Raw genomic sequence first — 72089 nt, forward strand, 5'->3', positions numbered from 1 at the left:
CGGCATGGTCATGGTGAAGCTGAACAAAGAGTAGATGAGATTCCTCTGAGGACGGGACAAGCGACTAGTGCGAAAGTAAGAAGGCCTCATCCAAGTGATCAAGCGAATTGGCAAAGTAGCATACAAGCTTGACCGCCCTGCCTGGATGAAGTGTCACCCTGTCTTTCATGTGAGTTGTTTGAAGCCGTACCATCCACATCCGGAAGATCCCACCCGCAAGAAGATCAAGCATGCCAACATCCGTTCCAATCAACTTCCAGCGACATTAGACGACTGAACCAGCCATGCAGAGTTTCACGCATTGCCGAGGACGGAAATAAATTAGGTGGGGGAGAGTGTAAGGAGCCGCAGTTGTAGCACACAAACCCTAAAAATTGCGCGCGCGGTCCTTCCACTTCGAGCCCTTAGATTTCTTATTTGTACTCATGTATTTTCATTTCTGTTTTTAGTTTCATTTAGTACTCCAAGACTAATTCCTGCATGTCGAATCTTGGAGTCTCGTTTTTAGTTTAAGGTACATTTTTAGGTGTTTAGAAAACGTATCGTTATTCTGCACAATCAATGTATCGTGCTACCAGGACCAAACAATCAAATTTGCCTCTATGAGAGGTGCTAGTCAATCAAAAACCGGTTCTCATCCAAAAGCTTGATATTGCTTGTTTATTGTTTTCAATAATCGTATTTCTTACTTTTATTGCTTTCGTGTGCCGGTCTTGATAATCGTGACTAGGGTGCGCGCCATGTTCCGATTACGAATGCACTAGTGATCCCTCACTAGTACTTGACGCTCTTGTTTGCATTCTTGTCGTATGATAGACAAGAGTGCGCGCCACGTTCCGGCTCAAAGTTCCGGACCGTGAGACTAGGCCTATAATGGGCCTGCTTCTTATGGCAACTTCATGGAAATAATAGGTGGGCTTTATATATAATTGATTGGGGGAAGGAGACAATGATCTTTATAGTGGCTTTATGCCATTATGAGTAGTTTATCGGGAAATAAGCGTAAGAGCATTTAATTATAATAACATTGTCAATTTTTATTTAGTCATTTATATTTTAACTTCACCATCGGATACCCGTAAAGCTAGTAGACAACTTTGAGGTGTCTACAGTATGGATGATAATAACAACATTTATCAAGTTTCTTTGACAATAGTGAAGATTGAAAATAATGGGGAAAGATGGTGTTTAAAGGCTACTTATGGAAAACCTTGGCGAAGAAGATGAGTTAGGCATGACGATAATGTCATATATAGAGGTGGCAATCGGGTCAGTCGGGTCGGGTTTGGGTCGGGTCGGGTCATATCGGGTTCGGGTCATATCGGGTCAGCATACCCTTTCGGGTCGGGTCGGGTTCGGGTCGTTATCGGGTCGGGTCATTTCGGGTCAAATGATGTGCCGGGTCGGGTCGGGTTTGGGTCGGGTCATTATCGGGTCCGGTAACTTAATCGCATTACTATAATTTTTTACCATTAAATTTAGTTTTTAACCTATTATTTGGTTTAATTAAATCATTACTAAGTCAAACATATCAATCTAAACACAAAATCACTTTCATTTTGATCAAAATTAAGCTTAATAATTGTCGGGTCATCAATTTAATCGGGTCAGTATTGGGTCGGGTCAATATCGGGTCGGGTCTGGGTCGGGTTTGGGTCACTGATAATCGGGTCGTGTTGGGTTACGGGTCGTCATCGGGTCGGGTCGGGTCGGGTCAGTTTCGGGTCACAATATTTTCGGGTCCGGGTCGGGTTGGGTTTGCTCGGGTTCGGGTCGGGTCACTCGGGTCGGGTCAGACTTGCCAGCTCTAGTTATATAGGCAAAAGGCAATAAATCCCCATTTATTAATTTCAATAGTTACTCATTTCACTTTGAAATTTTACCTTTCCCTTAGAATTTGAAGACACTAATTAATGCACATTTTTTTAAAAACATATTGAAAGCCTTTCAAGTTGTCACTCTAAAGGCAAACATAGGACTCTATGTATGATATATATAGGCATTGCTGCCATTTTTCACTAGAGGGCCAACTATGAACACTATATGTCCACAAGGTACACAAGAGAGAAGTACTTTCTACCATATGGATAACCACTACCACCAATGTCTGGAGTAGAATAATGGGAGAGGATGGGTCTAAAATAGGGACGTCGTTGGTTTCAGATCGGGTGGAGCCTCACCCACATCCATAACCGAGGATATTTAGTCCACCCGACCCACATGTCACCCAGTTAGCTCCCTACCCAAATCCGACCCATCCGTGATCCACTGGTGAATCGGGTGGATCAGGTGATTAAACGGCTGACAAAATATTTAACTAAAATCATTATTTCATTTCTACAAACTAATATAAGCATAATGTTCAATCAAACCTATCCATTTCAATTTTTAGTCATGATAAAATGCACAACAAATCAATACCAAAATTACATTATAACTACATAACTTAAAATGAGTTATCTATTACATATACAAAGTATTACTAGAGAACTATTGAAGGCGTTACGACGATGATGAAGTTGGAAGATACGTCAGCGGTCCCCACCGTGACAAGAGTGGCGAAGTTAAGTAAATCTGACGGCTAAATTAAAGTAGATATGGTGGTGATTGTCGGTAGTTAGAGGACGATGATGGTAGACGGTGGTAGACAAGAATGTGAGGAGCGGTGGTTTCTGGAGTTGGAAGGAGGCTTGTGAGAAGAATGTTTGTAGTGGTGGTTCAGGTGATTTTATGCGGTGGTAAAGTATTTAAGAGAGAGAGAGAGAGAGAGAGAGAGAGAGAGAGAGAGAGAGGCTATCTTCATTTTGTCACTCTTTTGTAATTGAAAAAGAGCAAAATTCTTTTCCATGTTATGGAACCACCACTCCACAAGCTCGGTAGGTTCTGGATGACTTGTCCCTTGATGACACAGATCTCGATTCAGAGGACGACATTGAAGAAGATGAAGCAGAAGCTGACTCTATGTGCCTTATGATTTGTCTAACAAAAAGAGAAAAAGCAATCCTAAGAAAACCATGGCGACATGCTCTCATTATCAAAATGTTTGACAAGAAGATCGGGTATCTTTCACTCATGAGAAAACCGCAAGCAAAGTGGTCGATTAAGGGAAAACTTACGTTAACTGATCTCACGAGAGACTATTATGTGGCTCGTTTTTCTTCCAAGCAGGATTATGATTTCGTTATGACCTAAGGTCCATGGATGATTGACGACAGATACCTCACTATTAGGAAATGGGTTCCAAATTTTGTTCCATCAGAAGATACCATTTCAAAGTTAACGGCCTGGGTTCGTATCCCGAATTTACCCATAGAATACTTCAACGAAACTTTTTTAAAAAGATTAAGTCGGAAATTGGTGAAGTTATTCGCATAGATAACAACACTGCCACCGCACAACGGGGTCAATTTACCCGTTTGAGCGTTGAAGTGGACGTTTCTAAACCATTGTTATCGAAGTTTCGGTTATATGGAAAGGTCTATTTTATTCAATACGAGGGCCTCAAAATGATTTGTTTTAAGTGCGGCAGATTAGGTCACGACAAGGAAGCTTGTCCAAAGGACCGATCCAATGATCTGACATTGAGCACTGATAATCAAGGCCTACTACAAGAGGGTCAGACAATTGTCCATAGTGATAACTCGCTTGAAGCAGGTCTTCGTCTGGAAGAAAAAGATGATTTTGGTGATTGGATGGTGGTAAAAAAAACCACCCAGACGAAAGCCTCCTTCGACATCAGGTACATCAGCCCAACCCGTAGGCTATGCAGGTTCGGTTTTCAATTTTGGTCAACCTTCGAAAGATACTGGCTCAAGATACGATATTCTATCTAAGGAAACTAAATCTTCTGAAATTCATATCAATTCATCAAAAACGATTACCCCATCAAATCATCCCATAATTAACCCCTGATTACCCACACAAAATCCTCATCAAATCCCAAAAATTAAGCAAAAAATCGTTAACATAAACAAGCACACTGATAGACTTATTTCGCAAGCTAAATCTACCAAAACCTCTGTTAAATATGTCAAGAAAGACTCTAGCATCAAATCTTCTAATAATATTATTACTTTATTTAAATTTAATACTGCCTCTAATAATAGCAATCCTAGTAATATTCTTCAAGATATTTCTAATATCCCATTTAATTTAAAAGACTCGTATCCTAATGCCCCCGCCAGTATCCCAACTACAGCTATCCTTACATGCTCAAACTCGCCCATCGATGCAACAAGTAATCATGAACCCTCATCCATACTTCTCTTATGTCGATCGCCCCTACCTCAGCCTCGTTGCCTCCCACAAAATCCTCAGATCGAGGTGGTGCCACCAACACAGCGTGTAACGATATCGACGTGGCTGGAGATGGCTGCCCCCTTCATGGAAATAATGGTAGTGGAGAGCTCGGTAATGGATATCAAATTCAAATTAGCAACGAGCAATCACTCGAATCTATCGGTGGAACTGTCGATACTATAGAGTATTGACAATATTCTCAAGCTAGTAAGTAGAGTTTATCTATCATCTTTAAACTTCGTACCAGATTTTATGTGTACAAGAATCCCTAATTTGTCACATAACCTACCCCATATCACTTTCTTGGTATGGAACATCCAAGGCACTCGTAGCGAGAATAAAATTAGCGCCATTAAGGAAGTGGTTAGAACTTACAAACCTACTGTTTTGGCTCTCGTCAAAACTCAAATGGGGAGCGAACACGCAATTAAACTGGGTTCTATCCTAGGATATAAAGGGCATTCTCGAGTGAATGCGATTGGTTTTAGTGGCGAAATTTGGTTATATTGGAATATTGATGTGGTCTCGATCATTCCGGTGAAGGAACATCAGCAATTTATTACTATTGAGATTGCTCGTAATGGGGAGCAACCTTGGTTTTTCTCTGCCGTCTATGCAAGTCCCGACCCCTCGAATTGTAGGGAATTGTGGACTGAACTGAAGACCTTTGCACGTAATAATAATAGACCATGAGTTCTCGCGGGTGATTTCAACGAAACTCAAAACTTAAATGAAAGACACGGAGGGAATGCGTCTATGGCAAGAAGGTGCGAAAATTTTAATAACTGGATTGAAAATTGTGAATTTATCGAGTTAGCTTTTTCAGGTTCACCCCATACATGGACTCGGGGTAACTCGGTAGAGACAAGGCAAAGCGCGAGGCTAGACAGAGCATTATGTACTGCTAATTGGGGGACAATGTTCGAAGAAGCCATGGTTAAACACATTCCCGCTTTCCAGTCGGACCATTTCCCTATGTTTATCTCTCCAAACGGGTTTGTGCCACTCAACTCAGTTAACATACCCTTTCGATTTCAGGCTTGTTGGTTAACACATGAAAATTTTAAAGATTTTGTGGATGAAAGCTGGCCATCAGAAGGAAGTTTCCCATCTCGTCTTGATCTATTATCGAAGAAACTACAAGCTTGGAACACTGATGTATTTGGCGATATCTTTCACCGAAAACGTTCACTTATAGCAAGAATTGGTGGGTGTCAGTGGGAATTATCCTTTGCACGGTAGGGACACCTTATTAAATTAGAACCGAAGCTTCGTAAGGAATTAGACGAGGTGCTTGCCCAAGAAGAGCTTTTGTGGTACCAAAAGTCGAGAGCTGAGTTTATTAAAGATGGGGATAGAAATACCTCCTATTTTCATGTCAGTACCTTGGTTAGAAGATGTCGGAATCGAATTGTATCTTTGAAAAACGAGCAGGGACTATGGTTGGATGATCCCACCGAGGTCAAATAGACCATTGTTGATTATTTTAAGAATCTTTATACGGATGATGATAACTCAAGCGTCCTAGACGTTACCTTGAAAATTATTTCAAGATTTTAATAATAAAGATTGAGATTGGCTTAATAGACCCTAAACTAAGGCTGAGATCGAACAAGTTATCAATCATATGGGTTCACTCAAGGCCCCGGGACCGGACGGATTCCAGGATTTATTTTACAAAAACAATTGGCCACTGATTGAGAAGTTGTTATGTGATATGGTTATCATGGCGCTTGAAGGTAAAGGGATACCAGAAGGATTAAACGATACTCATCTAGTCCTTATTCCGAAGGTGGATACCCCGAAATTAGTTACACAATTCCGACCAATTAGTTTATGTAATGTGGCATATAAAATCATTAGCAAAGTTCTAACCAATAGAATAAAGAAAGTGTTGCCTCGAGTCGTCTCTGAGACAAAAAGTAGTTTCGTTTTAGGCCGTCAAATCACCGACAACATCGTCATTTTCCAAGAAATGATCCATTCCATGAATAAGAAGAAAGGAAAATCCGGAATTATGGCGATAAAAATCGACCTAGAAAAAGCATACGACCGTATTCGCTGGGACTTCACTCACGCCACTCTTAGTGATATTGGCTTTTCCGTCCTCTTAACAAATGTGGTCATGGAATGTGTAACTTCACCACGGTTGCAGGTCCTATGGAACGGTGAACCCACCGAGAAATTTACCCCGTCAAGAGGAGTGCGTCAAGGAGATCCTTTATCCTCTTACCTTTTCGTTATGTGCTTGGAAAAATTACAACAAGTAATAGATCTCGAAGTTCGAAACAATAATTGGAAACCTGTGACTATTTGTCGAAATGGGCCAGAAATTACTAATTTATTCTTTGCAGACGATATGGTTATTTTCGGGGAAGCCACAGCGGAGCAAGCCTGGGTTATAAGACGAGTTCTTGATAACTTCTGTAAAGCCTCGGGGGAAAAGATAAGCGAGACAAAATCCCGTGTTTTTTTCTCAAAAAATACGGATATGGACTCTAGAGAGGCCGTCAATATTGCGCTGGGTTTTGAGGAAACTAACGACTTAGGGACGTATCTCGGGATGCCAACTATAAATGGGCGAGTGACTCGTCAAACTTTCGCTCATTTAGAAGAGAAAATCAAAAAGTGCCTTGCGGGATGGTCGACAAAACGTATGTCTCTTGCTGGGCGATCAACTTTAGTCCAATCAACGTTGACCACTATAGTTAACTATAGTATGCAAACGGCTAAAATTCCAAGATCGGTATGTGACTCTATTGATAGAAAGTCTCGTCATTTTTTATGGGGAGGAAATAAAGAGAAAAAATCAACACACCTTATATCTTGGGAGAATATACAAAAACCCAAGTCTATAGGTGGAGTCGGTATACAATCAGCTCGACAAGCGAACGCGACCTTCCTTACAAAACTGGGTTGGAAAGTACTTTTTGAACCTACAAGTCTATGGTCTCAAACCCTAAGAGCTCAATATTGCAACAACCGTTGTGATATCGACATTTTTCAAGCGAAGAATAACATGTCAAATGTTTGGACCGGAATTTCGTCTCAAGCAAAAACAATTGTTAGGGGCACAGCAACAAACGGTCGTCGAACTTTGTTTTGGGATCATAAATGGATGGACGGGTTATGCCTATCTGACCACGCCATGGCTCATATCCCCGATAATATCCTAGGCATGATGGTTAGTGAGATGTGGAGTAGTAATCATGGATGGAAATGGGAATTATTTTCTGACCTCTTACCATAAGAAATACTTCAAAAAATAACTTCTATCTCCCTAGCCATCGACCCAGACCTTGAAGATTCGCTATACTGGGTAGGCACGAGCTCTGGGAAGTTCACTCTGAAATCGGCATTTGGTTTCCTGAAAGGCTAAGATAGCTCGTCCCAACCCGAGTCCTTGGTTTGGCGCAAAATATGGCGATTACCATTTCAACAAAGAATACGGATGTTCTTATGGCTAGCTGCTCATGAGAGGCATATGGTTAATGTTAATCGAGTCAAAAGAAATATGGGTGATGATCATATATGCCCGAGATGCGAAGTAAATGAAGAAACAACGGAGCATCTTCTCCGATTGTGTTTGGTCTCAAGGCAAATCTGGTCTTTAATAGGTATTGACAATTCTAATCAATCCTTTTATAATTCTTCTTTTACAGATTGGTTATGCAAAAGTGCAAGCAATGATGTCTTTACGTCAGATGCGGATTGGCCTCTTTACTTCGCATTAACATGTTGGTGGATATGGCGATGGAGAAAAAATATTGTTTTTGGCCGCGAAACCGAGAACCCGACTCAACCCCGAGCCTTTATCTACCGTCAAGTCGAGTTAACCAAGCACGCTTTTGATCGATTCGATTTCCTAGTACCGCAACCTCAACCTCTTCACTCAGAAATTTTCATTCGGTGGCTCCCTCCTCCACATACTTGGTTGCTAATGAACACCGATGGAGCTTCAAAAGGGAATCCGGGTCCAGTCGGTGGTGGAGGCATTATTGAGGATGAAACGGGTAATTTTATTACTGCTTTCTATTTGTCGTGTGGCAATTACTCATCTATGAAAGCCGAGTTATTAGCTCTCCTTGCGGGTTTGGAAAGGGCAAAGTCTATTCACATAAGAAAGTTACTCATCCACATGGATAATTCTCCTTGCGTTAAACTTATTAATGAAGATCAACTCGTGAGTAACAGCTTGAAGGTTATTGTCAAGCGATGCAAGGAGTTAATACGGGAAGAGCATTGGACAGTCAGACTAGAGCATACGTATAGAGAAGCTAATAGGGCAGCCGATTTATTAGCAAACCAAGGAGTCTATTCTAGCACCACACCTACTCGTTTGGACAGTCCATCCGGCAGCTTAAGAACAATCCTTCGGGAAGATATTTTCAGGGTAGCTATTCTCCGTGTAATAGCTAATAGTTAATTTTCGGGGCTACGCCCCTCATTCGTACCAAAAAAAAAAACAAGCTCGGTAGGTTCTACCGCTCCACCAAAGGCCTTCGATTTGCTTCTTGCTATTCAAAGCGTCTTGCTTGTGACGGACAATATTCTTCACAAGCTGAAGACCTCTTACAATAAAGCAAGTGGGTTGACAAGTGAGAGGGAAAATGGAGCATCCACGCATATTGTCACTTGCATCTTGTGAGAGGGGTACTATCCGTCTTCAGCTTGTGACGAATAGTGCCCGTCTTCAATGAGATTTTGTGTTTACTATTTAGCTTGTAATCCAAGCATAACTTTCATGTTGATTGACATTTGCATTGTTGTCAGTTTATTGATTTTCGAGCACATCAAAGCTTGCAAAAATGCATATACGGTGTTTATAGAATTTTATCTTTTAATATACTATATTTATAGAGTGTAAATTGACAATTTATTATTTTTTTACGTTTTTCATCGTATTTTGATTTGAGAGGAAAAGAAAACAATTTAACTAATACTCATTACATGAAATGTGTTTTAATGGAAAAAAGCTCTTACAAAGATTTAATGATTTTGTTTTATAACTTTTTTAATAGCATATCTTTTAGCTACAAATTATCTTCTCGAGAACGAAATTTTTATCATAAAAAACCTAGAAGCAACTCTTAAATTGGGAATTATATTGAAATAGGAAAGAAAATAAGAAATTATATCAAAATAGGGGAAATATTTTAGGCGGGAAAACTTTGAATTTTTCCTATTCATTTAGTATATAGGGGATTGTCAACATTAGTCGGTCGTGTCATCTTATTAAACACAAGCAAGCAACAAATTAGCACCTAACATGTAAACATATACAAGTAGACTACCAAATTAGGTAACTTCTGGGTGACTTTTGAATTGTGGATCAGCCTTATCGGGTTGGGTAACTTTACGAGGTCTAATCTTGATCTCCATTTAAAGAAATTTTCAATACTATTTACGCTAATTACTAATGACGGACACTATCCGTTTATATCTGTAGACGGACAGGGGCAGACCCACCTAGTAGCAAGAGGTGGCGACCGCTACCCCAAACGTAAAATAATTGGTTGATTGAACGGATTTTTACTACCTCAAATATTGCTAAATAGTAGATAAATATATATACGTGCATTATATATGTATTAAATATCAAGTGGTACATTGGTAAAGGCATTGACTTTTCACCTATAGGTCGTGGGTTCGACTTCCATTGTATGCATATTCTCTCTATTTTTTTTTCGCTACCCCGAACTTTAAATCCGTATAAACGGATAATATCCATCTATAATGAGAATGAAATGAGGCCATAAATACGAATGTACAAGTGTACTACCCGTCGAAATTTGTATTGAATTTTATCAGTAAAGCTTGTAAATTCAATGGTCAAAATTGGAGGCCCGATTCCGCCGCCCGTGGTCGTCCGGGCTATTAGACGCCCTGTCGGCTGTCCCAATATAAGCTTAAAGTTTCGATTAAAATACGAATAATTATTTGGATTTATGGGAGTTGTTTAAGACAGCTAGTTAGCTAGATATTTTACGACGTTTTAAGCGTGTTTTTTTAATCTTAGACGTGATTCTCTATAAGCTTACTGTATACGGCTATACTCCGTATATCATAACTTCACTTGCTACCAAAAATCAAATATCACAAATTTCATTCATATTATATATGGCTACTACTCTTCTTGCACCTTCTCTTATTTTTTCGCCCTCGAACAACATGAGAAATGTTCAGGCAAAGGTATCGGTAACCACATTAGATGACTCCTCTGCGATTCCGGACTCGGAATTAGAATTAAAATCCCATAGGATTTGGTTGTCAAATGTAGTAGTTAGAAAGCCAAAAGAAAAAAGAAAATGGCATGTAAATGGTGTACGAAGGTTAATAGTCGTGGGTATGGTACATGGATTAGCTATGTTTGCACCGTTGACTTTTAACTGGGCTGCACTTTGGGTGGCTCTTGTTTTATATCTGTTGACCGGGATGTTGGGTGTTACGCTGTCGTTTCATAGAAATTTGACGCACCGGAGTTTTCAACTTGCTAAATGGCTCGAGTACTTGCTTGCCTACTTTGGTTCCCTAGCACTCCAGGTTTGTTGCTTATCTCGGTATGATTAATTTTCGGATAATTTCCATGTATTGAGATTTACACTTTCTCAACTAAACATCCTTACTTTTGTCAAAAAAAAAAAAAGAAATTAACTTGTCTTATTGCTTAGTAACAAGATTTAAAAGCCTCGAATTTTTCTGATATCTTAGAATGGAGTTACAACCCGTTAAAGTTTATTCGTTTAAGAACCTTTGATCGGCTTTCCGAGATCTGCGATTTTAGAAAAAAAATCGCGGTTTTATGAAATCGTGACTAAGAGAGATGAACGGTTAAATTAATTTTTGAGAGAAATAGGGGCATTTGGGAAAAAATAAGGCCATGTTCTTTTGGACTTAAATTCACTTTATTTATGTTCACTTCAGATCATATAAGTTCAGTTCAGTTCAGATTCTATAAGTTTAGTTCAGTTCAGATCCTATAAGTTTAAATTTGATCCTATAAGTTCAGTTCAGTTCAGACCCTATAAGTTCAGTTCAGTTCAGATCCTATAAGTTCAGTTCAGTTCAGATCCAATAAATTCAGATCTAATAAATTCAGTTAAGAAAAGATATATACAGAGTATTATTTTTAAAACCGATGCGAAAATATTTGACATTAATTATTCGATACATATACACATTATTATTTTTAAAACAAAATTATCACTCATCTCATTATCTTTTATCATAATGTAATCGTAGTATAATGTATGAACAAACCAATGTATGTAAAGCAGATAATTGTTACGGAGTATTATTTTACCTTGTGTTTTAGACTATTTGTTTTATTAATGCTCTCGCTTGGCTGCCCAATAATTTCTTGTAAAAATTTTGTTTGATCACAATCAAAATTTGCGTTTTTTTATAATAATAATAGTAGTAGTAATAATAATGTGGGAGCCCAGATTGTTAAGGGGATGGGAGCCCTGATTGTGTCTCGGCTACCCACTAATTTCTTATAAAAATTGACTTGATTTTAATAAAAGTTGCAGTATTTATAATAATAATAACAACAACAATAATAGTAATAATAATAATAATAACAATAACAATAATTTCTTATAAAAAATTGGTTAATCTTAATAAAAATTCGTATTTATTAAAAAAAATATTAATAACAATAACAATAACCATAACCATAACCATAACAATAATAATAGTTAAGTTAATTAAATTAAATTAAGTTAAGTTAATTTAAATTCGGACTCTGTAAGTTTAGTTCAGATCCTATAAGTTCAGTTCAGATCCTATAAGTTCAGTTTAGTTCAGATCTTATAAGTTCAGTTCAGTTCAGATCCTATAAGTTTAGTTTAGTTCAGTTCAGTTCATATAATTTCAGTTCAATTCAGATCCTTTAAATTCAGTTCAGATCCTATAAGTTATGTTCAGTTCTGTTCAGATCCTATAAGTTCAGTTCAGTTTAGTTCAGATCGGTTTTATTTCAAAAGAACAGGGCCTTAAAGTCACTTAATTTAAGTTCACTCTAGATCCTAAAAGTCCAAAAGAACAGGGCCTTGCCATCCCAGCACTCGATTTGCTTTGAAATTTTCGAACCACAAAGATGCATTCTTCACCAATTTCAGAATAGCATATTTGCAACGCTTCTCATCAGAAACATCCTTGAACTCAAACAATCGCTCCATCTTTCGTTCCCATTCAAGGTAGTCCTCGGGATCAGTGCCTCCGTCAAACTCAGGTAACTTCATCACCTTAAACTCATCTACAACAGGCCGCCTTATAGGACCACGACCAACATCTTTTGGCACATTTCTCAACAAGTCACGCAATTGGCGAAGTAAATTGTTGTCGAAATCACATTTCTCAACAAGTAACACGGATGAACAGTAACGATGAATAATATGACGATGAACAGTAACACGGATGAACAGTAATGATGAATAGTATGATAATGAACAGTAACACGGATGAACAGTACAATCACGAACCAAGAAAGGGATATTTAGCCTTGAGATTCGACCTGAATTCGCAGCTAATAACGAAGGAGTTCGGAGCCCAAACAACAATCGCGAAAGACTTGAAGTACGTTCTCAAATCTAGGGTTTGGTGATCAAATTGATCAGGTTTTATGAGTTTTTATTAATCGTTCAATGAGAAATATGCAGCACACATCTATGCCTTATATAGGCCACACTTTAGGTTACAATAGCTGATCTTAAAGATCTTATTCTTGACAAATAAGAAAGCTAATAACATAATAGGGAAATAAGTAAATATCTTACAGCTAGAATAAGAAAATACGGAATAAGGAAATAAAGGAATATGGAAATAACTAATAAAAAACTCCACACGCCCAACTCCAATCCACACGTCTAAAGCTAGCTCGGACTCTCAACATATAGAACCCCGACTCCCTGGACATGGGAATCCGAGCCCAAGGAAGTCCCCATTTGAGAATTAGCAACAATCAGCTCATGTTCACTCGTTGGTCCAATTGTAACCTCTTCGGCATCCATAAGCGCATCAGCCCCCACTCGATCGAGTACTCCTCCTACTCGATCGAGTTGCACAAAACAGCAGCTACTACTCAACTTTGCCATATACCCACTCGATCAAGTTGTCCCTACTCGATCGAGTCCACCCTACTCGATCGAGTATCCCCCACTCGATCGAGTCATGCCGACTTTTCTAGATACCCGCATGCTTAACTTAATAACGTTTCGCAACAAAAAGATATATACGTATGTTGAACCATATAGAATATATGTTTATATTTTGATGATGTCAAGAGTACTTTGTATTATATATACTCGTTGGGCGTAATTATTTGTTTAATCTCTTCAGATTAGACTTATTATTTGTAAAGCCTAAATAATTATGATGAAAGTATACAAGAACGTATTGTGATCAAGCCCTAAATCAAGGATCAAGATACTACAAGTTAGTAAAAGAATTATTCAAGCACCATGAGAAGATGAAGCTCATCTAAAGGATGATCAAGCTTGGATGATGAAGTAGCCTACATTTGAAGATCTCCTAAGAAGATTAGAATAAGCGTAGGTGATTATCTCGTAATGGTAACATAAGAATTGGTTTCTTATGTTAGTAAAGTTATAGCTTCACAACTATAACATTACTTCTGTAGGAGCTCAATGTTATAGCTCTTCTACTATAACATTGAGATGCTAAGCTTATATAACGCACGACTTGAGAAGTTTTCAAATTGTTTTTGAAAAACGATTTTGGTTCTTTTTAAATGTTTTAGCAAAAAGTATTTAATTAACGAGGAAGCCCACATTCATATTAAGTGTGGTTTTATTTTAATCTTATGATTAGTAATTATGTTGAATCAACTTATGAGTTGAGTCATACTACTAATTAGGGTTTCTAATATTGCATACTCTTAAACCCTAAATCTAACCTAACATCAAGCTATGGTTTTCATGAAAAACGAGGCATATGAGCCGTGTTGATTTTATGTGAGCTTAAGGATAAAAGTTGTTTTAACATATCTTTTATATTTAACTTGATATGGTTATTTATGATAAGTATATTTTTTTATGGAAAATCTTATCATGTCTTAAGATTTAAGGAAAGAATAATAGGAGAATAATTTATAAATTATCTTTTGGAATATTCTCTATTATATCTTTGGGTTTTAAGGAAAGAAATAACAAAGATATGATTTGTTTACATATCTGATATTTCGGCCATTAGGGTTTCGTGGAAATCGTGTGCCTTGCCTCCTCTCTTGCTATAAATACTTTACTCTTTACTACATTTGAAAGTAAGACCTTTGAGCATAAATTTGATTTTATTTTAAAAGCAAAAACCGTGTTTTACAAGCAAAAACCGTTTTGTTATTTTGAAAAGGTCGTGCGTCATATATACTTGTGCATTCGTTCTGTTGTTATCGTTATAAGATAATAGTTCTTAATTGATTTCTTATTCGTTCATTAACGTGAACTTTTAGTAGAATCATTACTGCTTTCTTATTAGCGTAAGTTAGTCACTCAAGTATTTAATGGTACTCACTTGAGTTACAACTAGAGTTAGTTGTACGAGTTGGGTTAGTAAATTTGTAATCCGTAGAAAGGTACTAAATTTATTAATCGAGAATAGTGGACGTAGGTTTCGATTTGTGAAACTGAACCAATTCAAAAATACGCGTCTCTCTTTCTTTCTTTCTTGCGTTTATTTGCATTGTTTTAATTCGTTAATTAATTGATTAGTTAAAGTTTAATCAATAAACTTTAAATAATTAATTATACCCGTGCAATCGAAAAAGTAGGTTAAAGTTTTTAATCCTCAATTCACCCCCCTCTTGAGTATTTCGGATCGATAGACTCTTCAACGTATACATCAAACGCAAACATCCTATTCACATGTTACTATTATGCCATATTATAAACCAACTATCATGCAACATGCTTATTCACAACACCTTATCATATATATCCAATTCATCTTCTTCCACCACATTCTCCATCCTACCCTAAGCATTTTCCAACATTTCCATACAATATATTATCCAACATATTCAATTAAACACTAGTAAACACATAGAGATCCCATGACACCCCATAGTGACCGATTTAAAGTTGTAGGGCGAGTTCATGACTTTAGGACGTCTCCCAAGTCTTAGAATTAGCTCCTAACAACTTCTACCCGGGTTCATTTTAGTTTGACTTCATAGGTTCATTAGATTCATTAGTTACAGGTTCCAAAATCGTCGCTCTGATACCACTTCGTAACACCCCCATGCACCAAGGTGCCTTACTAAGACCACTTAATGCACGAAACTGCTACCATCTCGGTTACCTGAGGCAATGTATATAAAAAAGACCATAAACCAACGTACTTTATTATATAAGTTTAAAGCGATGCATAACCAAAATCCAAAACTGTTAAAAGAGATACAAATGTTCCAAATCCCAAAACCAACTAAAAGAAATGTAAAGTTTGATAACACAGCGGAAGACTCTAGATGACACGTGGTGACTCAATCCTAGCTATCCGTTGCGCATCCATCTCATACCTGCTCAATAACTGCTCACCATCCCCGAATGGATCACCACAGTTTTTAAAACAATTAATCAGGGTCAGTTACTGATTACACAATATAAGATAAAGTAAGATCAACAATACATACAATCCTCCAACACCATTACATCACCAATAACCTGACTAGCCTGAAGGTCTAGTCCTCCCAGATTACGGCCGCAACCAGTAATCCACACCGCCAGTGAGGGACCACAACCGTCCCACCTAAGCCTCGCTCATCAATACCGAGCACAAACCCATGTTCCTTAATGTGCACATCCCCTCTTGTGGCGGGTTCCACAAGGGGCGAATCAAGAGCGTGAAGCCACTCCCGCAAGTGACTGCACTCAGCCGAGGATGCACCTCGCGAATCACAGACAAATAACACAACCAACTACAACATCAACAATTACCAATTCAATGCGATATAAATCAATAACAACAATCAACCATAAACAATCAAACAACCATCTAATACACATGTAACCAATAACTGAATAGAAAATCCTACCTGGAAAAGCAATCACCAATATCGTCACAATCAACTAATCAGAAACGTTCTTCTACGAAATCACCTCTTATCAATCATACAGTCATACAATTACCATCTAATATCAAAAATACACCCCCAATCTACTGAATTAGGGTTTCAACCAAAATCAATGAAATAACATAGAAACTATACTAGGATCTTACCCACAACGCGACGGTCTCAACGGAGTACAGAACTCTAGATTCCGACGTCACAAGCCTTAGGATTCGATAGCAATGCGAAAGAGAGAAGTAACATAACTTGTTTTTATCTTTGTGAAGTTTAGAATAGGGTAAAAAGTGAAAAAAACCGACGAAAGGTATATATATATATCTTTCTCGCATTGCTATCAAAACCCGGCAAAGTAATCCCGTAAAACCGACTTACTCGATCGAGTAAGTGACTTACTCGATCGAGTGCCTTCTACTCGATCGAGTACCCATCAGACAGAACACTGTTTCGTAACCAAAACTCACTTACTCGACAGAGTAAGCCTTACTCGATAGAGTATCCAACAGTACAGAAAACCGCAGTATTACAATAATAGCACAATTTCTGGAATATGTTTAAATTGAAATATGGCGGGAGTAATAAAGAATTTGAGAGAATATTAATTGTACAATTTTTGTGAGACCCTTTTCTACCCAAGTTATATCGTCATGAATTAGTGGTTTTAGTTTGTTAAGGTAAGAAATCAACTATATAGTAATCAACGTTTATTTAACATGTATGAAATTGATTTCCAACCACACCTACTAATATAAAACATTTAATATAAGATTTAATATTTAGTTCTTATTCTAAATATAATCCAATATAATTCTATTTAATTTTAACTTATTTCAGTTCAAAATAGAGTATATTCATAACGTAACATGAAAAAGGATTTATATGATATTTAATATTTTTTAATGAGTGTGCTTTCAAACAACCAGGGAGACCCAATTGGATGGGTAAGGACACATAGATACCACCATAAGTATACGGACACTAAACGAGATCCTCATAGTCCACTTGAAGGATTCTGGTACAGTCATATTAGTTGGATCTTTGACGCCACTGCCCTTGCGGAAAAGGTAATGCTTATGTTGAATTATATTATGGAATGTCATCATATTTACTAATATAAAAGGTTAATAGAATCATACTATTTTATTTTGCACTAATATTAAGAAAAGTATGTCTACTACTCCATATGATGTTTTACCTAGTACAAATGATGTCCCGGGATCCCAGACCATTCCTTTCAAGTAATTGACTCATTGATTAGTTACATCATGTTGGATTTTATATCCCGCATCTTTAATCCTTGACTTAAATTGACGGGTCTAGATAAAATCTGAAATTCATATATACGGAAAAATAAAAATTAGGTCTAATGTTATTGAACTAGGTCTAATATATATTCCCATTTGCTCTGTTTTTAGGAAATATTAATCAATTGTTATCTAATTTCATTAATGCTAAGTTGTTTCTTACAAATTGAAATAAACTTTCTAAAAAAGATTTTGGGTCATTTGACTCGTCCAGGTTGAAAATTTTATGTTTTGTATATGACCAAAAAATTACTGTCTTCTACCCTCAGTCTACGTGTCAGAAACAATAAATAAATATTGATTGAAACAAAAAAAATTCTGATTTATATAATTAAGATATCTATCTAGTTCTTTCTAGGTTGCGTTTGCGTATTAATTGAGGCCGACAACAATGATCAACTACTTCGAACGGTTTAAATTGTAATATTACAGATTTCGTACTCATATGCACCTATTATTTTCAGCGATGTGAATCATGCATTGTAAAAGACTTAAAGGGACAGAAGTTTTACAAGTTTATGAGGAGTACATACTTGTTACACCATTTTGCTCTTGGACTACTTCTCTATGCTTTGGGAGGATTTCCGTATGTTGTATGGGGGATGGTGAGTAACCACTCTCTATAACTATTTTGGTATATGTACTTAAGTCTTGTTTTAGTCTAAATAATAAGAAATAGCAATAACTTTTGTATAACTTCTTAAATAATACTAGTTTTGATACATATGCAACACATCGGCAATTTCTTATCTAATTGTCTGAATTTCTTTAAAATAATCTCTTTGATTCACTTAAAACTGGTTTTCTTATGTATTCTCTAATAACACAAAAATCTTATAAACTCATGGTTAAGATGATTCACTTAAAACAAACTCATACGCAACCCATCAACTTTTTATTCTCCATGTTATTTCTAAAATTATATGTACCTTGATAAAAAATTAATATAAAATACCATCAGCCACTAAAAATTATTACACACCAAAACGAATAACTTCAAAGCTGACATTTGAATTATAAATCAGTGTACATAAAATTAGAAGAGATGAAATATGATTTTTTTCTGTATACAAAATAATACTCAAAACACACTACTTGGGTCATTCAACTCCACATTACACCTATTCCTATTTGGGTCATTCAACTCCACTTTGCACCTTTCTAAAAATGGCAAACTAAAGGTCCATATTGTCCTAATTAGACAAGCATATTTACATAAAATGCCACTCAATAACCCTTTCTAATTGGACAAGCATATAATAAAACATTTTTACTTTCACTTGTTGTACTTTTTATTGTTTTCTACTACTTTTCTTAATACTTGTGCATAAAGCATAAGTGTAATGTAGAGTTGAATGGAGAGAGTATTAGCTTACTCAAGACATTCTAATAAACAATTATGTATTAAAAACAACCCGTATATTGTCGTTGTACTCTTTTAAAGTTCTATGAATTATCAACCTAACACTAAATTTAGTAAATAAAATGTGTCATTCACTATTTCTGTAAACCGTTATAACTCAATATGTGTGTACCCAAATAATCACTATATAAAACAAAATCAATATAATAGACACGTATCTAGAAATGGGAACACCATTTATAAAAACACAAATCATAAAAATAGAAATAAAGAATAACATAGACATAATATTATTTACAATTTAAATCGCAATATATAATAAACTTCTATTTTTACAACATTACGTACCTACCACAAAATTAGACCACTTTCAAACACTTCCTATTCATCATATTATATGCTCCGCTCTTCGTAATATCTAAGACGTTAAGAACATTTATTTCAAAAAAAAAGTCTGATTACTTCATCAATTTTATGAGGTATACAATATTATGTATGAAAATGCGTTGTAAATTTGTTTTCTTATAAAAGGTTGATCGTTATTCTCCAATTTGAAGAATACGGACTTAAGGATTATTAACTCTAAACTCTGTGAGTGTGTTATAGCCTAAACAAAAAAGCACGCACAAAAAACTCGTTAATACTCCATAATTATTATGACTCAGAAATAGAAAAAATATACATGTTTGTGGAGGAAGAAAAGAAAGATCCTCTATTATGTCGCCCATGTAATACATTTTTTATACTCAATACTATATATAGACGACGATTTGTGGGCATGTGATGAATTGAATCGACATAAGAAAAGTGTGTACAAATTCACTCTCCATCTCTTGTTATATTTTAGAGAGTAATAATTTTTTTTTGTGATGGTCTGGTCGATCGAAGTGCTTCTATAATATCTAATATCATGAATTACTTAAGATAAGGACCTATACTATACGTTGAAAATCTTACCGGACTTAGGACTCGACATGGGTGGATTCGAAAATAAACCGACTTAACCCAAACCTACTAAATCAGAAAGTATCTGAACTAGAGGTGCCCTATTTGCTTTAACCTGTACAAATTACCAGTTGGAGACTAAAGGGTCTTTTGCCAAAATGACTATTCTAGTAAAACTAATTACCATAATAACCATTTTCGAAAATTATTTTCCAATATAACCACTTTTGCAACACTACTTTCCTAATTGACCAAAAAGGAAATATATGAAAAACATTAATTTAGCAACTCCATGTGGACCAAGGCCACACGCGCACCTGCGCATCCAGTTGAAAACCTTTAAGGCGGCGACACTTCTCCCATGGAACGCCGGTGCGAGCCAAAACACGTCATGAGCCGTTACCGATTTGAAAGGCATTGAAACTGGTGAAAGGTTTAAACAAGCCTGCATTTGTGGAGTCACCACCAATTTTTATGGAAGATTGAACCGTTCGAATACCTCGTGCCATTTCAAGACACATAGTAGTAACATGAACACTAAGAAATCCGTTACCCTTAGCATTCTATGTCTAGAATGACTCTCGCGATGCCAATGAACACGGATGCTCACAGATATCTGAGTATGGGTGAGGGTACATATTAGGAAGCTCTTTATTTCAACACCTAATCCCGCCCGCCTCGATAGCGGCTTCTACTAATGGTCGGGGAAGTCATTTGTACTTGATATGTTGTTGATATAATACATGCAATGAAATATCCAATGTTTTATTCCTAGCATGTGAATTTAGACTAAGTCGGTTAACATACAATCTATTGATACATTTTCTCTAGGCGTCAGATATGTTTTGTATACTTAACACGGTTTTAGAAATTGATTTTTATGAATGATTAAAAGGTAATTGGCATCATACAATATACAAATGTAAAAAAAAAAAAAATTACAAAATTAAATAGAATTTTACACCCTCAGACTTACATGTTACCGTCGTGAGATTTAACTAAAGTCGGCTTTTTAGTGGTAACCCGACTCGATATATGCAAACATGAAAGTGCCCTTGAAAAATTATTTTAAAAGATTGATTTAATCTGATTGTGTAGTGGTTAAATTGGTCGGTCATGCATAACGAGACTCGTACCCAGAAGGATCTGGGATTACGTAGTCGAGTGATCAAGCACGTAGGTGTTAATAGCAAAAGCTCATGGTCCTAGAATGCAAAGGGAGAAGAGAAGGGTGGACACTCGCGTGAAAAATATGTGAGACGAAGACCTCTATTTATACTAATCACGAGGGGGGGGTGTTTAGTAAAGGAAATAGGAAAAATAGACCATTCCCCAAGCAAGCGCTTAGATGCAGAGCTTGCGTAAAACAAAATTTACCCTGGATAAGTGGCGCAGCAAGTGCTACGCTCCCAGAAGAGGCGCATCACTTGGTGCGTCCTTTCTCGGGTAGTTTCCTCCTGCGCAAGAAAGCGCGTCTGACAGTCTGTGATATTTTGGATATACCTTTCTCTACAAGTTTTGGATTAAGGTGATTTTGGTGGCGTTGGAAAGTTAAGACAAAAATATAGAACGTTTTGTGAAATAGGCCAAACCCAAAAAAGTCGTTATCACCTCAAAAAACGGGCCTAAAGTTCGGGTTGTCGTATTTAGCTAAAATGAAATGCACATTTTGTAATATAAACTTAAGTTTAGCCTAAGGAAGTGACATTAGACATAATCTCGACATTTAATGATATGCTAACCTTTTTAGACAAGCACATTGCTTTGACTCGGGATTGACGGTTTCAGGAAGGTAAATGACGGTTTTACCCCCAGACTCCGATTTGACTCTAATTACTAACAAAACGACCATAATGACACCTAGATAACAACCATGGGCTAGATACAAGTGTATGAGTTACCTTTTATTAACCGATTTACGAATCGTCATAAAATCGCGACATATGCTTAACATGAGGCCCAATCATCACTAAGTGTTTGACGGGAGGTGCAGAAATGATGTCTCTACACTCCACCATGACCACCATCTTCCAGTTTTCATAAGTGTTTGGACATTTGACACATTGGTTGATAATAAGAATAATTTTTACTAATGTTTTCGAGTTCTCGTCTCTTAGAAAATAACTCATGTCCTTTTAACTTTCCTTCTACCTCTCCATTAATAATATCTCTATTGCTAATCTTACGGATATGGTTAAGCCCCCTAATTCTATGACTTTGTTCCGATACCGAACATCCACTCGATCCTAAATAAGTAATAACACTATGAATTAGTGATTGCTAATTTATGAGTGTGATTGAACTATATCAAGAAGTCAACAACCACTATAAAAGTTGTAGTACTTCGTGCTTGTCGTTAATCCGAGATTGTGATACCCCAGTTCACGAGGAAGCCTTTAGCAAGACCTTCCTATCAAATGGGAGGGCTACCATCTCGGTTTTCCGAGGTAGCAAGCACCAAAGGAACTATTTAGAACGACATTTATTATAATTAGGTTTAGCTTTAGTGAAATGTAAATACAACTCCAACAAATTTTCAAAATTACTAAATTCAAAACCAAATACTTAAAACTATGTCAAAGTTATATCAAAATTACGACTAAGTCAAAGAATTATAAACTACGTGAAGACTCGCCCAAAGCACCTTCGTCTCAGCTAGCCATCTCAAATATCAAAACCTGTCAGAATGCAACGCTCGCTATTTGACGGAAATATCAAATGGATCACTGCAGATATCAAAACAGTTTATGGGTCAGTCTCAATAATACAAGTGATCACAAGACGATGTATATAAATATGCAATGCGAATGAATGAGAAGCACATATTACAACACCTCCTCCAAAACCGAATCCAAATCCACCTCAACCCAGTGATGGTATCGCAACACCGCCACCAACAGTTGGACCACATCTCAACAGTTATCTGCATCGCAACACGGTATACCGAGCCATGTTCACAACCCGGACCCCTGCTAGACTCGCATCGCGACACGAATCCCTCCTCCTCAGATCATTAACGTCTCCTTGAAGTGAGAAACTCCAAGGAGCAATCCAGGCGTGAGATGGTCTCCCGAACCGCCTCGCTGTCCTCTCCACCATAACACTACCACAATTCCACCAACATCCACATGTAAGAAAATATGCAACACAATATGCCAAGTATACCACTTTCACATTTATCACGAGTCTCAAGTATGCCATAACTCCATGTACCAACAATTACAACAATTATTAAGACACATATGCTAATTCTCATGATATGATGCAACTCCAACATTTATTATGAGACTAACAGCAATAATGACATATGCAAGCATTCATACTCTTATGAAACGAGTAGGGAAACCCTATTTTTTAGCAAATCTCTACAAGCACAAACACAATACTAGAAATCCTCCTCTATGACGTCTCCTCCTACAACTAAATCAAGAAATTCTTATCACAATAGGTTCCTACAACAATAATACATATATAATCCCCTATTACAACTATCTAATTACACAAATCCTTAATTAAAACACCAAAAAGACAAAAATTTCAATTATCACCAAATTCTAGGGTTTGGGTAACAAGAGAGATTAAAATTATAAGTAGAGACTCACAAGATGAAAAAGGCATGAAAAGATGAGGGATGATGTTAAATCTTCAAATCCAAGGTTGAATTTTCTCAAAATGAGATAGGAATGTTTTAGAGAGGCTTTAGAGAGATTTAGGGTTTACAAAAAGAGAGAAAACACTGTTTACGGGCTTATATAGCACTCTCTTAATACATGGAACCATATTGTGAGTTTCTGGGCCTGAACCGAGGTACTCGGCCGAGTACTCGAGGGCACTCTGTCGAGTGCACTGAACTTGGTCGAGTAAACCAGCTACTCGGCCGAGTGCTACCTAGTCAGGATTTGCCCATAACACACTCGATCCACTCCGCTCGATCGAGTAAGGGTACTCGGTCGAGTACTCCTCCTTACTCAGTCGAGTGCACCAATCAAAAATCAGGAGTATTGCTCAAATTGCGACGACCATTAAAAAAAATTACTTCTACAAAAATCACTCCTACTCACGCTCCAATACAAGACCTTCTGCATGTATGAGAAATTGAGAACTGAAAGTTATTGAATTTGTAACAAGATTTATGCTTAGTATTATTTATGATGATTGCTAAGGTTAAAATAAGATAAATGATTGAATAGTTTCGGAATTTATGTTACTTTGGTTAATTCGGAATATAATTTTACAAAATGATTATTTTAACGGATAATTTGGCAAAAGACCTCATTTATATATGGATAATATGGTGGTGCAGGGTGTAAGGACAACATGTGTTTACCACGCTACATTTTTAGTGAACTCCGTCTGTCATGTATGGGGAAATCATGCTTGGAAAACCGGTGATTTATCTAAAAACAATTGGTAAGTGTTTCAAAGCAATTTTTGTTTACTATATATAAAACTCGAAATACTCAATTTTCCATTAGTATACCATCCTCTCTATTCCATCATGGATTCATGCTCTCTTGTTTTTATATTTGCAAATTGCATATAACAGAGTACCTAAATAAAGTCTCTAATATCCCTTTAATTATATGAATAATTACTCCCCTTATTCCACTATGGTCTTCCCATTTACTTTTTTGAGGTCAAAATTCATATATATATATATATATATATATACTTTGACCATTTAATATCGAAAAAGTATAAAATTTTGTATTTTCATATAATTAAATTTGTTATCAAAAGCTCTTTTATAAAATTATTATTTCAATAAAAAATAATAATATTTAGCTACAATAAAATATGCTCAAAGTATCGTCTCGACTACCATAAAAAAAAGGAAATGGGAAGAACATTATAAATGGAGGGATTATTAGAAAACTTGTACTATAAAGAAATATTTTATGAACTAAATATATCATAGCAGTTAATGATCATCTCGTAAATGTATCTTTTATTGTGTAATTGTTTGGTTGGTCATAAAATTATAATTCCATAAAATAAGTCTCTTAATAAGAGGTAGCTAGTCTAAAACCCGTACAAATTTATGCACGGTGTACTTTTTAAATGTTATTAATTTCAAAAAGTATAAAAACATAAATTTTCCATCAAGGCGTAATTAAAATGTGGTTATTTTAATAAAACTTTTTGCATTAAAAATCTATCCAAATCAAATTAGCATAAAATAATACGAAATATAATAATATCATCTTACGATGTACATTGACAAATACAGTAAATAATACTACAAACTAGGTAGTGCTCATGTTTTGCATGACAAGTTTTATAATTTTGTTATCGTTTATGATATAAATATATTTAAATTGTATTTTGGTACTTTGAATTTAGGTACATGCACAAAATAACAGAAATATGTATAATTGTATATGCATTTTCAACTTCTACGTAAATTGGACTCCCTCCTTTCCATATGTTTATCTCATTTTCTTTATACGCGGTCTCCTATAAGATACTTTTACATTATTTTACCTCCTTATATATTATAGTTATTGGTTGTAAATAATTTTATGGAAGGTTATTTTATAACAGGTAACTATGTACAAATCATATAATAAAATTATATATTTTATACTTTATAGATAAAAATGATAACTACCTATTATGAGATAGATCTCTCACACTAACATTAATAAGAGACCGCCTCTCTTTACATAGGTCTCTCACTAATATATATATTTTGTAGTAATTTCTAAAATTTAAATCTTAAAAAAGTATATGTATATGAAAATAAAGGAGATATTATTATTTTTAATCACATGTTTAAGGGTTTGTATTATTTTATATGTATATGAAAATGACATATGAAAGAAGTCGCCAGAGTAAATTTTGGTCAGTTAAGAAATCAGAGGTTTGTTAATTAGGTGGGTGGCATTGCTTACGATGGGAGAAGGTTGGCATAACAACCACCATGCGTTCGAGTACTCGGCTAGACATGGCTTGGAATGGTGGCAAGTCGATATAACTTGGTACATTATCAAGCTTCTTGAAGCTCTTGGTTTAGCCAGTGATGTCAAGGTACCAACCTTAGCCCAGAAACAACGTTTGTCATTTAAATTATAAATACGAGGATAAAAGATCTTATTAAAATGTATAAAAAAAACATAATCCACATATATGTGGTTGTTGTAATATACTAGTGTGGGGTGCCCAACTTCACCTGTGCTACATAAAATCACCATTTAAGTTTATTTTATATGAAATATGATTGTGATGGCTTGTTTAATTTATACGTGTACCATTTATAATCCATTGTTTTATGATTGAGATTAATTTTAAACTTACCAACCAAATCATAAGACATGTCCATTACTCTCGTTGCTACAACTCTTACCTTCACTATATTTAATGTTGTTACCGTGACTTTCACAATTTTTTTTTGTTACTACTGTTATTTTCATTACTCTCGTTGTAGTACTTTTACTTTTACTACTATCGTGCTATTACATTTATTCTAATTATTCATGTTATCATTATCTTGATATTTAAAACACCCCAAAAGATTGAGAGTAAAGTTGTCTCACATCCGAAAAATAAAGGGCTTGTGGTATGTTTATAAGAGATTCTACCCACCACATAGTAACAAGGTCTTATAATTTTGCGCTTAAGTGAGGACAATAATGTCTCAAATGTGTATATCTCATCTTATTGGATTTGTGTTACGACAGTGTCGAGTCGGGTGTTATAATAATTTTTAAAATTATGATTACGACAAAAAAAAATTATCAACCAAATTATGAAATATTCTGACTACTTTTGTTATTATTAACATTACTTTCATTATTCGTGTTACTTTAACTACTCTTGTTGCAACTATTGTTTTTTCATTATTCGCACCGCTACTATTGTTACTTTCATTACACCTGTTGCTACCATTGTTACTTTCATTATCTCCTAAGCTACTATTGTTAAAAAATAAATAATCATATTGACATCACAATGATAATCATCATTTCTAGTTAAGGAAAGTCATGTAAATTTTCTTAGGCTATGGTCTTTCATGTTGTAGACACGTCGGTTTTGCACCTCCGAAAAGTCACCTGATGATGATCGGACGACATGTTTAGCATATGTCGCGATTTTATGACAGTTCTTAAATTTGTAAATAAACGGTAGCTCAAACACTTGTGTCTTCCCCTTAGTCCTCATTTATGTGTCAATAAGTTCATTTTGACATTAAGTAGAATCAATTTCAAGTTCGGGTAAAAAACCGTCTCTATTTTCAGATCCCGTCTCGTTTCAAATCGGAATATGCTAAAAATCGTCACAAGATATTTTTAGAGTTTGAGTTCGATACACATATTCGGACTCTAACTCATAATATAATCAAACTCTATCCATTCCATGGGAACCCACTTTAACCCGTTTTTCCTTGAAAAGACAAATTTTCAAGAGAAAACACAGCAGGACTCGCGCCTCTTGGAAGGGTGATGCGTCTCTTCTTGAAGGTCACGCTTTTGTAAAAACGTGTTTTGTCTCCATTTTTTAACCTATTTCGCTATAAATAGAGACATTCAGTCTCCATATTTGGTACGTGAGTGTCCGCCACTTGTTTTCTCTCTTTGCATTCCAGACCGTCAACTGCTTTTTAACATCTACGTGCTTGACCAATCGACCATGTAAGCCCGATTCTATCGTAGTTCCCGTCATATTTGCATAGCTTGACCAATTTAACCAACTACACGTTCATATAATCAAACTAAATAAATCTAATTTAATTCTTTGTTAGTTCAAAGGCGCTTTCACCTAAATAAGTTCGAGTTACCACTGGAATCGATTTAGTTAAATCTCGCATTGCTAATATGTAAGTCTAAGGGTGTAATAACCCATATAATACCGTTTTTGTTGTCTTTGTCTTTCGTTCACGTTTGTACATTGCATATTGCCAAAACTGTCTTCTAATTATTTCATAAAACTAAGTGTTCAACGTAATAAAACATCTGAACCTGCCAGACACGATAAACGAAGGCATAAAAAGATGTATCCATTCGAAAAAACACACCATCTGATGCGCCCTTTTTACACAAATTCTTATTTCAGACGTTATATCCATCTGAAATGGTCAGACGGATACCATTTCTTCTCACAAAAAACCCATTTAGGGTGTGAGTGGGAAAGCACATGGAGCTGTCCCACCACCCATGGGCTTCTCACTTGTGAGAGGTCTTATTACGGTCTGAAATAAAACGGTCTGAAGCAAGACGGACTGCCCTTTTTAAGGGTCTGCTGGATATATTTTGCTTCGTTCTTTGTCTCGGTTTAGGTGCCTGATTCTTTGTTGATCCAAGGATCTCCCAGATCAATTTTTCAAGTTTCTTCCTTTATTTTCAACCTTTTTCTATTTAATTCCAAATTGTTTTTTTTTTTTTTTTTTTTTTTTTTTTTGCAAAAGAGATATCATTTCATTTTATAAAAGAAAGAAAACACAATTTGCAAAGTTCTATCACACTAGACTATACATCCTTTACAGTTTCTTATACGTTATATACAAAGACTCGCAAGAATCCTCGTATAATTAGGACTGTCCTTATTCTTTAACATTCGAACAACAAACAAAAACTTGATTTTTTTTAGTAACAAGAGCAACATCAGTTTTCATGTGATTAAACATACTATTGTTGTGTTCATACCATATTTGGTGAATTGTTGCTATTACTGTTACCTTAAACAAGGCTGATTTCTAATGCTTCCTCCTTCTAGCTAGACTAATCAATTTCCATTCATCTATAAGATCTTTTTCAGATTTCTGAATGCTCATCCATTGGAGTAGATTTGTCCATATTTCTTTAGAGAAAAAACAACTGGAAAAAAAATGAGAATGAGTTTCTTCCTTATGCTTACAAAGATAGCTTCTATTGGCTAATTGAAAGCCTCTCTTCTACATATTATCCACTGTAGCCAATTGTCCTTGAGCTGCCATAAAACTTATAACCTTGTTACTCGGAGAAATACTTAACTGATTTAAAACTTTAAACCGGACCTATTTACAGGGGCATGTCTAAGAAAGTATAAGCTTTCTTAAGATTAAACTTTCGATTAGTTGACCAGGTAGATATGAAGTGTTTAGCCTCATGCAAAGATCCTACCTTAGAGATGGAATAATCCCATGTAGCAATAATGCGATCCAGGCTAGGGGAATGATTGTCCTTAGCGTTAATGTTCCAAATATCATCATGATTAAACACATAAGCCTTATGTCATTTTGCCCACATTCCATTAGTGGACTCTTCCAATTGTCATATCCATTTAAAAAGTCAAGTTTTATTTCAAGAAATAATATATTTGACATTAAATCCTCCATTATCCCAAGGGGAGCTGATTTGCTTCCAACTTTTGAATTCCAATTTCATACCGCGTGCAAGAATTTCCCCAAAAAAGTCCTTACATAGCTTATTGAGCATTTTTACCACTTCCAGAGGTAGCAATTCACTTGAGCAGCAAAAGTTTTCTAGGCCAAATATTACTGAGTTTATTAGTTGGGCCTTGTCAGCATAGGAGAGTAAATGAGAAGTCCGGTGATGGATAAAATGTTGAACCATGGTGATAACATAGTCAAACATACTGACCAAAATTCTTATTTTAATTCGGGGTGTTCCTAAATACTTGAAAGGAAAGCTTCTTTTTGAATATTAGTGTCAAGTTTGATTTAATTCCAAAATTTCAACCTTTATTCTATTTAATTCGGTTTGGATCGCAAATAATCCATATTAATCTGTTTAAATTGTCTTAGATCAATTAATGTTGCCTCAATAGATCTAATAATCGATATTAGACTCCCCTAGTCTAAGTTTCATAAATTTTAATCTAAATTTAATTCCTTCAAATTTTAATTTACCTTTTCCATATTTCAATTTCATTTATTTTAAACATCATCTTTTGATGCTTAGTAATCAATATTAAGCGGTTTAAGATCGATTCTCTTCCTTTATTTCATCAAAACTTTTACTTTATTTTCGACATTCTGACTTTCTAATTGAATTAAAAATTAAAAAAATGTCACAAATTAATTAACGTAACAATATGATGGATCTGACTTCCACATTTAGAACCCATCTAAGAGTAAGCGCATAAAGTGCCGCGCCTCTTTATGAGAACGCACCAGCTTCAACTGCGCCTTCTTCTAGTTAGATTCTTCCTCTAGTCACTCTTCTGTCCAGACGTAAGTTGTCTAGTTAGTATTATTAATCTAATATTACTATATTATCACCGAATCAGAATACCATTTAGTTTCCTAATTTATTTTCTAATCCTTTCTTTCAATTCATGTGTTGCATTTATGCGATGTACATCCGTTCATTTTATTTATTCAATTCTTTACCGTGCTATTCACATGAAATGAATGTAAATGTCTACTTTGACTCATTAATTCTTATAGCTAATTCACCGACTAAGTCTAATTCACATTTAGGATTACTAATGGATGTTGCATTGCATGCATATAATCGATATATAATCAAAGTAAATGACAATCCCAATCGATTAGTAGAGACTGCTATAAACAGAGGGCGGGACTGGGTGTTCGATTAAAGAACTTCCCAATAAGTAGCCTCCCCCTTTACTCAGATATCAGTGAACATCCGTGTTCATGGGCATTTTGAGCGTCATTCTAGACATAAAATGCTAAAGAGGAACGAGTCTTTATCTTTAGTGTACATGTCACATTATTCTGCTTTGTACATAATTTGACATAGCATAAAGTTGATTCAAACGGTTATCAAATTTCCATATTATTTTGGCGGCGAGACCTAATTGTAGGCTTGTTCAAACCTTTCACTAGTGGGAAGATGTGTCGCCGCTTGAACTATAACCTTTCACCATGGTAAAACATGAATAAGGTTTTGATTTGAATTTGCATTTGACCATTATAGATTCTCACTCGCGATATTTTTAGTCAGTTTTATCTCGCCTTCCTAGGCTCCTAACCAACCCAATTCGACTAATCGTCACATCTTGACAGTGCAATTTCTTATTTGTTCCTAGTAGACGGATAACGATTGATGTCGATCACACCGCGATGCCTTCTCATATTTCCATCAAGAGCTTTTACTACTCGAGCGAATGGAACTAGAAACCGAGCTTACTCTTCTTTATCATGGACATCTCCACAGACCGAGGTTTGATTGCTTGATGTGTAAACCACCCATCTAAACCAAAACCCTTTACAAGCACTCTGCATATTGTTGTAATGGCTGTTTGTTCGAATAAATGCTATATGTTTTCCGAGTCAATCAGGTGTCAAATATCTACTTTACAAACTAAATAATATCAAATTTCCTCTGAATCAAAATCAATTTCAAATTTCAAATTTCTCAAAAGTCAAAGAACAATTTTTTATAAAGAAATTCAAAATTTTTAAATAAATAGGAAACAAAGATTTTTATATGTATAAATTTTTTTTCAAACAAATGAAATGTAAATACGAACAACCAAATTCAGGTGGGTTTAACTTAAAGTCAAAATTCAAATCGAGTCGTTTCTTTAGACAAAACTCCATCAGGTTTAAAACCCGTCCCCCTTTTACATTTGGGTCATCAAAGTTGTAGTCGACTCCGAAGGCGTTACACAGTAATTTTGGCCACATATCCCGAGTAAGTTAGAATCTAAGTATTTCAAACAGTTCGAGTCACGTATCCCGAGACTCAATGCACGAGTCTTGACAGACTTCGTATTCTATTCCTAATGACATGCCCAGAGGCTCAAAAAACGAGTCTCAATCGGCCTCACTTTTGAATTTGACGTTTCAAAATAGGAACCGTCTTTTTAGTACTCCTAAAAACACGCTCCGAGTATCTACACTCAGGCCCGAGCCTAGAGCCAAGTCTGTTTTAAACACATGTCTAGTTCTATGGCATCGCGCCATCAACAAACCTATCAAACCCGTCAATAATGTCAATTGTCTTAGAGTCATTCTGTCAAAATCAACACTCGAGTCTAAAGTCAAAGCCAAACACCGTGAGTTCAAACACGAGAAGTCACTCACGACATTTCATGAACTCATAATCCAAGTCTAGTTGTCCCGTCTTGTCCTCGTGAAACACACAATCTAAGATATGATCGAGAATGGTAGAATACCACTCCCATGCAAGTCGTATGACAAGGTTATTAACCCTCCTAGAAACCTTGTTGCAAAAACCAAGAACCATTCCTAGACTGTTCTCATCTCCTCGCTCCACTTAACGAAGGAGAAATCAATGTCCTCGAAGAAGATGATGTCCATAGCGGTGTGCTCAAACCTTTCGTCGCCATCAAGATTATAGTCTCTAAGTTAGAAGGAGCCATCGACAATTAAAAAATCCGGCCTTCTAACATGGAAAATAAGTCTGTCACTCTCGAAGATCAGTTTGCAGGTATGAATAAGAATATTGATGATGAACATATAGAGAAGGAGGGTGACCAAAAATCCCTAGACTCGCAAATCCCAAGGATAAGTAGATGACAACTGAACGGCCTGTCCCAGTCCTTCTCACGCCACACATTCATCTTATTCAGGAGTCAAAATTGCCAAAGGCTACCTCATGGAACCTTCACCAACGAAAGCCAAAAGCCTCCAAGTTCTTTCACAAGTCTAGGCATACCTTATGCCTTAGCCTTGAACAAATTATCCTCTTTTGGTCTCCATATGCCTATTGATTCGACCTTGGATCCAAAGCCAGATAAGATGACCCGATTCTGAAATGACAATGCCATACTGTCAGTATCACCAAGGCAGAGGGCATGATACTGAAAATTGCTACAAACTTTAGCATGTCATACAAGATGAAATTTAGTATGGTAGGATTCATGTCTCACTCCTAACTAGTTCAGACAAAGAGACTGGGTGACCTTATAGGGAGTTGAATCCTTCAGATAATCAAGATGATGAATATTCCACCAATCATCTGGAGAAAAAAAAAAAAAGAAAACTGACTCACAAATGCCCAATCAATAAAGGGGAGAGGACATTAGTTTAACATGCCATTGACTGCCTTCACCCAAATTATGCATCTCGTTTGAAGGGTTGTTACATTAAAACCGTTGAGGATTTGTCAACGGATATTTATCGTATCGATGAAACTAATCAAAGAGCTTCAACATCCACGTTTACCACCAATAGGAAGGTCTTTTACATTACTGAAGTGAAATTTGTGGAGCCTATAACAAAAAGAGCCACACATCTACAAAGGCCATTATCAAACTTGGGCATGCCTTATGCCATTGCCTTTATAATATTCTTCACAAGAGGACTAATCCAACCAATTAGTCCGGCCTCAGATCCTCGGCCCAATAAGATAGTTCCTGTTTGGGATGGTTCTCAATATTATCTATTTCGCATAGGCAATGGACACGATACGGAGAGGTGTTACAAGCTGAAATATAACGTTCAGTATATGCTCTATGAAGGCAAGATATCTTTATCAACCCTAATCCATTAAGAGAGAAGTATTATCCTCATGGGTGTCTTACTTTTCAAAAAAAGGAAGGTCTCTTAGACTATTTTCCTTCTAGTATTCCAAACATCGAGGATAGAGTGCTCAAATGGTTCAACGATCAAGGTCAAACTTTCAAGTCGCCGGATATTGAAAGAGAATCGTTCAAAGACAATAGTGTTGATTAGTAGTCTAAATCTAAGATCGAGTCATAGTCCAAATTGGAATTCGAGTCTTAAGATTTCTTTCCCATATTTATTCTAGTGTTTGTTCTTTATTTTCATTCCTAGTGACAATTCAGGGTTTGTCCCAAAAGTCACGCCTTTTCTCAAGAAAAGAGAGAAAAGAGAGAGGGAGCACGAGATAGAGACGAGACTTGGGGCGCGACATTCAAGGAGTTTGAGATGGTTTTGCTAGAAAACTTTGGGGACTGAATTATTTTTAAAGGATTTAGAATGTGATACTAGTAAAGTTATATATAGTTGAGCTAATATGGATATCATTTATGTCGAGTTGTTTTTTTGAATCGATTTTGCAAAGTATGCACGAACTTCGGGACGAAGTTATTTTTAAGGGGTGAAGACTTTAATACCTGTAATTTTATAGAATAAGTGTTGGTTGAATGTAGGGCAAATTAAGATCGAACATAATAACGAAACGTTACAGCCAGTACATTCGAGAAATATTCGAACCTACAAGCGAGTCACGCGTGGATGTACGTTGTCTTGGTTTCGCGAAATTTGCGCAACATTAGTGCCACATTCGAGGTATGTAGTAACATTCGATCAGTTTCCTAATTACAAATAACTTACCTATTACCCTAGATTTTACTTAAACTATATATACCACTCATCCCATAATATTTCATACTTTACCATATATAAAACAAAACCCTAATTAAGAGAGAAAAGAGAGAGGGAGCACGAAATAGAGAGGAGACTGGGGAGCGCGATATTCAAGGAGTTTGAGACCTTTTTTGATAAATCTTTCTTCTTGATAATTTGTAAGTAAATAATCATATAATCCTTTAAATTAATTAATTAGTTTTGTTGTATAATAGTTATGCAAATGATTATTTTACCCAAACTCTATATTTGTAATTATTGTGATTGACCGTGAGACGGGATTGCGAATTGTTAATTGGTGACAAGATTGTTGAATTGGGCTGGTTATGGTCGGATTTTCCACCGTTTAGGACTAACCGTGACCTAGTGGTGCCGTGTGTAGGCAGGGCTGTGAAGGCAGTGTTTGACATGGGGGTTTTGGGAGTTAGTTGGTTAATTTACACCATTGTATGATAGCAAGTATTAGTTGTTGTATGATAACAACTATTAATTGTTGATTGTAGGATTATTATCTTGAATTAGGGGAAAATTCGTAGAGGAGCCGTTCAAGCTATCTCGTGTCTATTTGCCATGACGGAATATTACTAAGTTAGGGTTTTCCTACTCAACCTCTGTTGAATGTGTATTTGTCGTGCTTTAATATATATGTCATTCTAGGACGATTTTAATACCGAGTCATGTTGTAGCAATTTAGTTTGCGACGATCTTATACTGAGTTTTCATTAACATAATACGCTGCGGCGGTCAAATACTGAGCTTCTCTTGTGATAGTCATTGTTGGAATTATTATTGGTAATGTGATGTTGAGCTATTATTGAAATTATTTTGAAAATTGTGTTGGTCTGCCTACGGAGCAAGATAGTGACGAGTTTACAGTAGGCCAAGAACTGTTGCGGTTGTGTCCTGATGAAGGCATGTGAATTCTGTTTTGATAGTAGGTCAGGCACAATTGCGATTGTGGACCTGATGAATTAATAGGCCAGTAACGGGGATGTACATGCGTCGTGGACCTGATGTGTAAAGTAGGCCAGGCACGGCGGTACGGTGTAAGGGTGATGCGGTTAATTTTAGCGCACTTTTATCCCCATTTTGAACCCTTTCGCATGCTTTTTCGCACTTATTAGAGTCATTTCGGCGTCTTTAGCTTGCTATTTGATTTTCTATAAGATTTTAGCCCATTTGTAGGAAAGAAAGCAAAATAGGCAAAAATCGTACATAAATGGAGAAATTAGGAGCTAAATTGGTGGTACTAATGACCAAGCATGAAGAGGAGACGGAAACCAAAGACCCATAGGAAGGTTTTAAGGCAAATGAAGTCATTCCCCACAAACTAGGGAAATCACCCACGGGTTTAAGGGAAGCAAATGAAGAAAGGAGCAGTTGCAGAAGCAACCTGGTCGAGCTGAAGATCAACCCAGGTGGGTTGAGCCACAACCTGGGTGAGCACCACCCCAACCCAGGCCAGTTCTCAGGCAGACCTTATCCTTTATACTCCGAGCTTTCCCGAGCCCATGGCCAGGTCGGGCGGGGCACTGCTTTCTCCGCCTTCGATTTATAAGTATAATTACTCATTAGCCTTGTAATCTTGTAATTAGTATAAATACCCCTTATTCCATTAGGATTTGTATGCATTATTAGAGGGATAATTAGAAACAACTACTTTAATTAACATCTTAATTAATTTCAATTAGCTTAATCTTTCCACAATAATTCTTAGATCTAGCTTATTATTGAAGAATTCTGGTGTTGTATTTTAAGAAGGTGACAATTCTTCATTAATCAAAAGGGTTCTTCTGTTTTGTTCTTCATCATTATTGTTCAACTCCTTAAGTTTGGTATAATTCCTTAATATCTACTTAATTTCTTGTTAATCCTTGTTAATTACTTACTTTGATCATCATGTTTTCTATTGTTATGATGTTTGACAACATTATCTGTATGATCTACATGATAATGAGTAAGTAGTCTTCTAGCTATGGTTAATGGGGGATTAGGGAAATGATTAAAGGGTAGATACATACTTCATGAGTTAATTTGGTTGATTAAATTGTTGTTGTAAGTTCTAGCCTAGTTCACATGTTATGTTTGATGAAATGCTTGATTGACAACCTAGCATGATTCTCGACCTATTTAACAAAACATGTAAGATCAAAAGCCTCGGGGATTGTTAGACCATACACTAAGTTAGTAGGAAGACATGGTGTATGTCAGAAGCTAACTCGATTCGACCTATGGGCTGCAGGACCGAAACTTCCGGCCCTACTCTACCATGACCTTGACCAAACCAAACTCATACCCTTTGGATTTAATATTTGATCACCCTTATGAACCCATGACACCGTACTGATTTTCTCTTACTGATTTCATCCTTATTTACATTACTTTCTCTAGTTTTAATTATTTTACATTTCATTGTTTTTAGTTATTGTTGTTCCACTCATTTCATATCAATCATATCACTAGTAGAAAAAGTCTCATTGACATCGGTTATTTTACCCTATTTACATCGATTTTGTGGCGATGTTTCTGGGGGCGACGTATTTAGTATTTTTAGCTAAAAATCGCTTTCAGAACCGATGTAAATAGTATAAAATTAACATCGATTATGGGTAAAAAGCGATGTTACTAGTGTTTAATTACATCGGTTGTAAATAGTATATTATTAACATCGGTTATAGGTGAAAAGCGATGTTACTAGTGTTTAATTACATCGGTTTTGGTCTAAAACCGATGTAAATAGTATTATTCGGCATATTGAGCAATGTTCCAATTAAACTATCAAACACGTTCTTCTCCACGTGCATGACATCAATGCAATGCCTCATATACAAGTGCTGCCAATATGGAAGTTCCCAAAAAATTGACCTCTTTGTATGATATACTCCATCTGGTGGAGGTACGTACGGTTTTCCAAAAACTGTAGTTATATTCTTAACCTTATCGTAGTACTCTTCTCCACTCAAAAACAAAGGGGGTTTCCTATGCTCTGTTTCCCATAAAAAGCCTTCTTCTTTCGATATTGATGATTTTCAGCTAGAAAACGTCGACCACCTCTATACGAAAATTTGCCACTGTGCTCCAGCCAATCAGATTCAGTGTCATCCCCGCATACCGGACATCCCTTATCAGTCTTCAGTCGATATCCAAGAAAGGTTACCATAAGCTGGGAAGTCATTAATTGTACAGTACAACATAGCATGCATTTGAAACCTAGAGCTAGTACTTGCATCAAACACCTCTACCCCAACGTTCCACAAGAGTTTCAAGTCTTCAATTAGAGGAGCCAAATACACGTCAATGTCATTTCCAGGTTGCTTAGGTCCCGAAATTAGGAGTGTTAACATAATGTATTTGCTCTTTGTGGTAAGCCAAGGAGGGATATTGTAAATTATCAACATTACTGGCCAACAACTATGTTGGGTACTTAAAGTTCCAAATGGATTAATTCCATCAGTACAAAGTCCCAATCTTAAATTTCTAGGCTCTGAACCGAATTCTGGAAAGGTTCGATCAATTTTTCTCCATTGGGGAGAATCAGCTACATGCCTCAGTTTGCCATCTTTATTCCTGCCCTTTTGATGCCACAACATGTACTCCGCATCTTTTTTATTTGAAAAAAAGCGTTTAAATTTTGGTATTATTGGCAAATACCATAATGTCTTCACAGGACTCCCTTTCTTCTTGCCACCATTACCATTGTCTACCCTCTTGTATCGTGACTCACCGCACTTTGGGCATTCTTTTAATTCACTATACTTTTTTCTGTACAAAATACAGTCCTTCACGCATGCATGAATCTTTTGGTAAGACATAGATAATGGGCATAGTAGTTTCTTGCATTCGTATGTGGTGGAGGGAAGCTCGTTACCTTCCGGCAACATTTGACACAAAAGTTCTAACAAGGAAGTAAAACTCTTGTCACTCCACCCATTTCCAGCTTTCAATGTGAATAGTTTCAACACAGCTAATAAAAGAGAGAATTTAGAACCATTCGGGTATAAAGGTTTCTTGGAATTATCAACCATTCTCTGAAAAATAATAGGGCACTCCACAATATCTTCTTCAAGATCCTTCATCAACCCGTCAATATTATCATTATCAGGCTCTATATTATCATCCATATCAATATTTTCAAAGATTTCATCATCATTTTCTACCCCGACATCAATCTGATCCCCATCTTTATCATTAATTCCAAAATTTACGTTGGAACAAGTATCATTAACACTTTCTCCATGCCATATCCACACATTATAATCTGCTTTAAATCCTTTTAAAATTAAATGTTCCCGCAATTCATCCCTAGAATTCACCTTTTTACGATTTTGACATAAGGTACACGGACATACGAATTGATTATCTCCATGGAGTCTTTGATGTTCGACGGCACAACTAAGAAACTCCTCTAGTCGTTCAAGATAAACAAAATCACGCTTTTCATACATCCAACTTCGGTCCATAATCTAGTTAATAAACACATATATTAATGGGTATCTACGTCAATGATGTATAATAATCACATTAAATGCACTAAACTGTTTCGTGTAATAAAAATTAACCATCATTTAACGAGAAACTGAAATTGAATAAAGATATACATACCTTCAAGTAGCAATTAAGTAGCTTTGTAAGGTCGAAATAGAGAATTTTGGTGGAGAGAAAGCCTGTAAATAAGGATGATTTTAACCTTTATTAAAAATTATTCAAAATAAAAGTGATAACTAAAAAAAAAAAACATAAGAAAACAGAGCACTAGACAAGTTTTGAACAGAAACAAAGAGTGTTGCCATATCCCAAAAATCTTCTGGGCAACATCTGTAAAGGTTGTTAAATGTCCAAGTCGAACACTATGTTCTTTTGCACTTCACTTCAGTTCTATTAAGTTTAAGTCAAATACAATTACAAGTTTTAGAGGCTAACTATGATCAACCCACTTCAATCTATGCACCACATTTGCTTGAGATGGCTGGGAGAAAATTGGGCAGGACCCATCTCAATAAAACTGAATTAATCTAGATGTACAAGTGTAATGCATAAACTGCATAATCCTAGTCAATCTTTTACAATCCTCAGTCCTTTAACTGTGGGGAAAAAAAAGGATATAATTCACCAAACTTATCTACAACTTGTAAGTTTTGATCTTGAGTTGAAAGAAAGGATATGACAGTCCGTCAAATAAACTCGTATAACGGAAGCAATAAACCACGATGGAAACAATACAGAAAAATTCAATATTGACATAATTCACCAAACTTACTATTACTTTGGACTATTAACATAATTACACACTTAAAGTAGTTAAACTGACGGATAACACCTATGGAAAGAAATTTAAGAGAATTTTGAGCAGCAAAAGTCTGATTAGTAGTTAGAAGCTCTGTAAAGATGAATTAGAGTAGTCTAAACATTCATGAAACATGACATTTTATCGAAAAAATGGGAACCAGGCTGTATTTTGAGGATGGATCTGCAATTTCTGGAATTGGTTTCATAAATACGCAGGATTAAGAATCTGCATTCAATATGTTAAGTTTCTGAAGACATACTTTCCGTTTATTACGGCTTAATCAAAATTTTTATGTCATTAGAGGGATTTTGTTGATTTACCTTATTTTGGGGACGGGGGATAACATATTGATGAAAATTTTCTTAGTTAAAGGCGCTTATTAATACCTTCTGACTGAACTTGCTGAAGGAAGCTCTGCAAGTCAGGGCCACTAGCTTTATCTGCTAAAAAGAACTTGTCAATTTTATTCCACAAAAATAAAACTCAAGATAGCCGTTTCTGCCACCTACCTGGAATCTTGTGACGATGAATACTGCCTTGAACGACTCTTCTTTCTTCCTCTTCTTTCTTTAAACCTATATGATGAAATGGTAATATCGAGCTTTGAAAAATTGAGATCTACTTTTTAAGTGAATAACTTCCAAGTTTGTTTTGCACAAAAAATAAGGAACATAATAAGGTGCGCCGTGCGGCCACAAATAACATACAGAAAAGGAAAGGTTCCAAGGAGAAGTTTATTCACAAAGGCTTCAATACAGATACAAACTGGAAAAATATGCGCATCAACAAAGGGAGTACAAGATTGTGACAATACGAGGAGAGGAAATGACGACAATTAGGAATAGGGCTGAGTGTCGCAGAGGAAGGACAAAAGAAGCAAAAAATTCAACAGTTTGAGATCCAAGAGCACTTTTTCCTTATGTCTAAATAATAGAGCTCCTGAACTTGTAAGCAACTTACAATTACAACCGAAATAAACTCTACGTGAGATAAGTTTAGATATAAAGCTAGCACCAGACTACATAGGGACTACGGTCCTACGAGTATTATTTACCAGAAGCTAGAACTAACTAAAACCTAGAATCTAAATTAGATAGTATGAAATATAAGATTAAACGCCAACCACGAGCAGAAAAATGCACAACAGAAGCATACATTAATGTCGAACTAGGGAACCAGAAGATAGTCAGTCAATCTGTATTCCCCGAGAACCAAATAAGGGAAAATCAAGAGCACAAATTAGCATTACAAGCTGGAGAGATAGAAGCTGAGAAAGAAGAGAAAGGCTGGGTAATTGCTTCTTCACTTAAATCAACGGGAGTATTGGGAATGACTTGGAATTACATTAAATTTGGTGTCATACATACTTTTTTTTTTTTTTTTGGTGGAAATGTAAGTAGTATTATTGCTCAATCCCAAAGGGGATACAAGTTTCACCATTACAATCATTCCTTTTATATTTTTTTTTTATCTAGATATCAAATGCTAGACAAAATTACCATACTGATATAGCAAAAATAAAGAAGAGAGCTACACTAAACTACATACGCCTACATCAGCCCCCGTGTCCTGCACCAATTTACATCAGTCAGCTTCAAGGTTCCTTTATCTAGAGCCATTAAACGTAGCTTGCTCTCCCTCTGAATACATTGGACCTGCATACTAGGGATAATGACGAAGCCCTCAATCCTACACTTGTTCCTTGCAGTCCAAATACTATACTCTAACGCCACTACCAGAGAACTGAGCACCAACCGCACAAAACCAGAGCAACCCCTCTGCCTGAGCATCTCTACAGGGTCAGAAATGCCCTGAAATCTACCAGGAAGGTCAAGCCAGAGAATAATTTTCTTTTTTCAAAAAACCGCAATTTCCGATAACACGTAAAGCCATTATTTGAAATAGCTGCTTTACTTGAAAATGATAACGTGGACCCAATGGCGAGAAATAGTTCAAAACGAGCGGTTCAAATTGAGTCGGTTTAATTTGCAGGACGGTCCAGGTTCAATGTTCGATGATCTGACCGTCCCTATTACTTAGCTAGTAATTAAAGTCTTTATCAATCAACAATTGATTGTTATGTCTGTTCTGCAACTTCCTTATTCACACTTGAATAATATTCCAAGTGAATAGAAATTAGTTGACGTAGTTCGTATATAACTAAAATACTGCAGATTGTAATATTATTACAAATAGCTAGTAATTAAAGTCTTTATCAATCAACAGTTGAAGAATTAAAGTCTTTTTTTTGGCATTGAAGTTACTTTAGACTTTCTTTGCACAAGGAAAATTGAAGACTTGTACTGGCGACTTGTACTAGTAATCAAACATAAAGCTGCATATCTTATCCGACTTGTAAAAACACCAGAACCGTTAACAAAATGGCGGGGATGAAAATTAAAAACGAGCATCAATCCCAAAATACACAGAACTAGTTTCACACGGCAACAACAAGAAGAATGTAGTCAGTAACAGCAAGGGAATGAATTTTAACAATCGGAAATTGTTGTTTTCATCAGCAGTAGCATAAGACGGTATTACTCTGTAACAATTAACAGCAATGCCAGAGCCCTGAATCGCTATACTGAATTCTAAAAATCGCAAATAACATCAGATTGCTTTCACATATTACACAAGTGACCAAATAGTTGACACATATAATTGACTACAGCATATGTAATTGCAAAATAATTGGAGAAACAATAAGAAAAATTTAGATGCAGGCATACCTGATTAATAGATCATACGGGGTCAAAGCAGGAAATTGATTGAGGGGTCGGCAGGTGTGCGTGACGATGGGTAGATAGGGATTGTGGTGGTCGGATAAAGAGGAGGCGACGACCACAGAGCGTTGGTTTGTGTTGTGGGAACTGGGAAGCAAAGGGTTTTCGTGGGTGAAGGGTTTTGAATTGCGTGGGAATTATGGGGGTAACTGAAAGGTTGGTCATACTATTACGTGTTTGTCGCGTGAAGGACTCGTTTTAGTAACATCGGTTTCAACCGATGTATTTTAAAGATCCTTAAAATAACTGTTAATGGTTATTACCTCGGTTTTAAGAAAACTGATGTAATGCCAATATATTAACATCGGTTTTCATATAACCGATGTTAATATAATATAAATAACATCATTTTGATTTTAAAACCGATGTTAATAACTCTATTATGAACAATTACATCGTTTTTATTAAGAAATGATGTAACTAAGGCGATGTCAATAGGACTTTTTGTACTAGTGTATGTGACACCATTGATACTATTACAAGCATCTTGTTAAACATTGCAATTTATTAAATTTGATAGTTAACCGTCCTTTGGGTTCGACCTCTAATTACTACTTTCTATGTTGTTTGATGAGTGATAAATATTATTTGGTGGTTTGACGATACATTAAAATGGCGCCGTTGCCGGGGATGGTGTGAATTGAGTTGAATTGAATTATTTTGTTTTTGCGCTTTTAGTAGTAACTTTGTTTGTTTTGACCTTTGGGAACCTAGTTCCTTAAGGTAGTGCTAATATTTCCTCTAGTGTTGTCTTTTTCATGCATAGAAGATCAAATCGTGGTAACGCATTACCAATTGATACGGAAATTGAAAGAACGCCGAGAAACATAATATGAGGTTTTAGAATCATTGAAAGGGGATCTACTTCAATCACGGAGGGGTCAAGCTCTTTGAGGGATAGAGGCCTTGCTGACATTTGGATTGAATTTGTAAATCCATTTGCAAGAGAACCACAAATCAACCAATTTACCAACCCTCAAATAAACCCACAAAATCAACCAATCATGCCAAAATTCTCATCACATTTCGTACCAACCGAAGATAGCCTACCCAATGGTACTCATACACCCACATACCTAACGCAAAACTTCATAGAAAAATCCGCTATAATAAAATTAGTTGAAAGAAGCCGATTCGGGGGGATGCCATGTGAGGATCCACATCTTCACTTGGAAACGTTTTGTGATTATTGTGAAGCTATCTCTCAAATGGGTGTGAATCAAGATCAAATATGGTGGGTGCTCTTTCTATTTTCATTGATAGCAGCCGCAAAACAATGATTTAAGTGTTTGGACAAAGCTACTCTTGGCATTAATTCATAGAAAAATCTAGCCTTAGCTTTTTACAAGAAATTCTACCCACCAAACAAGTCTAACATGCTTAGAGGTCAAATCAAGGGATTTAAGCAAAGGGAAGATGAATCATTATATGAAGCTTAAGAGCTTTTCAAGGCAACTTGTCGGTATTGTCCTTATCATGGTCTTAGTGAATGATTTCTAGATCAACAATTTTGAAATGGACTTTATGACGATTTAAGGAATGTCTTAAACATGGGTTCAAATTGTATGTTCACCGAAGTTGATGACAATCAAACTTGGGCGAAAATCGAAGAGATGGGTACTCATAGCTCTTAATATGGTAGTCCTCGGAAAGCTAGTAGAGGAAGAAGACACGAGGTTGATTTTGTGATGCAACTTTGTGCCGATTTTGGTGCTAAATTAAGTTTTCACATGGATACCATGAACATGAAGTTCAAATAAGCCATATAGGAAGTGAACAAGGCTTCAACTCTCCCAAAGCCACAAACGGTTCATCAAGTTAATGCCATGGCCATGACACCATCTATTCCAAGTAGAATTTGTGAGAGGTGTGGAACTTTGGGACATGATCAACAAAAATGCAGAGGGACGAAGGAACACGTGAATGCTTTTCAAGCATACAAGAATGGTACTCGATGCTCAAATTTTTACAATGAAAACACCAAGTACCACCCAAACCTCTCATATAAAAGTTCAAATGTTCAAAATCCATAACCAACATACATCCCACCTCAATTGATAAATCCTACTCAAAGACCTTTCTATAATCAAAACCAAGAATTTTAAAATCAACCATTGTACAACCAATCCTCATACAACTAACCCAATGACCCAACCTTTGATGTTCAAAAAGCAATTCTACAAATGCAAAAGAACAAAAAAGAATCCTTTTCTCAAATTCAAAAATATAGCCAAGCAAAATATATCACCATCAACAATATACTTGCACACAACAAGATGCTTGAGACTCAATTGTCTCAAATGGCCTCACCAAGCTCACAAAGACAAAAAGAGCAATTACCTCCTCGTAATCCACCCATAAGAAATGAGACGGCTCATGCTATCCACTTGAGAAGTGGTATCCAATATGAGAGTCCTATGGTGCCAAGTGAAGAAATTATTGTTGAGGTGAGGAGCAAGATAAATGACAAAGGTTTGGATAAGAGTGATGGGGACACAAGGAAAAATGGTGAGAAGATGGTAGATGGGAACAATGATGAAAGTGAATCAATAAATAAGAAGAAATACAAAGAAAGAAATAAGAAGGTTGTTGAAGAGCCTATTGTCATTAGGCTACCTTTTTCATGTAGACAAAAGAAGCCTAAAATGAATAAGCAACTTGGGAAACTTATGAAAATCGTGAAGAATTTGGAATTCTAAATTCTTTTCACAGAGTTGATTACCCATGTGCTGGCTTATGATAAGTATATGAAGGACATTCTCATAAAGAAGAAGTCCATTGGGAAAATGGAAACAATTGCTTTCAACAATGCTTCTAGTGCTATTCTACAAGGTACCTCACCACCAAAGTTACAAGATCCCGAGAGTTTCTCTATCCCTTGCACACATGGTGACACAAGATTTAAAAATTCACTTTGTGACCTTGGAGCAAGTGTAAGAGTGATGCCTTACTCGGTTTGTGCAAAGCTTGGGATGGGAGAGTTAAAGTGCACGAGCATGACGCTTCAAATGGCTAATCGCTCACAGATAAACCCCTAGTAGTTTTGGAAGATGTACCGGTTCAAGCTGGAAAGTTTTTCATTCCCGTTGACTTTGTTATCGTAGACATGACGGAAGATGCCCATATCCCGATCATATTGAGAAGATCATTCTTGCATACCGCCAGAGTGGTAATAGATGTAAAGAATGGAATGCTCACCTTGAAAGTAGGCGATGAAAGGATAACCTTCAACCTTATCAAAGTGATCAAAGCTCCTAACCTCAAGGAACAATGCTTTATGGTTGACCATGCTCCTAATGATGTGAATTATAAATTTGAGACACCTCCTTGTCCCCATCCAAAAGATTAGCCTCTGTGGACGTGGCCACCTACACGCCAAGCCGATCTGTTGGACGTATAGCGATCTTTTGAAAGCCACGTTCGGCGGCGTAAAAATGCTTTCGACCGGATCATTTTAGATCGGTCGGTTTCGTCTCGGTAAGGGTCTCGAAACGATTGGAGATGTTCAAAGTCGCCACCAAACATTTGTGAGATGCTTGGAACCCGTTCGAATCCACTTTATACCTTGGTCAAACGAAGCACAAAGCAGTGTTTGACGTAGGTACTAAAGAGCATGAATCGTCCCTTTTTAGCATCCTATCTCTAGAATGACTCTCGTACGCTCTGGATAAGGTCGTCCACTATCCAAAGTTTCTGAGTAAGTGGTGAAGGTACGTACTGGGAAGCCCTTTAATCAGACACCCAATCCCGCACGCGGTAGCGGCCTCTACTGATCGATCTTGGTTGGTTGAATGCAAAAGTTGATAAAACGGTTTAAATGCATGAATGCGCAGTCAATAATTTAAACCTAACATGTGAGAGCTTTCTAAGTCGGTTTATTTAATCCAAGTATCAAGTATAAGATGTCGAGTTGGATTTATGGTTGATTTGCATGCAAGACGGAAATTAAACATCCATTTACCGTATTAGGTTTATGGTGTATAACGTGATCCATTTGTCTTAGTATGGCATTTTGCAAATATGGTTTTTTGAATGGGCAGATTAGTCATCTGATCCGTCCTATATCCGGGTTAATCGGAGTCGGGATCGTCCTAGACTAATGCTAGAAGGGGAACAGACCCTGCACCAGGCAGCCATGTGAGGCGCGAGCCTGTTGGCAGTGTAAGAGGGCCTCCCATGGTTTGAAAATAGGAAAGAAATGGCCTGTTTAGGCGCAGTCAGTCAACGGTTTAAGAGGCATTCTGACCATTTGAAAAATGTTTATAAAAGTATTAAAAATAGGTATTAAACCCGTTTTGGTTTGAAAAGGCCTTTTAGACCGTATTTGTTGATTTGAGGAATGAGACTCGAATAATCATCATTATTTTGATGATATTCGGTGTCGGGTTCGACTTGACAAGCTTGACATGAATAGTTTTGAAAATAATTATGAACTAATTTTTTTAAATTCATTTGAATATAATTAGTCGATACTCATCATTGTACTCGGGTTAAAATCCGACATGGTATATAGAACCAAGGATGACTTTGTGTTGGTGACTAATACATTTATTTTGGAAATGTAAAGAAATGATGAAAGGCTTTAAAATACCTTCCAAAATGTAAAGAAATTAAATAAAAGGCTTTAAAATACCTTTTAAATGTAGCTAACTAATATTATCACCGAAACACGGATTAACCCGTCATGGTATTAAGAATCAAGGGTGAAAAATGTTTTATGGTTAAAAACTTGTAAAAAGGAAATAAAAAGGGTTTGAAAATATTTGAAATGGTAAAAACCGATTACAAATATGAAGATAGATTAAAGAGGAAAGACGAGAACAAACACGGATGAGTCTGACCTGGACACCCCATTGAGGCGCGAGCCTCTGTGCATAACAAGGGGCTTCTGTCTCAGGCCAAAACTCGGTTTTGGCTCGTCTAACCTATATTTGGATCGTGTTATGCATGATTTAGCATGTTATAATCATGAAACAAGTAAAGACATGATAAAAGAAGGATTTTTACACCCTCATACTTACATGCTTGGTTATGGCGAGAAACTGACGTAAGTGTATCAACTCGTTTGGTCGGAAAAGACTCAGTTTAAAATCGTTTTAGTAAGTAAAAAAAGTGTTTTATTAAGATTAGTGATGGTGTAGTGGTCGAAATGGTTGGTCAAGTGATTTAATGCACGATGACGGTACCAAAAAATGTGTAAGGCATGTATTTACGATCGGTAGGTCGTAAATACGCGTCGGATTGTGACTTAGGAAGTCGAGTCGAGAATTTTAAGTGGGAAAAGAGGGGGCGGACACTCGCTTAAGTTCTCATATAGGGGCATTTGAGGGGTATCTATAGGAAAATGAGTGGTTGTGTGAGTTTTTAGCGACGTGGCCACCTGGGCTGCTCAAAGAGGCGCGAGCCACGTCGCGGGTCTTCGAGGTGTCTTGTCGCTTTCACACAAATGCAATCATGATTTGTTTTATCCGAGGATTTGTAGTCACATGTTTGGTACTTGACCATTCATGAATCTGGGAAATATTAGCATAGAAGGTTTTGAATGGTTTGTTTTTTGTGGTTGACTCGGTTTGACTCGTTGTTGGAGTCGGGATTTGAATTTTTGAGTCGGTTTTTGGTCCGGTGTCGGTTTTGTCTCTAGTTAGTGTCATTGCGACCCCGTCGTCATGCATTAAACACTCCAGGTACCTTTGAAAAGTTTTGAAATGTTTTATTTTCGAAATCGATTTATGTTTTCCGACGTAAAGTTGTACACGAACTGTCGATCAAACGCCGCGATTCCATGGCATGTTATAGTCCGATAATCATCGGGTGTTTGTTGGAGACTCAGCAGATACTGGGTATCTACAGAGCCCCCACTTTGACTGAGGCTTGGACAGGGCAAAAGTCAAAGTAGAGCCCCCAGGTCAATCGAAGATTACAACCTGGAGACCCAAGCGACGTCAAGGCGGCTCGAAAGGATTCGGGCCAAGGACCTGCCGTCGGGAAGGGCGACGCCAAGGCGACTCGAGGGTACGAGTCAAGGACCTGTCGTCGGGAATGGTTTAGAGTCTGTCGACTGTCCGAGCGGGTCGTTTAAAGTCCGTTAGACTACATACAAAGTGTCGCCAGCCATAAGAAGGAATCATACCTGAGGCATCTTCGGATATGTCCTTGCACGTTTGCGGACAAAGGCTCGCCAGTTGTGGTGCGTACATGAGGAAGGCTCGCCAGCCGCGGCGCGTAGTAAGGCTCGCCAGCCAAGGTGCGTATATGAGGAGGGCTCGCCAGCCGCGGTGCGTTGTAAGGCTCGCCAGCCATGGGGCGTACATGAGGAGGGCTCGCCAGCCGCGGTGCGTTGTAAGGCTCGCCAGCCATGGTGCGTACATGAGGAGGGCTCGCCAGCCGCGGTGCGTTATATGGCTCACCAGCCATGGTGCGTATATGAGGAGGGCTCGCCAGCCGCGATGCGTAGTAAGCCTCGCCAGCCATGGTGCGTACATGAGGAGGGCTCGCCAGTCGCGATGCGTGATAAGGCTCGCTAGCCATAGGGGCGTATATGAGGAGGGCTCGCCAGCCGCGATGCGTAGTAAGGCTCGCCAGCCATGGGGCGTATATGAGGAGGGCTCGCCAGCCGCGATGCGTAGTAAGGCTCGCCAGCCATGGTGGGGTCTATTGATTGACCGTGAGAGTAGCCGCGTTGGATGGGATTGTTTTGGAAATAGCGGACTCTTGATGACGCCGTGGAAATATTGAATTTTTAATTTTACTATTATTGTCTTTGAAATAAGTGCGTTCCGCGAGGAAGCTCCCTGTTGACATTTGAAGGAATAGTGAATTTTGGATCTACACTACTTGTTTTTGAATTTGAAGTGGCCGTTTTAATCGCCGTTTGTTTGAGTTTCGAACGAAATAGCGAATTTTGAATCTTCGCTATTACATTTGAAGTGGCTGTTTATGTTGCCGCCGTTGACATGTTATGGGAATAGTCAATTTTGAATCTTCACTATTGCTTTTGAAGTGACGGTTTATGTTGCCGCCGTTGACATGTGAAGGAAATTGTGAATTTTGAATCTTCACTATTGCTTTTGAAGTGACGGTTTATGCTGTCGCTGTTGACATGTGTGGTAAAAATAGTGAAATTTGATTTCCGAGTATTATTTTGAAAATGACAGTTTTAATTGCCGTTGTTTGAAATTTGAAGAAATAGTGAATTTGAATTTCCATTATTATATTCGAAAATCACGGTTTTAATTGCCGTCATTGGAAATTTGGAGGAATAGTGAATTTGAATTTTCACTATTATTTTTGACAATGACGGTTTTAATTGCCATCGTCGAAAATTTGCAGAAATAGTGAATTTTGAATTTTCACTATTGTTTTTTGAAAAATGACGGTTTTAATTACCGTCGTTTGAAATTTTGGAGGAAAATAGTGAATTTGAATTTTCACTCTTATGTTTTTGTATTTGAAAAATGACGGTCCTTAATGTCGTCATTGAAAATTTGAAGTTTGTTATGGGAAATTGGGCCAAAGCCCAAAATTTCGCTGAATAGAGCAGGGAGCACCTCATTGAGGTGCGAGCAACCTGGCGAGATAAGGGTGCTTCCCTATTTTTCTGTAAAAGACGCGAGAATGGTTTGCATACCATTCTCACTTCGTTTTCAACCTTTCGACAAAACAAACAAAAAAACCGCCATTGTTGATCTCTAGCTTGCTTCCATTCATGCCATTATAAACATGTCATCTCAAGGTATGTATTTCCTCTTGAATCCATTTGAATTTGTTGGTCTTTTTGATAGATTGAATTAGGGCGAAATATTTACCCTAGAAAATCGATTTGGGCGTTTTTAATTGAGCCCATTTCGAGTGAAATTGATGATTGCATTAGGTTAGAAACCTGTTTAGGAGTATAGGGGTGCTTTTAATTTGTATTTTGGTCCCCGTTTGCGTTCCCTATGCTCGAAAAACATGAGTGAGGCGAAGAAACCGTTTCATTTCACAATGCCAAGTTTATTTGCTTGGGTAGTGGGTCCCACTAGGTTGCATTGTAGTCGGGAAAGATTGTGTTTGCCATTGTGGATCTTTGTCGGGTATTGTGGGCAAAATTGGAATTTTTGCCTTTTGTGACGGTCTCATGTCTGACGGAATAAGCGCCTGTTTAGGCTTGAATTGAGTCAGTTTGCCTTGAAATAGACCCAATTGGTAATTTAGGTCGCTTTGAGGCGTGAGAAAATCGTGTTGCCTTTTTGTGGTCGTATTTTGAAATTTTGACCGGTTTGTGCCCAAATTGGCGTAGAAACTGCCTTTTTGAACCGTAGAAAAATACCCCATTGCATCGGGATTGTATTTTTGTTTGTTGGCGACCTTGTGTGGGTCTTAGGGTGCCGTTTTTTATTGTGGTTGTTTTGACTCGTCTTTTGCTTGAAAAGAAGGGCGATTCGTCTTTTGTGCGTTTTTTGTTGTTTTTGTGAATTGTTTTTGTTTGGTTGGGTTTGGGCGGGATTACCCTTGTTCTGCATTGTAGGTTTTTTTTGGATTTGTCCATTTCACGCCGTCGTAAAGCCAAAATTTCGGCTGACGTTCTTTGATTGCAGAGAGTGTTCGGGACAGGCTGGGTCCCTTGCTGCGACTTTTGAGGAGCTGTTTGTGACGGGCCGGTTAGTACTCCGGCTAGTGCACCTGGCATGACGGTGGAGGATGCCTCCGAGGAGGAGGGACCCCTCGAGGAAACTGTTGGGGCCGAGAGGGCCGTTGAGGAGCGTGAGGAGCCCGTTTTTGGGGCTACTGGCGTTGAGAGGGCTTAGACTGGGTCTGAGGCTGGCACCTCCAGGAGAGGGTTACTAGGAGTAGACGAGCTCCTCGACCGACCAGACGGACGTTGCAGAACGTCGCTAGGATTGTCGAGTTGCCTCCTATCCATCACGTCGAGTCTCGTGGGCCGAAGAGACGGAGAGTGGAGACGGTTGAGGACGACGCTCACGTCACTGGCTGGGACGTTAGACGGGCTACAACCCCACGGGGGTTGAACCTGCGGGCGGCGCCTGCTTGGACCGAGGGTTTTAACAGTAGCCAGTTGCTCCTTCGACTTGACATGCACATCTCCTACCGTGCTCACGAGGGCTTGGTGAGTCATGTCACCTGATTGAACTTTCGTCACTTTTCAAGTATCAGACCTAAATAGGTGTTCTGACGTTGTTTGTTTTTGATTTCAGGAGATCGGCACCATGAGGACTTTCGCGGGCTTTACTACCTGCCTGGGCTTTTACGACATTCTCCGAGCCGGTACGAGGGCGTTGATAGAGAGGTCAGCTTTTGAGCCGTTGGTGGCCGCTTGGCGGGACATGCATAGGTCTTCGATTAGGTCGAAACTGTGTTTGATCCGTGCCATGTTGGATCGGTATTGGGATACGACGTCGTCGTTCCACATGGAGTTTGGGGAGGTCAGTGTGACCTTAGAAGATTTTGCCATGATATCCGGCCTCCCTTGTGGCGAGACGCCTGTTGAGTTCAGGGAGACACCGGAGAGGGTGTCTTCTCCTGTGGTTACTCGTCTGATCGGTACTGTTTTGCCTGAGCCTTTCGACGTTACTCCGTACCTGATCGCGAGCTCGTACGTGAGAGACCACTTCAGAGGGAGAGTGGTGGGTTACTCCGTACCTGATCGCGAGCCCTCCTCCTCCAATATCACCCCACCTTACCCATTTGAATACCACGAGTTCAAACCCAAAGATGTCGAAGTGGGAAATGATTACTTGACTCTACTCATGAGGGAAATGCATAAGCAAGCTTACAATGATAGAGTGGATGCTTACAAGGCCCAATATCCGTGTAACACCCAAAGATGGCCAAGGACCTGCCGTCGGGAAGGGCGACGCCAAGGCGACTCGAGGGTACGAGTCAAGGACCTGTCGTCGGGAATAGTTTAGAGTCTGTCGACTGTCCGTGCGGGTCGTTTAAAGTTCATTAGACTACGTACGAAGGCTCGCTAGCCATAAGAAGGAGTCATACCTGAGGCATTTTCGGATATGTCCTTGCAAGGTTGCGGATAAATGCTCGGCAGCTGTGGTGCGTATGTGAGGAGGGCTCGTCAGCCGCAGTGCGTTGTAAGACTCGCCAGCCGCGACAAGGAAATGTACCCGAGGCATCTTCGGGATGTGTCCTTGGAAGGGTTGCGGACAAATGCTCGCCAGCCATGGTGCGTATGTGAGGAGGGCTAGCCAGCCGCGGTGCGTTGTAAGGCTCGCCAACCGTGACAAGGAAATGTACCCGAGGCATCTTCGGGATGTGTCCTTGGAAGGGTTGCGGACAAATGCTCGCCAGCCATGGTGCGTATGTGAGGAGGGCTCGCCAGCCGCGGTGCGTTGTAAGGCTTGCCAGCCGCGACAAGGAAATGTACCCGAGGCATCCTCGGGATGTGTCCTTGGAAGGGTTGCGGACAAATGCTCGCCAGCCATGGTGCGTATGTGAGGAGGGCTCGCCAGCCGTGGTGCGGTGTAAGGCTCGCCAGCCATGGTGCGTATGTGAGGTGGGCTCGCCAGCCGCGAAGCGTTGTAAGGCTCGCCAGCCGTGGTGCATTGTAAGGCTCTCCAGCCATGGGGCGTATGTGAGGAGGGCTCGCCAGCCGCGATGCGTTGTAAGGCTTGCCAGCCGAGACAAGGAAATGTACCCGAGGCATTTTCGGGATCTGTCCTTAAGAGGGTGCGGACAAAGGCTCGCCAGCCACGGTAAAGGTCGGTTAATGGACCATGGGAATAGCCGCGTCGAGTGGGCTTGCTTTGAAAGTAGCGAACTCATGATGTCGCTGTGGAAATAGTGAGTATGGATCCTCACCATCACTGTTTTTTTCTGGAATGAGCGGGTTCCGCGAGGAAGCCCCCTGCTGGCATTTGAGGGAATAATGAATTTGGAATTTTCACCATTCAGTTTGAATTGGTAGTGGCGGTTTTAATCGCCGTTTGTCTTAATTTTGAAAGGAAATAGCAAATTTTAAATCTGCTATTACATTTGAAGTGACGGTTTATGTGCCGCCGTTGATATTTGATGGAAATAGTGAATTTGGAATCTTCACTATTGATTGAAGTGACGGTTTATTTGCCGCCGTTGACATTTGAAAGAAATAGTGAATTTGGAATCTTCACTATTGATTGAAGTGACGGTTTATTTGCCGCCGTTGACATTTGAAAGAAATAGTAAATTTGGAATCTTCACTATTGATTGAAGTGACGGTTTATTTGCCGCCGTTGACATGTGGAAGAAAATAGTGAATTTGGAATCTTCACTATTGATTGAAGTGACGGTTTATGTGCCGCTGTTGCTTGAAATAGCAATTTTGAATTTTCGCCATTATTTTGGAAAATTTGAAGGAAAATGGTGAATTTTGATTTCGCCATTATTTTGAAATTGGCGGTTTGTATATATGTGTGTTTTTGGATTGTGGTTTGTTTTGTGATTTTGGCTTTTTTTTTGTGTTGTGTTTCGGAGGAGCGCTTGTCGGCTGTTGATTCTCCTTTTGCTTTGCACCAGTTCCTGCATCGTTAGTTGTAGAAAACAGGCAACAGATAGCACATACGCAAAAACGTAAACACGTAGAAGCATTTGACCACGTAAAGCATTTGTTTAAAAAATCAAAATTAACCAAGGTGACTTGAAGTTAAAATTGAAATTTTGAAAATTCCGTGACAAAATCGCCCCGTTTGGAATTCAAAAGGAATTGATTTGAAAATTTGAGCAATTAACTCGTGTCGTGAATTAAATTGCATCGAAATTTTTGAAAATTGACTCGAAAAATTCAAACTCAAACCGTCAGGAAAGAATTTCGGAAATGATTTTTGCGAGTACATTTGGCTTTTGAGGTCAAGACTCGAATTTGTGAGTGCTTGAATTTTGGAGGAAAATTGATGTCGTGTTATCAATTTTCGATTTTGATTTTTGATTTGCGAAAAAGCGAAAACAATTTCGGAATTTCGACTGACATGGAAACGATCCGTCGCGGATCGGGGCGACTAGCCCTTCCCCCGTTAAAAAAAGAAAGAAAAACCCGTATGTTTAAAGCTGCGCCATGGAAACCGTGTCGGATTTCGTAAAACGCGAAAACAAGGAAATGTGAGTGTGAAGAAACACAAAATTTCCCGGATCATCCCGAAGAGGCGTGAGGTTCCTGGTGGGAGGTTTGAGGTGTCAGGAGAAAACACATGTTGAAAGAGACAATTCAACAACGGGAATCCTGGGGAAGCCTCAAAGAGGCGCGAGCAGCCAGGCGATGGAAGCCGGCTTTCCCCTTTTTCTGAAAAGTGCGCTGATCATTTTGTATAAATAGGGACGTTTGCGCTTCATTGTTTCATCATCCGAAACACAAAAACATCTCTACAAAACCTCCTCTTCTTCCACAAAAATATTTCATGGATGCTTTAGAGAACGCATTGCGACAATGGTGCCGGGATTTGTCGCCTCCCGAGAAGTATCAACTCGATTGCATAGGAGTTGGTCAATTGTTGGTGCTTCATCAAGTCAAGGTGCAACCCTCGTTTCTTGAAGCGTGTTCTCGGTTTTGGGATTCGAAACATCATGTTTTCGTTTTCCCGAAAGGCGAGCTTTGTCATCTTGCCGAAGAAGTTGGAGTCATTGGTGGGTGGCCGGGTTGTGTTCCGGTGCTTCCTCCGACTCGGTTGTACTACAAGGAGAAATTTCGTTCCATGTTGGGCTTATCAACAAGCCAAGTCAACTTTCTTCTTGCTCCACATGGTGTGGATATGTTGGCTCTTATTAACATCTTCTCGAATCGGTTAGATGCTAATGTCTCGGAGGTGGCTAGGAGAAGGGCTCTTGCATTTTGCCTTGTCCATGTGTACCTCTTTGTTGATGTATTGAAGAAGGAGGGGCCGAGATGCCATGGTAGCATGACCCTTATCCATGTGATTGAGCAAATGGAGCATGGTAGAGATCCATCATGGTTGGTGCTTGGAGAGATTATCCAAGCTTTGGACAAGGAAGGCTCTTGTGGAGAAGCTCCCTCTTTTGGATCGCCAAGGATCCTCCAAGTGTGGCTATTGGAGAGGCTAAGGTATGTAGAGCCTCCGGTTAATCCTTCTTCTTACTCCTTCCGTCACCTTACTATGAGGAAGAAGTTGTATCCGGATAGTTTTGCTTCCACCGAGGCCTATTGGGCCGCAAGACTGGCGGAGGAGGGTGGTCCTCATATCCGTTAGGTGGTGCCGTGGTGGCACTTGAGGTCCTTCACGGGGTTGCCCGCTTTGGGTGCTAGTCCTCGTTCTTTGATGGTGGTGGGTGTAACACCCCCATACTCCGAATGCCTTACCAGGACCACTCAGGTATGAAGACATCACCATCTCGGTCGCCCGAGGTATGATAATCAAATAGACAAAACAGAAACAACATTTATTGTAAATAGTTTAAAGAATAGATACAATCCTCGAAACCAAACTGAAAGTGCAATACATTATTCCAAACTATCTGTTCTCAACTGAAATGTAAATAAATGCTAAACTACAGCGGAAGAATCTATCGTCATGTCGTGGCCATCCCAGCTATCCCAGTACTCATCTCTATACCTGTTCAATATCTGCTCACCATCCCCGAATGGATCACCGCAGGTTTTACAAAACAACACCGGGTCGATCGTACTAATCACACAATCAATATAGATAACAACAATAAGACAAACAGACAATTGAATCGTCAACACACACACACCACCAACTCCCATCATCTCAATACCGACCGTCCTTTGGACCGCCCGCCGATGGGGGACCGCAGCCGTTCCCACCTAAGCCCCGCTCATCGTACGAGCGATAACCCTGTCCATTAATGTGCACATCCCCTTCCGTGGCGGGTTCCACGAAGGGCGAAACTAGGGCGTGAGATCACTCCCGCAAGTGACCCCACTCAGCCGAGAACGCATCTCGAGAACCATCAACAAACACAACCACAATCACAATCACAATCACAATCACAATCATCATATCAAACAACTAACTACAGCACATCACCAATATCCCATTATGGGACTAATACCGAGTAGAAATCCTACCGGAAAGCACAACACGCAGACGGTATCTACAAATTTGTATCAAAACGGCTCCTCTACGAATTCTCCTCCTATCATACAACACATAGATGCTACCATTCAAATACTACTCATAAAAACCCCCAATTCCTAAATTAGGGTTTCATCAATCTTATCAAAACATTATAGAAATTATATTAAAAGCTTACCCTCGACGCAAGGAATCCAACGACACGAACTACGATACGAACTGACCGTCTGAACTCCGGGAATTGTCAAGAACGCGATTAGGAAGTAGACTAGTTGCTTTCTCTCTTAAACAGGTTTTAGGTTTTGTAAAAAGTGATTTAGAACAATTACGAATATGTTTAAATACCTTAATCGCGTAATTAACAAAACCCGAGAAAACTCCCCCGTAAAACCGGACACTCGATCGAGTACCCAAGGTACTCGATCGAGTACCCCTACTCAATCGAGTGCCCTGACTACTCGATCGAGTGCCCAACAGGTCAGAAACTATTTTGCTTCGCCACTTACCCTTACTCGACAGAGTAAGGCCTACTCGATAGAGTACCCCCAAGACTATAAATACGGAGTATTACAGTGGGCTTGAAGGTTGTTTCCTTTATTTATCCCGAAGGGCTCATGAGGCAAATGGGGCGTCAACAAAAGGTGCCCGCTCAAGATACTCTTGTCCAAGAGAATGTTTTCCGGAACTCCGAACTTGTGGAGTTCTTTGAAAGGTGGCGGGCCACTTGTCCACTTTGGGAGGTGCCAAACCCCGTTGCCACAACATGGGTGACTCCCGCTTATGTCAAATGGTCACGTGCTCCGTCCTTGGAAGAGAGATCCAAATTCCGTAAGGACGAGGTTGTCGACTTGAAGTACCGAGAGGTTGGCAAGGCCAATCGTGCCTTCTTTGAAGAGTATGTTGATGGAGCTACTCCCGATGTGACGCGACCACCGAAGAGGAGGAGTTCCGGCACCAAGAGTATGGTGGGCCGTGCATTGGCTCGTCTTGGGTCAAATATGGGGTCTTGTGCTAGACCGGAGGCCGTCGCCGTCTTAGATCCGTTTAGGATCCATTCCGAGGAGGAAGTCCATGCTAGGCGGGCCAACAAGAAGAACAAGGGGAAGATGTACCCCGAGGGAAAAGGCAAGGGTAGAATGGAAGAGTGAAGACCTCCATTACCCACTTTATTATTATGTTGTATTATTGTTGTGAGTTTTTATTATGTTGTACTAGCTAGTTGTTGTGTGTTTTGTGCTAGTTTTACTATGTGAGGTGTGTTAGTTGACACCTTACCTTTGACAAGTTGTAGACTCGTCGAGCTTTATTTGTTGTTGAAATTGTAATCCCTCCCATTATTAATTAAATAAGAGGATTGCTCGTGTCGAAAATTGTGAACGCTTGTTTCTTCCATCCATTTTGCGAAGGCAATTCGATTTGAATCGTCCTAAACAATTGCACTTGGGAAAGTGGTACTTTGTGGAAAGGGAGAAAGGCTCATTTTTGTATTTTTGTGGGGAAAGGGAATGGTTTTCCCTTTTCTCTTTTTTAATGGGGATGTTTTTTTGATTGTGGGAATGGTTGTATCCTTCTTGTATAAGAAAGGACTGCCTACGTATCCACCTGAAGAGGTGAAATCAAACCATGATCGTAGTTCGAAATGACTTGTGAATTTGAATTGGGTTTTGTGGTTGTATCCCTCAGGCATAAGAGGGACTGCCTACGTATTCACCTGAAGAGGTGAAATCAAACCATGCTCGTAGTTCAGGGGTTTGTTTTTGTAGTGCAAATGGACGTTGCCTATGACGGATGAAAGGACATTCGAAACGGGCAAGGTGCCGCAGCTTAGACTCGATAAAACATGCAATTTCAAATCAGAACATATTGAGGAACTTGACTTGAAAAGGGTTGAGGTTGGTGCTAGTTGCAAAAATAGGCTAGGTTGTTGGTTGATAGGGTTCAAGGGTAGTATTTCTTGAGTTGGTCTAGGTTGGTCGGGTTTGTAAAGTCCTCCCCATCTAGGTCACTCAGTCTCACTGCGCCCCCCGAAAGTATTTTCTTGACCAGGTATGGCCCGGCCCAGTTGGGTTTGAATTTTCCCCTCGGATCGACGGGTAATGGTGCTCGGACTGACTTGAGGACCAAGTCGCCCTCCCGGATGTTTCGGGGTTTGATCTTCTTGTTGAATGCCCGTTGTATACATCGTTGGTATAGCTGGACGTTGTGCAAGGCGTTGAGTCGCCGCTCGTCTAGAAGAGTGAGTTGTTCGTACCTTCGACGGGTCCATTCCGCCTCAGGGACTTGACTCTCCAATAGAATGCGTAGAGAAGGGACCTCTAACTCCACCGGTTGAACCGCCTCCATACCGTATGCTAGGTAGAAGGGTGTGGCGCCTGTCGGTGTTCGCATGGAGGTTCGATATCCCCAGAGTGCGAATGGGAGTTTGCTCGGCCAATCGCGGTAGTTATCTTGCATTTTCTTGATAATGGTAACAAGAGTTTTGTTCACTGCCTCCACCGCTCCGTTAGTTTGGGGACGGTAGGAGGATGATCGATGTCGTTTGATCTTGTATTTGTCCAGCAAAGCTTGAGTTTCCGCCCGGAAGTGAGAGCCTTGATCGCTGATGGTTTCATGGAGTACCCCATATCGGCAGATGATGTTGTTTTGAATGAACTTGGCTACTTGTTTGGCGGTCAAGACTGCATATGACTGCGCTTCCACCCATTTGGTGAAGTAGTCGATGGCGACGAGGACGAAGCAATGCCCCTTGGTGCCTATCGGGTTGACTTTCCCGATGATGTCGATGCCCCAGGTTGAGAAAGGCCAGGGTGATGTCATGGTGTATAAAAGGGATGGTGGTATGTGTTGTATGTTGGCGAAGATTTGGCAATTGTGGCAATGTTTGACGTAGTTACGGCAATCGGCTTCCATGGTTGTCCAAAGAGTAACCCAGACCGCATGATTTTCCGTGTAAGCATCATTGCACTCATGTGAGGGCCGCATTCTCCGTCGTGAACCTCTCCCATGACTTTCTTGGCTTTGTGATGGTCAATGCAAAGGAGGAGAATTCCTTGGGGTGTTCTTTTGTAGAGTTGATTTTGGTTTATCGCGAATTGTGATGCAAGTAAACAGATGGCTCTTTGTCCTCTTTGATCAGAGTTGGGAGGGAATTCGTTTTTGGTTTTGTAATTGAGGATGGCTTGGTACCAAGGTTCATCATGGCTTTCCTCGTCGTCGATAATGGCACAAATGTGAGCTGGCTCGCTCCGTCTCTCGATACATAGGGGCATCGACGTCATGCCGTCAGGTATGTTGACGAGCGCGGAAAGTTTTGCCAGGGCATCAGCAAATTGATTTTCCTCTCGCGACAAGTGGAAGTAGTCGATTTGGTCGAAGAATTCGGCCTCTTGATTGATCTTTGCTCGGTAGGGAGCTAAGCTGTCAGATCGGATTTTCCATGATCCGGATACCTGATTGATGATGAGTGAGGAATCGCCATGGACCCTCAGTCTCTTGATGCCAAGTGTGATGGCTGCTTGTAGGCCGATGAGACATGCTTCATATTCAGCGGCATTGTTGGTGACAGCGAAGTCTAGCTTGACCGAGATCGGAACGTGTTCTCCTTCCGGTGATATTAGAAGGATTCCTACCCCGAAGCCTCTCAGATTAGATGCACCATCAAAGTGTAGGTCCCATGCGTCGGAGTCGGCACAAAGGATGTCATCGTCAGGAAGTGACCATGTGTCGGTCGTTGGATCCTCGTTGACGGGATTTTCTGCTAGGAATTCAGCGACTGCTCTTCCTTTGATAACCTTGAGAGGTACAAACTTGAGATCGAATTCGACGAGCATGAGTGTCCACCTAGATGACCTTCCGTTTAGTACGGGTTTTTCGAAGATGTATTTAACCGGGTCCATCTTGGAGTAGATGTGGACCGAGTAGCCGAGCATGTAATGCCGCAACTTCTTTGTTGACCATACTAGGGCAAGGCATGTCTTTTCCACTTGGGTATACCTTGTCTCGTACTCAATGAACTTTTTCTTTGATGTAGTAGATGGCTCGCTCCTCGTTGCCAACTGTTTGTGCTAGCATTGCTCCCATGGTCGTGTCGATGTAACGATCAGTGCGGGGAAAGAGGAATCCCCGGTTGAGGTGGCATGAGGACGGGAGGTTTGGATATGATTTCCTTTATCCTGTCGAATGCCTTCTGACAGTCGTCATCCCAATCGGTGTGATCGGAGGCGCGAAGCTTCTTGAATATCGGTTCACAAATCATAGTGAGCTTGGCGATGAACCGATGATGTCTCGGACCGACCGAGAAATCCCCGAATCTCCTTCTCGTTCTTAGGCCGAGGCATTTGGTGAAGGGCTTTGATTTTGGTTGGATCAATCTCAATGCCTCTTTTGCTGACGACATGTCCCAAGAGTTTTCCGGAGGTGACCCCGAATGTAAACTTCTGAGGATTTAGTCTCATGTTATATTTCCGCAGACGAGTGAAGAATTTCCGGAGGGCATTGATGTGGCCGTCCCGTTCTTTTGATTTGACGATCATGTCATCGACATATACCTCTACCTCCTTGTGCATCATATCATGTAGGAGAGTGGTAGCGGTTCTTTGATAGGTCGCTCCGGCGTTGTTGAGGCCGAAAGGCATGACCGTGTAGCAATATGTACCCCACTGTGTAGTGAACGCAGTTTTGTGCATGTCTTCCTCGGCCATTTTAATCTGGTTGTACCCGGCATACCCGTCCATGAATGATAGGAGAGCATGTTCGGCAGTGTTGTCTACCAGAATGTCAACATGCGGCAAAGGGAAGTCGTCTTTTGGACTTGCCTTGTTCAGATCCCTGAAGTCGACGCAAACCCGAATTCGTCCATCTTTCTTTGATACCGGCCCAATGTTGGCCACGCAGTCAGAGTATTCAGATACTTTGATGAACCCAGCCTTGAACTGTTTGTCCACCTCTTCTTTGATTTTTAAGGCCTACTCAGGACGCATCCGGCGTAGCTTCTGTTTCACAGGTTTAGCCCCGAGTTTGATGGGTATCCGGTGCTCTGCAATTTCTCTGTCAATCCCAGGCATATCTCTGTAAGACCAGGCGAACACGCCCTTGTATTCGTGGAGGAGGTCAATGAACTGTTGTCTTTCCGAGGGGTCCAGGGTTGTCCCTATCCTAAGTTCTTGAGGTGTATTGTCGGTTCCTACGTTAATAGGCTCGGTTTCCTCAATGATGGGGGTTCTGGTTTCCCGTTTGTCAAGTTCTTTGGCTAAGTGAGGTGGGTAGTCACTCAAGTCAAATTCCTCATAATAATTCAAAATTGCATTGCAGTTAAAAAGAGACGAGTCATAAGCAAAATTAGCGTTCATTAAGTTGACACGAGCGAAAAGCTCGGAAAGGACAGACATCTCGTGGTCAGTCAGAGGCGACACGATAGAAGAAGTGGCCCCTAGAACAGGCTCCAGGTTGTCACCTTTCATTGGAGTGGGGGTGACCTTAGTAGACTCAGCCTCTGAATCAGCCACGACTTTGTGATAAAACAGTTGGAAGGGGACCTTGACTGGGACTTCCGGAGTGTTAGGAGCTATAACAGACTCTGACTCCGACTCAGACTCAGACTCAGACTCAGATCCTTCTTCACTTTCCTCCTTGAACATAGGGCCTTCTCCAGTTATGATCTTGAGAATGCGGTCTTGGCGATCGGTCCACTTGATGGTCTTCCTCCAGCCTTGGGTGGCTTTCTCCGGGTCAGTATCGGAGATCAAGGCGGTTGGATCAAACTGATTGTCTTTCAGGGCGATGTTGATGATGTCCTCATAGTCGAGGCGTTTGATTTTATCTTCCCCAAAGAGTAGTGTCACAGCTTGTCCGTCGAGGCATGGTGACGGTTTGGACTCGGTTGATGCAGCTTCGATGTTGTCGGGAATAAAGTAGCAGTCCTGGAAGACTTCCACTCCCGGGTATCTAGCCTTCGCCACAGAGTCATAGATAGGCTCCGGAAAGTCGTGGTAGAGTTCGGACTCTCCCTCGGGGACAAAGTATCCGTTGAGAGTCAGGTGGTAGGGACGGAGGATAACCCCGTGCTTCTTGCGTTTTCGGATTAGGAGGTTCATTTTCTGGATATCTTTGTCAGTGGGTTCGTATCCCAGTCCAAAGGGAATGGTGGGGACCTTAGCCCGTTTCAATGGAGGCAATGGGTCCTTTAGCGGATTGAGCGGCAAACCCGGGAAATAACCCTGGCGCATCATGATACGGTTGATCATGAGGCTGGCGAACGGGTCACATTCAGAGGTTGTTAGTTAATCAGTTATGGCGTTCACGGCTTGGAAACCCCACATTTCATTGTCGTCCTCCTCAATGGCTTAGGAGGCTACCCCTCTTCTCATAACTGCTTTGATTGGGGAAGCGGGGATCGTGATCGTTTTCCCGTTGAAGGGGACCCTGATCTTTTGGTGAAGCGTTGATATGACCGCCTTGACGGCGTGAATCCAGGGACGTCCCAGGAGCATGTTGAAGGATGCGTCGATGTCGATCACTTGGAAACTGGTTTGTCTTTCTAGTGGCCCGGTTGCGACGGCTAGAGTGATAAGCCCAGCGACCTTGCGACGAGTGCCGTCGTAGGCGCGTACTCCTTGATTCGTTGGGATTAAATCAGATTCCTTAATACCCCCACTGTGGGCGATTTTGAGAGGAATGACATTCACGGCGGAACCGTCATCCACGAGGACCATTGGTATGTTCTTCTGGAGGCATTGCACAGTGATGTACAGGGCCAGGTTATGGTTGGCTCTGAACAGGGGGATATCCACGTCGGAGAAGACGACCGGGTTGCTCAGATCAAGGGCGTCTCTTGTCATGTGTGCCACTATTTCTTCTGGGGAAGAGGTGGAGGGCACGGTTAATTTTCCCAAGGCCTGCAGCAAGGCCTGTCGATTTGACAAGCTTGACATGAATAGTTTTGAAAATGATTATGGACTAATTGTTTTAAGTCCATTTTGAATGTAATTAGTCGGTACTCATCATCGTACCCGGGTTAAAATCCGGCATGGTATATAGAACCAAGGATGATTTCGTGTTGGTGACTAATATGTTTGTTTGAAAATGTAAAGAAATGAAATAAAAGGCTTTAAAATACCTCTTAAATGTCATTAACCAAATATTATCACCGAAACACGGATTTAACCGTCATGGTATGAAGAACCAAGTATGAAGAATGCTTTATGGTTAAAACATGTGAAATGAAACAAAAGGTTTCGAAAATACTTGAAATGGTAAAAACCGATTACAAATATGAAAATGGATTAAGGGAAATGACGAGAACAAACACGGTTGATCTCTGGTCTGAGCACCCCATTTAGGCGCGAGCCAGTTGGCGACCTAAGGGGCTTCGCCTCGGACAAAAATCGTTTTGGCTCGTTTATTCCATGTTTTGGTTCATGTTATGCATGTTTTAGCATGTTAAAGTCATGAAACGAATGAAAACATAATAAAAGAGGATTTTTACACCCTCATACTTACATGTTTGGTTATGGCGAGTGACCGACGTAAGTGTAACAACTTGTTTGATCGAAAAAAACTCGGTTTAAAACCGTTTTGGTAAGTAAAAGAGTGTTTTAAAGGTTTAGTGATGGTGTAGTGGTCAAAGTGGTCGGAAAAGTGGTTTAATGCACGATGACGGTACCAAACAATGTGTAAGGCTTGTGTTTACGATCTGTAGGTCGTAAACACGCGTCGGATTGTGACTTAAGAAGTCGAGGCGAGAATTTTAAGGGAGAAAAGAGGGGGCGGACACTCGCGTAAGTCCCAAATGGGTGGCATTTGAGGGGTATTTATAGGAGAATGAGTGGTTGTGTGAGTTTTGAGCGACGTGGCCACCTGAGCTGCTCAAAGAGGCGCGAGCCACGTCGCGGCACTTCGAGTCGTGTTGTCACTATCACAACAAACGCAATCATGATTTGTTCTATCCTAGGTTTTGTAGTCACATGTTTAGTACTTGTGAAGGAAAAATAGATCTATATACTAACATATTCATATATGTTCCAATTTAATTTGTCATAAAATTAACAAGTGATCTTATGCATGCAAACAATTTAACAAAATAAAGAAGAATTCATCCTTACATTGGAATTTCGGTTCATATGGGCACAAAAGAGATCTCCTTCTCTTTTGTTCTTGAGCTTTCCTTTTGGATGAACAAAGACCCAAGTGTAGGATCTCTCCCAAGAAATTATACCCAAAGCACACTCTTAAATAAAATCAATATTATAAATACTAGTACAATATTAATTTTGTAAGAAAATTGACCCAAAATAATTTTGGTTTTGTCTCCTAAAACCGGGTAGGAGAAGGAGGAAGAGGAAAAATATTTTTATCTCTCTAAAAATATTTTTGATGAGATGAAATGTATAATAATTATCACACACACATGCATATGGTGAATAATAATATTTAAGCAAAAGAACCCTTGTTCTTTTCTAGGTGAAACCGGGTAGGAGGGTGGAGGAAGGCCAATGCATGGGCTTGGTGCTCTTCCACAAGACACACTAGGTATGCACGCCTAGTTGAAGAAAAATGATTACATCTTCCACTAATTTTAATTAACATTATAAGAATATGTTAATTACACCCAATATTTCGGTCCATATGGATAACATGGAATCCATTTTATTTTTGTCAATTGTCAATATGTCACATGTCATATGTTGCATAAATTTGTTGTGCATTTTTAACATATTAAAAATCAACGTATTATTAAAAATACGTCACATACAAAAATCGACTTAGTAATTCATAATTACTTGTACCAAAATATTTTACCAATTTATAAATCACAACAATTTGTATTTATAATAATTCATTCAAATTTAATTGTTTCCTTAAACAATAATTTCATCTGAGTAATGATACAATTCGATTACTCGGATCGTATCTCATTTAATCAATTTCAATGTGATACGTAAATTTTACTTCCAAAATTGTCCGTCAATTTTCAAGTAATTTAATTAACTCGTAACATTATACGATTAATTAAATGATCAATTAAGAGTGTTGCCCTATAGGTATGACCTAGGGGATCAACTGATCACCACCGTCGTACAACAGTAATGTCAAACTCTAGTCAGCCAATCATTACCGATATATGTTGATCAGTTGACAGTAAAAATATTACTTCCCAATTGTATTCTTTATAATGAGATTTAAACATGTGATCATCATGATCAACAGTCGTGATCGCATTATTGTCGGAGGACACATATTCCAACAATCTCCCACTTGTCCTCGACAAGTGTGCGTCACCAATTCTCTTGTCCTATTACTATCTCCCACTCAATGCAAGGTGTCTTTCAGGTCGTACTTGCAAGTGATCATATCGAGAGTGGTTTCCTCGATCCGGAGAATAACCGATTGACCAGGACTTATCTATCATAGATACTTTCCGAGCGTGGCCACGCATTTCAGTTCATTACTCCTCGAGTGGCCCCGAGATATTGTTATAACCCCGACTAGGGGTGGACAATTCCTATCGCACTCATTCCCTTCAACTAGCCTTGACCATCATAACCCAAAATGTGCCCATTTGACCCCATTTACGAAGGTCGTAGTAACACAAATCAAAGTTAATCTGAAACTGTGCCATCTTAGGTGAATAGTCTTTAGTCAAAAGAATCGACTCATTAGAATACTATAGTAGCTCTCGCCACGACCAGGCTATATAAATTGCCAGAACTCTATAAGCGGTCATAAGGCCCGACAACATGTTCCTAATAAATCTGCCTATGTGATCGACTAGTCATCTCACATGACTCTATGGCACTTGAACTTGCCATCAATCGCATCACACTCTAGTCACTTCGAGACGTCACCTCATACAAGTGACTATGGGCAAATACTATGTTAATCCGTGTTCACTTTAACGGGGTTCAATTGTCACTACAACCCGTTTGGATGTAACAATGTATAAATTAAAGATAAAAGACAAATGTGATTATGAACATGAACAAAAACAAAACTTTTATTTCATTTCAAAATCTAACATAGACTTGGTACACGTTTAAGTCCCATGGACGCCATATGTCCATCATGTTTAGCCTGCGATAAAGGCTTGGTGAGCGGATCGGCTATGTTGCCATCCGTCCCAACCTTGCAAATCGCAATTTCCTTTCTTTCAATGAAATCTCTTATTACATGATATTTTCTAAGTACATGTCTAGATCTTTTACTAGACTTCGGCTCCTTAGCTTGGAAGATCGTCCCACTATTATCACAATAGAGAGTGATGGGATCATTGGCGGTAGGTACTACTTTTAGACCTTCCGTGAATTGCCGATCCAAACAGACTTCCTTAGCGACTTCCCGATCTTTGCAATGTACTCACCTCCGTTGTAGAATCATGATTCTGACTTCCTTGAAGCTTCTCCAGCTTACGACACCACCATTGAGCATAAAAACGAAACCAGTTTGTGATTTCAAGTCATCTCTATCTGTTTGAAAACTTGAGTCCGTGTATCCATTAACACGCAACTCAGTGTCTGCTCCAAACACTAGGATAGAATCCTTAGTTCTTCTCAAGTACTTAAGGATGTTCTTGACGGCTATCCAGTGACTCTCACCTGGATTTCCTTGATATCTACTCGTCATGCTCAAGGCATACGAGACATCAGGACGTGTGCATATCATGGCATACATGATTGATCCAATAGCGGAAGCATAAAGGATCAACTTCATGCGTTCAACATCATGGGGTTCGGAGGGAGATTGAGTCTTGCTCAATATCGTCCCGGTTACCATAGGTACCAAACCCCTTTTGGATTTGTCCATGCTGAACCGTCGAAGAATCTTATCAACATAAGACTTGCCAATATCCTCTTGGATCTATCTCTATGGATCCGGATACCTAATATGCGTTGTGTCTCTCCTAAATCCTTCATTTGGAAGTGGTTACCTAACCACTTCTTAACAGAAGACAACATTGGAATATCATTTCCAATGAGTAGTATGTCATCGACATACAAGATTAGGAATACAACATTGCTCCCACTAAATTTCATGTATAAACATGGTTCCTCAATACTTCGAGTGAAACCATTTTCCTTTATAACATGATTGAATCGATGATTCCAACTTCTAGATGCTTGCTTAAGACCATAAATGGATCTCTTAAGCTTGCACACTTTGTTAGGATTTTTAGAATCAACAAAACCTTCGGGTTGTATCATGTACACCTCCTCTTCTAAATGCCCATTTAGAAAAGCGGTTTTGACATCCATTTGCCATATTTCATAATCATGAAATGCGGCAATCGCTAACAAAATCCGTATGGATCTTAGCATGGCTACGAGGGCGAAGGTCTCATCATAATGGAGACCTTGGACTTGAGTAAATCCTTTTGCCACTAGCCTAGCTTTGTAGACATCATCATGTCCTTCTATGCCATTTTTGACTTTGAATATCCATTTGCATTGAAGGGTTCTTGCCCCTTTAGGCAAATCTACCAAGTCCCAAACTTGGTTTTCATGCATAGAATCCATTTCGGACTTCATGGCTTCAAGCCATAGGGAGGAATTTGGACTAGAGATTGCGGCCTTGTAGGTGGTGGGCTCGTCACTTTCCATAAGCAACACATCGAGTGTTCCATCTTCCTCGATAAGTCCCACATATCGATCGGGATGGCGAATTACTCGACTCGTTCTTCGTAGTGGAGGAGGTACAACCGTGTTAGACGACGAAGGAACATCTTCTTGCGTCTCTTTCTCGGTTTGTGGCTCTTGAACTTCGTCAAGTTCAAAATTTCTCCCACTCTGTCTCTTAGAAATGAATTGACTTTCTAAGAAGACAGCCTCGCAAGACACAAACACTTTGTTTCCTTGAGGTTTGTAGAAGTAGTATCCTCGAGAATCCGAGGGGTAACCTACAAAGGTGCATTTTTCGGATCTTGGGGCAAGCTTGTTGTCATTCTTAGTTTTGACGTAAGCATCACATCCCCAAATCCTCATATAGGATATATTGGGAACTTTTCCCGTCCACATTTCATATGGAGTCTTCTCGGTGGATTTAGTGGGACTATTGTTCAAAGATCTAATTGCGGTTTGAATCGCAAATCCCCAAAACGAGTTTGGTAACTCGGTTTAACTCATCATGGATCGAACCATATCAAGTAGAGTTCGATTTCTCCTTTCGGCAACACCATTGAGTTGTGGTGTTCCAGGTGGAGAAATTTGTGATATAATACCACAACCTTTCAAGTGTGAATCGAATTCAAGGCTAAGATATTCTCCACCACGATCGGAACGTAGTGCTTTTATCTTTTTGTCTAATTGGTTCTCTACCTTGTTTTGAAATTCCTTGAATTTCTCAAACGCTTCACTCTTATGTTTCATTAAATAGACATACCCATGTCTACTCAAGTCATCGGTGAAGGTTATAAAGTAGTCATAATTACCACGAGCGGTGATACTCATTGGTCCACATACATCGGTGTGTATGAGTCCCAATAGTTCACTAGCTCGTGTCTCTTTACCACTAAAAGGATTACGAGTCATCTTGCCAAGTAGGCAATATTCGCATGTACCATATGATTGATAATCAAATGGTGTAATCACATTAGTCGAAATTAATCTTTTGATGCGATTCTCGTTTATGTGACCTAATCGACAATGCCAAATGAACGCTTCACTTGGGTCACTTGATTTGAGTTTCTTTGATTGAATGTTATAGATATCATTAGTCGTATTTGAGGTCTTTAAAATGTAAATGCCATTGATAGAGGAAGCTTGGCCTATAACCAAGTCGTTCCTAGAAATAGTACAACGATTGTTCATAATGACAAAACAAAAACCGTCCATGTCTAGCATGGCGATTGAAATAATGTTTTTAGAGAGTGTAGGCACATAAAAACAATTATGTAAATACAACTCAAATCCATTAGGCAAAGCTAAAACATAAGTTCCTTTGGATTCGGCCGCTACCCGAGCTCCATTTCCAAGGCGTAGATCCACATCTCCCTTGCTAAGCCTCTTCACGTCTCTTAAACCCTGTAAATGATTACAAAGGTGAGAACCACAACCGGTATCTAGTACCCATGTCGTAGTGGAAGTATAATTTATATCAATAACATAACTTTCCTTAGGAATTTTACCTTTTGGATTCCTTCCCTTATATTTCGCAAATATACGGGACAATTCCTAAGCCAATGTCCCATGCCATAGCAATAATGGCATTCATCATTAACTTGCTTGAAGTTTTTGATTTTCTTTCCCTTATTCTTGAACCTTTTGCCCTTAGAAGCAAGAACTTGATTGCTTGAGCTCCCACTAGTTTTGGCATCTTTATCTTCCAGAGACAAAGACCCTATAGATTGTATGAGGTAGTCTTCCTGAGACGGACTCACACGAGGTCTAGTAGTAGTAGGTGGTTTAGAAGAAGTGATGAAGTTAAGGTTTCCATCCGAACCAATCCCAAAATGAAGTTCTCTAGTAGTGTCGAAATCATTGTTAGAGCAAACGTCGTCAAAAACATTGTGGTAAGACTCAATAGTTATCGGTGCGGTAGCGTTTGATGGATTCATTGTAAAGAACTACAAATATGGAAGAAAAGGAAATATTAACATTTGTCTTTTTAAATCATACTTGTAAAATATTAACAAGATATGAACATTTATATAGTGACCTCTACCCAACTATCATAAATGATTCCAAGATCCAAATTCATATTAACTTGGGCACGGTATGGCCGATGAAACCCTTATCAATATAACTTGGTGGATTAACTTTTTAATCGATTCTACTTTTAGAACTCTTGGTTGATAAAATTACTCTAATAATTATCTATAGCCTAAAACACATCCGACAAGGGCACGGTATGGCCGATGAAACCCTTATCGAAAAACTTTTATCGAGTTCAATCCAAATTTCGAATAAATGTGTCCATGATCCAAATCCACATCAACTTGGGCACGGTATGGCCGATGAAACCCTCATTAACATGAACTCGGTGGATTAACATTCATCACCCACTTCCCCTACGTAACAAGGTTTGTACCCCGGTAGGGCCGAGTGCACTCCCTCGCGAAATAGGTTTTCATGGTTTCTACTATTTGGTAAGGCTATGTCTCAATTAATTGTTTTACCGAGAGGTCATGTCAATTTATTATCTATCACGTTTTAAGTGAACTAAAGCGGTGAACTACGATAATTCTAATTGACACGGTCGATAAACTCGATGAGATGAGGATGCATGTTTTAGTTATGGCGATTTAGCGATGCATGCAACATATAAATAAAATGCAAACATAAAAATAAATCCTAGTATGGCCTTCCTAAAATAGAAAAACAATTTAACTATTACATATTCGGAAACCAACTCCATTGGTCCCTTGAACTTCGGTTGTGGCACGCATCTCGAGGTAACACCGTCTTTATGTATCGCCATCTTGAAGAAATCCGTCTTTGGGAACTCCGAGATAAATTAAATTACATAGCAAATTACATAATTTCCTATTATACATTTGTAACTAAAATAAAATAAATCTATTAAATTACAAAACGGTGATACGAGATCACAATAAAATTACAACCGAATCGATATTCTCATACATTTCGGGTAATACCAATAAAAACAAAGGCCATACTAAGTAAAAATTACATAATTCAAAAATTACATAAATTAAATTATGACAATCATAAAGAAAATTCAGCATTATAATATGTATGAACATGCCCAATTTTATGCTAAATCGCCTTTAATTAGCCAATATCGTATATTACTTGGTTTTTACGGATTTGCGTGATTTCAACATTTTACAATCACAAAAATTACATAAATTCATATTTATGCATAAGTTAATTACCCTAACCTCTTAGGATTCAAAATTTAGTCTTCACTAATTATTTGACCATAATTAACTTCATATTTATAAAATTTGTTCATTAATGGACTTAAAATTACAAAAATAAGCTATAAACTTCAAATAAATCACAAAATTTCAAATAAATTTAAAATTTGAAATTAAACTCATGAACATTCTGGAAAAAAACATGACACTCATAATGTTCAAAACCTTAGGTTAAAAATTTCGAATTTTTTCGGAAAAACAATGTTGCGGTTTATCGGTTTTAACTAAAATAATCATAAAAACATGTGAAAAATTATATACATTAACTTTTCAATTTTAGATCTGAAAAAGATAATAAAATGCAACATATGATGTTTTTCTTTAGTCATAGAGTATGTTTTATTAATTTTTCATAATTAGGTCACTATTCATGCCATTTTTCTTCAAAAATCCATAAATCATGCAAAAAGACTTCACTATAGCCCATTATTTTACACACATCTTGTAAAATTGCATGTGACAACATACTAAATTTCTATGACCAGATTCGAAATTTATCTCATATTAACCTATTTTTCACCTAAAATCGATTTTAATAATGAAAAATCCATTTTCGAGCATAACATGTCCAAAAATTATGAAAATTTACAGGTCATCTCAAAATAATATATGTGATTACATATCCAAAAATCACTGGAAAATTCGAAGTATAGCTAATTTTAGACCGAAAATGACATTTTTACTCATAAAATCATATTTGAATGCCATTATTGTATAATATGAACAATAAAAAAATCCGTAAATTAACCAAAATATCCTAAAAACATTTTAGGACCAGAAATTTAACATGCATAAATTAATTTCGTGATATCTCATAATAACACTAATTATTCAAGTTTTATATGTTATTCTTAT

General features: G+C 38.7%; 1 protein-coding gene and 1 non-coding gene across 2 annotated transcripts; one reads left to right on the top strand and one right to left on the bottom strand.

The window, feature by feature from the left end:
- Positions 1 to 10470: 10470 nt before the first annotated feature.
- On the top strand, positions 10471 to 26071 carry LOC141600969 (palmitoyl-monogalactosyldiacylglycerol delta-7 desaturase, chloroplastic-like). The gene is made up of 5 exons (XM_074421229.1): positions 10471 to 10842; positions 17308 to 17448; positions 18153 to 18293; positions 24300 to 24406; positions 25873 to 26071. The coding sequence occupies exons 1-5, from the start codon at positions 10471 to 10473 to the stop codon at positions 26069 to 26071; spliced, it is 960 nt and encodes a 319-aa protein (XP_074277330.1).
- Positions 26072 to 43705: 17634 nt separating this feature from the next.
- On the bottom strand, positions 43706 to 43812 carry LOC141603547 (small nucleolar RNA R71). Its single transcript, XR_012525415.1, has one exon. It is a non-coding gene; the product is annotated as a small nucleolar RNA R71 (small nucleolar RNA).
- Positions 43813 to 72089: the final 28277 nt, after the last annotated feature.

The sequence above is a fragment of the Silene latifolia genome, chromosome 9 (assembly GCF_048544455.1).
Source record: "Silene latifolia isolate original U9 population chromosome 9, ASM4854445v1, whole genome shotgun sequence".
NCBI classification, from domain to species: Eukaryota; Viridiplantae; Streptophyta; class Magnoliopsida; order Caryophyllales; family Caryophyllaceae; genus Silene; species Silene latifolia.

Bases quoted from the DNA above. Each gene is read 5' to 3' on its own strand.
- LOC141600969 (XM_074421229.1), top strand. From the start codon at position 10,471: ATGAGAAATGTTCAGGCAAAGGTATCGGTAACCACATTAGATGACTCC. The intron at 10,843-17,307 runs GTTTGTTGCTTA...TCAAACAACCAG, and splicing joins TTGGTTCCCTAGCACTCCAG to GGAGACCCAATTGGATGGGT. The intron at 17,449-18,152 runs GTAATGCTTATG...TATTATTTTCAG, and splicing joins CCACTGCCCTTGCGGAAAAG to CGATGTGAATCATGCATTGT.